The following is a 71509-nucleotide window of genomic DNA, read 5'->3' as shown; positions in this document are numbered from 1 at the left end:
CATATATGTAGTATGTTATTTATAAAACATTAATCCATTAAAACTAAACCTATTTTTCAATATTTATGATAGTCTATGTACATAAATTGTATGTGTGTATATACTGTAATTATGATGTATATAATGTAGGTTTCGAATCTGGGATTTATGTATATATTCCTCTCTCATTACTGATTGTTGCATCATTTCAAGGAGTTGTTCATGTTGTACATCTGTATAACAACAGGAAAGATTCTTTTACAACAAAATGTAATGCTTACAAAAATGGAAGAAATGTGTTATACCTAAGGTGTGTAAGAAAACACTAAGACTGTATTTATTACAAATGTATATGTTGCAATAAACACAGGAGTCACTTGGGTCCATAAAAAGCATTGTTTCAGGTTCACGCATACTTTTCCTCTAAAATTTACCATGGATGTTACGATTTCCTGAATGCAGCACTTAACAACTTTGATGATCTAATGGATTTGTTAGGCCACCAAATTCAGGCATCCTACGGTACATCCGTGTACATATGTAAATATCCACTGTATTGTTGGAGGCCAACAGTCTAGCTATAGTTGTTGGCAGAGAGTGCAACACAGTTTCAATGAAACATTGTATGTTTGTTTTAACTGAAATAAATAAACAGATAATCCTAAGCAATGTTGTGGTGCTTTTTTTTTGGGGGGGGGGGGGGGGCAGGGGGGGAGCATTTGAAGGATTTTCAGTGTAGCTTTAATTTTGTATATGTTTTACTTATGAGCGTTTCTCAGGAAGGGGCGGGGCAGGGAATAGCATACAACCAAGTCCACAATTTATGGTACTACAAGAGTAAACAGAACAAGTGGACATTAAAGGAAACAAGATACTGCATTACACAGGAAACCTGTATTATGTCATTTGTTGCAGCACAGGTGTCTGCAGACAAGACTCAATGCGTTAGGTCTTGTAGAAGTATAACAAATCAGTGAGTCTTGCCAAAATTCCATGCCATTTTCCTGCAACTGAATCTCCAGAAGAAAACTGCTTCTGCAAAAAAATTCAAAACTGGTGCATCTGTTTCACTTGTATTTTAGCAGTTCGATACAAACCAAGTGCGGCCTATCAGTTCTTTGTTCCGCAGAAACCTCTATGAATTCATACGAATCTTTGTCTTTCCCAAATATTAAGAACTGAGTGAGAGAGACATGGAAAGTGTAACTTGGTGTGTTAAGTAAGCAACAAAGCACTGTATAAAAGGAATATTAAAGAGGCATAGTTAAGTACCCTGAAATTAGGAAATGCCTCAATTAAGGTTGCTTTAATTACATGATTGCATAGTATTTTTCACTGGAACCCCTACTGAGTAGCTATTCATTATTTTTTTATCATGTTTTCTATGTGTTCACTATGTTTTTGTATTTGTTCAAAGTCCAAAGCCCATCCTGATGAGGGATGAATGTCCTCATTTCTCTAGTTCTCATTTTAATGTCATCTTTGTGAAATACAAATGATTACTCGTTTTCACAGCATTGCAGGTCTGTGAGAAGGCGTTAAGCAGTCAACACCTCTGGGGACCTGAAGTGTGGGGAGGCAGCACTGTGAAGCAGCCATGCGTTTGAATCCACAATTTAATGACCTGCACTTGCTTAGTTTGTACTTCAGCATTTGCTTACTTCCTCTGAAGCGTAACTGCAAAGAGATTTTGAGTTATCATGAACAAGAATCCTAAGCTTCAAGTTAGCCACTCGGTAATCATGTCTGGAAATGCTCAGTGTCATAACTTGCCTACCATCATACAGGAATTTCATAGCAGTAGAGAAGCCCTTTCCCCAGAATGCCACTTGACAGGTTCAACAATTAAGCCCACATCTCTGCAATCAGGCATTTCCATCAACACAATATGTGAAGTAGTCTTTTCTATGCACTTCAGATTCCCCTTAAGAGCTGGCTCACCCTGTGTGATGAATGAGACTGTACAATACTTTAAAAAAAAAAAAAAAAACCACAAAAACACAACAAACTTAAATAATTACATTGTGCAACAGTGCCTAATGATTTGAACTTCTTTACCCACCACAAAGCTTTTGCTCCAGAAGAGGGATAAGCTGTCGCTTAGGGTTTATTCACAATGCTGAGATTTGGGAATCTCTGTATGCCTCTGCAGGTGAGATATGCCTTCTTTACTTTCTTCTGGTTCCCTTAAAGTTTACCTCTTTCTTCCCCCCTTGCCTTGCCAAGTCTGTTCTGTCCCAAGGTCATGCCTAGGCAGCTCACTCCCATGCCCAAAAGGTCCCCCATAGTTTAGCTCATATACCTGTTTGTAGGGCAGCACAGCTCCCATTCAGTCTGTGTGCCCAGGTTTCCTTTCAGGAGAAACAGAGGAGAGAATGGCCAGTGTATACCCAGGTTTAAGCACCAGAAGGAGCTGAGATGCCATGAGGGAGCCCCCAACCCTGTCCTTCCAGGAATGTGGGCATGCCATCCCACCTCCAGTGCAGATGTACCCGGTGCCTGGTTCCTCAGCCTTTCTGGTTTCAGTCTCTTGAGCATGACAGTCTAAACCCTACCTGCTTTCATATGCATTTCCTTCTGTCTTCTTGCACAGCTGATTTCAGCTGTCACAAGGTAACTCCTTCTCAGCTCTGTCACTCTTGCTCTGAACCCAATCCCAGTTTGCCAGCTCCCCATTAACACCACCTCTCCCAGCTCCTCCTGTGAGCCACCTTCCCTCATCTCACTACCTTCCTGACTACATGCCTGCCCAAGTCCAGCTCCCACCCTTCCACATTCACTTTACCCAGGCACAGGTAGGAATATCTGCCTTTGATTTTCCCAGCCTTTGCCCAGCTAGTCTCCTCATGGCCCCACTCTAACTACAAACCTTATGTTCTTGCTCTCTGGCCATCCTTCCAGTCCCAGCTCTCCAGCAGTCCCCATGGACTCCTTCGGCAACCCGGAGAAGCCCACTTCCACACTCAGTTCAGGCACCTCTTGCCCCTCCAGCCTTTGGCCGAGTGCAAAGCCCAGCAGTAGAGAAAGGGAGGGGCAACTTTTCCCAGGAAAAATGATTTATTATTTCACTATGGGAAAACATCCTCTTTCCCCCAATTTTATTCTCAAATGGGTCAGATCATTTAGGCTGATTGTTTTTCCACACAGATGCACAAAAACACTACCCTGCCACAGTTACTCATAATGGAAAATGTCAGGAGAAACATCAGAAGTAGGTAATGTTTGAAAGAACAGAAACGTATTCCAGTAAGAGCAGAGTCAGGTAATCCCAGTAACAGCTGGATCATCAACCACATTTGAAGAGGTTATTTAAATTAGAAATAAGTGCTAGCTTTTATTTTCATTATTACTTTTAGATATATTAAAAAGAGGTGGGGGGGAAGTTTTTTCCAATTTTCAGAACATAAATTGATAGGTAATATATGTTGAATAGGTACTAACAGTAACATAGAAATTCAGTATGAGTCTTGGAAAGGAAGGGTAGCTTATATTACTAGCTTTTTGGTGATCTTTAAGAATCTTGTTCACATCACCTCCAAACAGCTCAGATTGCAGGAAAATTAAATGGAGCCAAGTGAGGTACTGTGGGTATTCTCACTCAGGAGTTATTGAGCCAACATGGTAAATCACATGTCTACTTTTTTTTTTAAATAAATACCAGTTCATGAATAGCCAATATTGTTCCTTCCTGCCCACTTCAGCAGTATAATTGAACATGTCGGTAGAGCATATCTCGGGGCTGGAGCCCAGGTCACTACACAGGAGGAACAGCCAAGTCTCATGACAGGCGGTGTGGGCTGGGAGCTACCCCCTGGGCACCTCACCCTGCCCGCAGCAGTGCCACCTGGAGGTCCAGCCTGAACCCCCACCGAGGATTTGGGTGATGAGTAAAACTGGCAGGTGCTTCCACTGTGGGCAGGACATGGGGAGTGTGCCCCAGTGCCATGGCTGCGGGAAACGCTAAGAAGGCCATCAAAAAGGCCACAGGAGAGCGACAGCTTTGTGGAAATGTGGAGAGCAGCCACGGAGAGCGTGAACAGTTTCCCTCTGTGTCAGACAGAAAACAGTGGCAACCAGGAGACCTTCAGAAGACTGGTTTGAAAATAGCTGCCACTGAAATATTTGCATTTGTGCTTGCTCTTTCGACCCAGCTGGGAAGGCATCAGCTGTGAAACTGTTGCTCTGCAAGGATTACTGGACTCCAAATGAAAACGGCATATGGGGGATGTGTTTTTTCTGTGGAACGAGTGGGGAAGTTCCTAAGATTACCAGCTGCAGGAAATGGAGCTGTCACAAGAAGCTGCAAAAGCATTACCAGAGGCCAGCGCTGGGTGCAGGTATTTCCTACCAAGGAGCAGCAAGCCTGCTGCATACACCAGCCTGCCTGCAAAGATGGAGCCAAAATGCCTTGACTACAGGAAATGAAATCTGCACTAACACGGATCGACCGCCCATGGGGACGATCCGTAGCTCCTGCCATCACCCAGCTCTCACTTGTGCAGGATTTTGGCACTTGCCTTCTTCCCAAAGATTACACACGTCTCCTGCCTTACTGCAAAGATGATGTTTCTGAGAACAAATAAAACTTACAGTCTTCTAATCAGATTACTAAAACCATGGGTGTCCCAGGAAACATTTTGAAGTAAATGAGTCATGCTTGATGTAATTGATCACGGTTTGGGGTGAGTCTGTGTGTGTCCATGCCTGCATCTCTGTGTGCACACTGGGAATAGAGGCCATAAGGGCTCTTCCAATCTGCTTGGATTTACTTGGAAAGACAATTAAAGGTCAAATGGGGAAGTGAAACCCACAAGTTCTCCTCCTAGTAAACCAGACAAGAACCAATTTTGATTCTCACAGCTACATTATTTTTCTGGGTCCCAGAAAGGTCCAGGATTCTCCAAATTCCTCTTGCACACTGTGCTTTGGAAGCCTGTACTCTGGTGGCCACTGCAAACTGGCCTTTAATCTCCATGTCTTCTTGAGAGCACTCATTTCAGCTATGTTGTATTTCACATACCTGGCTCCTTCAGAACTTACACAGTTAACTTAAATACCAAATTGATTATAATATAGCAGTCTTTCCTTTCCCGGGACCCAGCTCTATGCTGGGCCATGTCACCAGCTGGGTTACACTAGCATATGAGCTGTTTCAAAACCAAATCAGTAGTTTAATGTAAAACAAATGGTTTTGTTTTTTGCTGCCACAGATTTCCAGCCATCGTGGTAGGTCAAATGCAGCACTTCACTATTCCTGTGCTTAACAGAGCTAGTTTCCATTTTGTGGTTAAATTTCTCAACCCATTTTAACAATCCGTATCTTGGATCAACACACTGCTTATCTCAGAGTCCCAGTGGAGAAGTTCTATGACATTTACTATGTCTAAGCATGGCTAACTGCTAGAATATTCATCTGTCCTCCCCTGCAAGTTTTAGTTTGGCATGGAACAGCAGTCCTCTTCTGCATTTTCTAGCAGCAACTTGACCAAAACTAAACCTCTGAAGTATTTCCTTTCCTACTTGTAAATGGATAATTGTGGGAAAGAATCAGATTCTATCTCTGTCATCCAGAAACTTTGGAGAACCATTAAATCTTTCTGGAAAATGCATCAACAACTACTTGGAGTAACTACTTTGATTGCCTTATTGTTTTTATAAATATGAGAACATTTAAACACATGGAACCTAAAGTACTTTTACAGATTATTTTGTTTCTGTCAGTTCTGCTGTTATCCAAGTGAAGTTGCCTGTGTGATTCAGACTTTTCCCTTGCCTAAGTGACTAGACATGGTGCTTTCCCTGTCTGTGCACAGTGTGTTATTATACACAGTCCAATAACAGAGATATAACTACAGAGGTTCCTCTGCAAAATCTTTCCTACTTTCATTTCTTTCACTCTCTTTCAGACTGATGCATGGTAGCTTTCCCTTGTCCCCTCCACCACAAGCACCCTAAACCGTTCACTTTTCAAATTCTCACAAGGTTTTGCAAACTTCTTAGCACTTCTTTTTTCCCATAAATAAATATCTCTGCTTTTCACTTGCTGTGCAGTTTTCCATATGATCTTCTCATAGACTGCAAAGACTAACTGATTTCAGAGAGGAAGTACATAAGTCCTTTTCACCCAGTCCAGCGAACTGACTACCATATTTTATAAAAATATAAAAGAGGGGGAAATTTTTAAACACTCAGTGATAAAGAAGCAGTAAGAAATGTTGCAATATCGCAGCAGTGAGTACGACAGCCAACTGATGCATTAATGTTACTAAACCACGGTTTGCCTTTGACACTGGAAAGCGTAACTGAAAACATAACTGCACAAAGTTTTCTCTGCATCCTCCTGCTGCAGCTTGACCGTGATTACCTGCTACCCTGTGCACTGATCTGGCTTGAAAATCTTCAGGGTTTGTGCTTTTGTTCTTTAGCCTGTGTTAGGTCCATGAGCTCACTCACCCTGCAGCCTTCCAGGGAGGCGGCAGGTGCAGGGCCAAAAGGGTGGGCAAGCCGCTGAGCTGGGTGCACTACACAAAAGAGAAAAGTGTCCAAAACAAAAACTTGAGTGTGTGCTAATGAAAGGGATGCTCGACAAAAGGTCCCGGCCTCGTGGTGCCTGAAGGGTGGGAGCAAGAGCTGCCAGCAGCCAGCTCTTCTGCACAGTGAAAGCAGCCATCACTCTTGGCCAAGCACCTATCACAATGGGGGCTGCTAGCCCCTCAGGTCTCCTCACCCTTCCCAGCATGCGTGCTCACAAGCAGGTTGATGTCACCAAGGGCTCCCACAAGCATGAGTGAAGACACAGGCAGCAACTGCATTTTTGGAGTTGGCAATGGGGCTCACTGAAGCTGCAAGCCACGGGAGGAAAACAAGCCAGAAGAAACACAGGAGGAAAAAAAGGCCTGGAGAGGAACAGAAAAAGAGAATAATATCATGATTGTGAAGAAGAAAGAAAGTGGACCCGCTGACAAACAAGAAGGGAGACGAGAAGAATGTCTGTGTATAACATCAGAACTCCCAAAGTGATTTCATGGTTATTTGTTTGCCTCCTTGCTTTCCCTGAACAGGAAAAGAGGAAGGACTTTGTGGAAATAATCCTGGCTGAGGTACATTATAACAGAATGTGTGAAGAACTGAACATCAGCCAGCCCAGCCCATAAAGCAGCTCAATTAATAAATATTCATAATAATTTGAAATTACTTTGAAATTATGTGAAAAAAGGTTGGAGAAAACTGCATGTGTTGACAGTCTCCAAGGGAAACCTGAGTCATTACTTAACTCTTGTTACTTAGCGCCCACAAGGCTATCTTCTATCCCACTGGCACATTAACGTAAGTAATAAATCACTATCAGCCAGAACCCTTTCCTTCTGACTGTGAGCAATTACTAGCATTTATATGCTCAGTGAAATCAAGAAAATAGTTCATCCAAGTAGCAGGGAGGTCCAGATGACCATCTGAACATGGATTTTTACAGCTGATAACCATTAGAAATAAGCTAAAACAGGATGAGTAAGTTTTCAGGCTTCACTTGTTTCTGACTTTTACCCAAAGATATATAAACCTTTCCCTGTCCTGATTTTCAAGCTGACAATGAGCAAACTCATCCTGGAAAACAAAGGAGCACTGGGTCCCAGCACAGCAAAGCATCTCAGGGCAGCCAAGAAGCGGTGGGCAGCCACAGCTGGTACAGCAGCCACGGCCTATGCACCAGCCAGTGCAGCCACACAATAGCCCTTACGGGCAAACTGCAGGCAAATCGTTCCTCCTCCTTCTAAACAGCCACAGATCAAATATACAGACATGTGTGTGTCCCCCTCGCCAGAAAAATGTTTTCTCTTGTTATGGAAATCTTTTGCAATGATAAGTTTTTGTGCTACAAATGTAAGACATAAAACTTACTCATTCCCTAGGGAAATGGTCAGCCTGGTCCGTAGCTTTGAGGGACCCCAGGATTGTCACTCTATACCAAATTGTACCAGTGATGCTACATGCTTTTCTAATTGCACTCAATTATTATATTCTAAATCACAAGGATCATGCAAAAATTTGCAAAGTCACAAACAAGGTTCTGACCTTGAGCTAGTAACTTCACTTCCTGAAAATAAATCAACAAAAAACAGTGGGTTTGATGCAATTTTCTAGGAAGCAGATAGGAAGGAAAAGACAGTAAGTATTTCCTTCTGACCAAGGGACTGATGGTGATATTTACATTTGAAGGAAGGAATTTGCCTTGACTTATTGGAAATGTCTTTGTTCTTGGGGATTTAAAAACAGGCTCTGTGGAACAAAACAGATGGCCTGAACTATGCCTGTATTTTGAGGAAGGACAACTTTGCCTATTAAAAAGAACAACAAGGTGAAAAAGTATTTTAATGGAGTATGAGGGCATTTCCATTTTTCTTTATAGCTGGCTGCAGCAAAGGCAGATGACAGTGGTAAATTTTTTAAAGAGGATAGCAACACAGAAATTGAAAGATGTCAAGATTTTGAATAATTAATTTGGATTATGTTGCTGTTGTCAAGCACTTCACTTATCTAGAAGACACAAAAAAGGATAAATTCTTTGCTCTATAGGCATTTTAATCTAACAGTGGTGATCTCACGTAGTATCAGTACTAGCTGTCACATATTTACCCCAGCTCACATTTTTTAAACCTACCACAAAGTTAACAAGGATTACTTGAGACAACAACAGAAACAGCTGCAAATCCCCTCCAAAACCCAGTGAAAGTGCTTGCTCATCTTCTAACCAACTTTCCTATGCACAAGAGTGGCCAGGGCTTATTAAAACCATCTTAAAACCTGCCAGCATCATTATTACAGTCCCAGGGTTGCTTTGTTTGCTGGAACATAAGCATTTGTACCCCAGGTGCTGGAGGAGACCAGCAGCACTTGGTCCAGCTTTGCCTGAACTGTAAGGCAAAGTCTGCATTCATTCTGCACTGTGCTTGGGGCTCTGGGGTATATGCTTTAAGCAGATTGAATGGTCCCACTAACTTTAACACTTACTTTAAAGTAGTTTTGGACTTGAGCCTAAAATAAGTTATTTTTGTACTCAAGTCCTCCTATATGGAATTAATACAGAAACTGAAAAAGGAAATGGAACTCAAACTTGCACCGCAACAAGTAAGTAACTTGGGCACGTGCTGAGAAAGGTGATGGAGAAAAGCCCTGTGGCATAAGAAGAGTTACCCCAACTCCCCAGCCTGCTGCTGACACCTAATCCTATTATGAATTGTGCCTGGATTATAATCAAAACTGTTCTCATGATATTTTCCATTTCAAAACCAAAAGGCCTGAATGTGTTTCATAGCATCGGACATGGCACACACAAGGCCAGGCACAGCACTGGCATGGCCAGGCAGGCCAATGGTGGTAAAACAAGCTGTGCTTCTGGGACACATTTGCCAAGTATTTGGCCTTTGAACAAACCACCTTTTCAGTTTTATGGCCTCTTGCAAAAATTCTCAGACTTGCTCCAGCTGTACCAGTGAAGGAATTTCTCACAGATGCCCTTTCACGGTAAATGTTTTGAGGAAATTCTCAGATAACAGACCTGAATGTATTTCAGGGAAGACAGGGCCGCTTTTGGAAGGATACTTCTCAGCAGGGGAATTAGGAAGATGAAGAGAACTGCCTCAACGTGGCTGCCATGTGAATATCTTATTTAACTACTGGTGCGGGCCTGCAGCCACCGCCACGCATGCAGGCGCCCACCCACAAGCTGGAGGCAGGGCAGGAGGGCAGCAGCCACGCTGCCGTTGCTGGGCCTTCCCCAGCCCCTCACGCAGGCTGCCAAAGCCACTGTTATCCCGTGGGCGAGGTCATATGACAGCACAAAACAGTATTTCTGTGTTTCCTTCCCAATGACTAATTAGTGGCCAATCTGATACCTAAGAGAAATTAGGACAATTCCTGCCTGCTGCTTCTAAGTAATCAAGCTATGAAAAAGCAACCATTTCCTTTAAATTCTCTTCTCATTCTCCTCTTGTTACAAACATCTTTTCATTCTGCTGTGATATAAGACCTTGTAACATTTTCTGTCTGTTAAGTTTCCTGTGTGGGAAGCATCGTCCTGGCACACTATATTAATCCTTAAAGAGGATCAAACAAAAAAAAGATAAAAATATTCAAATTTCGGAGTTATTAGAGTCCTCTTGAGGATGATTTTCTTGTTTTCCATTTCCTGTCAGAATTTAATTTTGCAAATGAAGCTGACATATGCAATCCCTGATCACATCTTGCTTTATATTTAGACTTATGAGCATGATTTGGATTTAGTTTGGGATTATCAGAACTTCAGCTGCTCATTTCTTTAACTCTGGGCTCTGAAAAAAGCTTTGCAAAGAAAGCGTGCCTGAGGACAACATCATGATAGATCAAGAAGAGCATTACATGTCATAACTCTTTTTAATAAAGGTAAAGACACTTCCCACTTGTCTGAAAGGTGTACACCTATCTCCTGGAACAGCAAAAAGGAAAAGAGACAAAACTATATATATCCCAAACCTGGATATATATGGCGCATATATATATATATCTCATACCAAAACTGATGGGGAAAACAGAAATAAAGAGCAGAATTTTCAATTTGGACATCAAAGAACTAACATTTAAATCTCTCTGTACATCTTAAACAGAACTGCAAAAAAACTGCAGTGTAGCAGAGGAATACATATTCTCAGAAAAGTCTGTTATAAAACCTGAGGTATCCCATAAGAATCCTGATTTGATTTTGTTACTTCCCACTGTGAACTTTGTCACAAGAACATAATATCTCCTTCACATGCTGTAAAATGGAAAATGAGAATATGCTACCATATGTATCTAAGTAAGTTGTATCAAAAGACATAGTAGTGTTGTAGCCAAAAAGTCTTAAGAACATAAACAAGAAAAATTTTGTAGGTAGAGGAACTGGTCTAATTTTTTTTAAAAAGTAATAAAAAAGGAAAAGCTTGCAGAAGCACAAGCTCTTGTGCAGGTCTGAAATAGGAGCAGCAAAAGTAAGTTTGCTATGAAACTAAGTTTCATTGCACATCACAGACTGCTCCTTTCCCATCCTTACATCAGGTAGGTGATGTATTACCCCATGCCACGCTTTAGGGATAAATTTATCAAACCTCTCCACTTTGCTGCACAAGTATCAGCTATCTTTTCAGTCAGGTGGCCTAACTTAAACACACCTAATTTGGCTTAGAGCAGCTTTGCTCCACTTCTGCCAAGCTTTGAAGTTTACTTCTCCATCTTGCTTGAAGAAGGCCGTGTGTGCTCAAAAGTTTGCTTTCCTCAGTGTACAAACCTCGGCTTGCCAGCACGTGTTGGTGCATGCCATTGGCATGAACTGTGTCCCGGGTCATTGCCATCCTGCGTGGTGTGCTAGTACAGAATAATCCAAATGACTAGAAACCAGAGTGCAAGTTTTAATGCAGCAGCATGACAATGATATGAACAGTTCAAGCATTGAGCATAATGACATTAATAGCCTCGTGCCACTGGCATAGGAGAAGATAAACACTTTCGCAGTACGAAATAGTTTCTTATGGAAAATGATAGGCTTGCAAACAAAATATGAGTGAATTCTGTGTGACACAGTATTTTTAGACTGGATAAATGCTGGGGGAGGTGAAGGGCATCATTTTTTGTTAGTAGTCGAATATTAGATTGAAAAGTTATTTTTAAAAGTTTTATTTCACTCTCCAAATGTGCAGCATGGACTCCAAAACTCTAAGAGAGCGTGCATATAAATATCCATACTCAAGCAGCCCCAAACAGACCGCCTTGGTTTTGCACATCATCACCAAGATGCCGAAGGGTGCAGTGTGTGCTTGCTGTCCCTGTGCCCCATCAGGCATACCAGGGTGAAGTACAGATCATCTCTGTGGACCCAGCACACTGGGCAAGGCGGGTGAGCTGTCAGCAGGGTATTTTAATATGCAAAGTGTTATGCCCCGAAGGTAGTGGAAAGAGAAAATTTTGTCTGTCCTTAACTAATGACATTGGCACTTCACCCTTTCCATGATGTAACACGATATAATGTTATCTATGATAAAACCTAGCCTTAATAAGGGGGGAAAAAGTAAGGAAAAAGGCAAGGGAAACCCCAAGAATTTTAATGCTGGGATTTTCCAAACATGAGATTAAAATTATGAGGAAAAAATCCCTCCAGTTTTAGAAGTCTGAATACAACACGGTTGCATACAAAAGGCCTGAAGAAGGCGGCCTTTGTTTGTGTTACCATCGTCTTCACATTACACAGCTCATCAACTCTGTTGTCACAGCATTTTCAGGCAATGGATTACCTGGTTAGGAAACACAATTTAATGAGTCATGAGCAGCAGTGTTTGTTGTCAGTGGCACATGTTTGTTTAATCCATATGAGAAATTAAATTAAAAGCATCAGTAGCCATTTCAAACTAGCTGAACGTCAGAGAAAAGCAAATAGCTTTATATATGTAATACTACACGCTGGCACTGAACCCTACTCCTGCATGAAAACCAAAAGGCAAACAAGGAGCAAGTGAATGCTTGTGCCCATAGAGTCTGTGCACATCGCCGGCAACAGCTAGCCATGAAATTGAAAGCAAATATTTGCTCTGCTTAAAAGATGTTCAGACTGCAATAATTGCATACTGCTGTAAGCTTCGAGAGCTTCTTGATTGTTTATGGACGCTGCCTCTCTGCCTGCTGAATATTTACTGTGAGTGGGGTGAGGTTCCCAGCAATTTGCTATCAGTCACTCCCCTGTTTAAAGCCGGAACACTTCCAAACACAATTATGCAAGTGAAACAATACACCGTATTTTTCCTTCCCTAGTTCCCTGTAGCACAGGCTGCTGGTTTTGTTTGGGTTTTTCCCATTGCAGGCAGCGGGTATGCTCCAAAGCCTGATAATTTTTTCATTTAAGGCTCTGATTTGGGATTCTTAAAACCACAATCAAAATCTTGACATTTCCTACGTCAGGCGTGCTCCAAGCATTAGGTGGTTTGAGAAGAGTTGTGGGGCTGGATTTGCCCTGTCTTAGCCAAGAAGAGAGGAAGGGTGTCTGTGGCTGTGCTTGGCTGCCTTTTGGCTGTTGCCGCTAGCAGATCTGCCAGTTGACACCCAGGTTTTTCACACCTGTCACCTTTGCACTAAACCAAGGGCTTTAGTGCAAACCCCAAAAAGTGCAAATCACAAAGAAAATTGCAGAACTGCTCCATTTACCTGGGATGCAGGAATAAATGCAGTTTGATAACCCGGAAAGCCATGAGGCTCCTGTAGTCCTGCGCTCCCTGCTGCGACGAGCCGGAACGAGCTCCAGTGCTCCCTCCAGGCTGGCATATAGAGCATCCTCTCAGTCTTACCAGAGGTTTGCATCACCAGCCCCTTCCCCTCTATTTTCAGGCAGCCCTCACCAGGTCTGAAAAAGCTGTGACCGTTGTCTGAACCCAATCACCCCAGCCCTGCCCCTGTCACCTCATGTTGGTGTACCCCTGCTGAGGCTGCCTGGGTCCCAGAAAGGGACTTGCTCTGGTGAAGGGAAACAGCAGCGCAGTGGGGACTCCTGAGCACCCAGTCTGGGAAGGGGTGGGAGAAAAAGTCTGTCACCCAGCAGTGGAAACTTGGGTCCCAGACAAGTCCTTGCAGACAGCTCACGTGGGTTAAAAAGGCTAGGTCAAGCTTCAGAGAACCAAAGTCACCTATGCACCACCTGCCTGTTTCTGCCTCTGCGCTGGCCCTTCTGTGAACTGATCTGAGCTCAAGGCTTGGGAAAGTGCTGTTCTTAACCTGGTTGTGAGCCCCAGCCTGGCTCAAAGCAAGAGATGTCTGTGCAACCGCAGGCTACAAGGGAGGCATGCTCCTCCCCAGGTTGCTCCTTCCCCCTGGACCCTTGTCACCTCTGAGCAACTATTTACATCACTATGTCCTGGTCTCCTTGTTATGGACCAAATCTGGGGAAGTGCTTCAGCACAGGCTATGTTTTATGTACCTGTCTTCATTGACTTCAACGAGCTTCCAGGTAACCCAAGCAGTGCCTGTGATTGCCAAAGGCAGAACTTCCCACCCCCCCACCCCCCGCACACAGGGAGCAAGGCAGGGTGATGAACTCTGCAAAACTGGCACCACGACTCTTTCTGAAAACAGCATTTTTAGATTACAATCTTCTAGGAAAGCATCCACAACCTGAACCAGGTAGCATTTGCAACGAACATGAACATTTCAGAACACATTTACAAAATGCACTTACTCCTTCCTTTTACAATGGCATTAGGCCATGATGGTAATACTAAAAACCTATCAGGTCAGGCAGCTTTGGATATGCTTGTCCGTAACAACATCTCCAATGTGACTTCAGTACTTTAGTGCACAAAATTTGCATGATCAGGCTATGATTTGCTGCCAAGGCAAGGCTTTAGGAAGACAGTATTTTCTAATGGCCATTTTGGACTAAGAACACTCTTAACAATCAACAGTCAGGTTCATTCATCAAATACAGGTTCTAAACCCACTTGCAGGATTTTTTTAGATTCATTAAAAGAGATATAATAGACATTTGCTAAATTATAATATACACTATATAAATCTGTAAATTTTAGCTATAAGATAGTAATATATATACATTTATATATACTACATATTGTAATGTATCTTCTGCCTTCTGGTTACCCAGAGCCTTATACACCAGGTCTACTGGTAAAGTACGTGTTTTGTTCTGGTCTTGTAAGAATTTTTTCTACTATCCCTTACCTCAGGATAATTTCTTTTAAACAACTTTTAGACTTTCATGTGAGTCTTAGAAATTTTATTGCACAATTTCTCTGATACAGTTTTGTTAAAAAGTTCCCTGTTTTCTTCATATTCTGATTAAGTACTGTGAAACAAGGACTTGTAGACGAGATAGAGCAGTGGGAATCAAAACTGCTGAACCCCTCTGCTGATGTGAAGAACCTCTACCAATTTTGAGTTGTGTATGTTCCACTGATAATAATTATATTGTTTGCTGTAAGAATGTACATAAATAGCTGTATGAATTGCTAAGTGAGCAGCATCTTCTGCTAAGCCCCATTTATCAGAAAGGGGAGTAGGACAAGGCAGGTGGTGTTCATTCGGATGTTCCACTTCTGGTCACACTGAGTGTCCCAGATAGGACGCTATAGGGATGTAAGCCCAGACAGAAGAGGGATATAAGCCCACAACCCTGAAGCACATTTTAGGTGGGCAAATATATAGCTGCTGGAAGACAGTAAAACAGATGCTGGTAGGGAGCAGGTTCAGCTTTCCACCTTCAAAGGTGTCTGGAGCTGGCATGAAGGGAGACCTACCTCCATAAACACATATACTGATAACTAAGGCAGACACATAAAGTCTTTTAGGATGTCTTTTCTCTTGTAATACTGTGCTCCTACCATTAATAGGACCACAAAGAACTTCCTGGTTATTGTACAATGAGAGGGGAGCTGCTCTGTGAAAGAAAACTTGCAGGTGCTGTATCCAACTGGAGGCTGCGAGCAGTCTCGTTTTGCACCCAAAATCTGTAGCACCAGGACCTGCATGGAAGACTCTTCCATCCCAAAGAAATGCAACAAAAGGTCTTCTGCTTGAAGGATTCTCTCAAGGACATTAAAGGAAAGGTAAGCTAATCTTGAACTAACTAGTCTTGCTCCACCATTTGATGGGAATCCTAAATAAGTAACGTATTCTCTCATTTTTCCTCCAAGTTTTCAATCTGCAATGGGACTGATAATACTTGTCCCTTGTAGCAAACACTAGGAGATTCTGAGATGAAAATTGTTGTCTAAGTTCAAATTACTTATCATAATCAATAATACTACAATATGATCGACTCCTCACTTCGACCAAGTGCACTTTAAAAAAAAAAAAAAGATGTATTCTAATGATAATTTCCCAAAGATTATCCCTAAAATCAGAGGATTCAGATATGGAGTACTTAACTAGATTGCAGGAATGCATGCCATTTCTAGTCCTGTAATTAGGCAACAGAGCAGATCTAATCACTTCATTACTGTAATGACAGCTGCTATATGAAGCCCAAAACCAGAGAGAGAAATAGGTTACTGCGCAGGTACCTCAGAATGTTTTTAAGCATGACTGCTAGTAGAGTTGTATACTTTGACACTTTTGTCTGCTTTTTGCCTTTTTTCCTTATTTGCAGCTTGATCTCAATAGCATGTCAGGGAGATGCGACTGGTGTTGACCAGCTCCGTACTGCAAGGGAGGAGTGAGGAAAACAGCCACACCAGCAGTGCTGGAGACTTCCCTGTCTCGAGCAGATCAGGAAGTTTTGCTATATTTATAAGATGAAGTTCCATTTATCTTAATTTTATCAGTTTAATGGGGTTTGTACAGAACTTGACTCGTCCATAAGCACATTATTAAATGCATGCATATTTAATAACCACTGAACATGCACACACAGAGCATCGTTTTGGCTTACTGCACTGTCATAGTCTCTAGCAAAGAACTTTCACAGAATACATGATACCCAAAGCTCTGTAAATTATGGATTAAATTTTGCTTTCACTGATTTCATTTAGGTTTAATGAAAATGGAATTTCTTTGCATTTCAAAGAATTGCAAAAGCTAAAGTAAGTACCAGAGGAACAATGGGATGGGTACCAGGCACCACGTGATGCACCTGCCAGGTTTTACAGATGTGTTGACCTCAGCTTTTAAATAAGTTTACTATTTCTGCTGTATTTCAGCTATACTTCCTGACATGTCCTTGGGCATGTCAATAGCTTTATTTTGGTTTATTCTTTCAAAAATTATAGACCTATCAAGATGTTCTTAAAAGACTTAATTTTAACCTAGTCCTTTACTACTTGAGTATGAATTTCTTCTTTGTAAAGCTAAAGTTTATTGTGGTGGTTTAAATAGCATCATTTTACCACCATCCTGAAAACTTTTATTAGATGGGAATTGTCAAAAACAAGAATTCACTCCTTTTTTTCAAATTCACTCATTTCATGATGTTTCATGACCCCGTAACTTCTCCAGGTTACATTATTGCTAGATTACCATAAACTCAGTATGTGCAACCTGGATACTTACAGGTTAGCATCCAGTTTCATACATAGTCAGGTAAATGAGCACTCTGATTTCTAGAAATACTGAGTTCCCTCAGCCCCCATGGATTTAAGCAGCAGTGAGAGATGCTCAGCAACTTTGTATGCTTCTAATTAATGATATGAATTTAGATATATAATATTTGGTACCCAAACTCTGAATTAAGCTTACATATTCTTTTATTTTATGTATGTATCTTTTAATCTAGAGAATTCTATTACTGGGCTGTGCACTAGCAGGCCAGTCCCAGATTAAGTAAATTATCTTTAGTATAATTTAATTCACAACAGTTATAAATTATTTCATGTTTCTAGATATAGCCCCTATTCCATAGCTATGCCTTATGCTGGGACTAGGAGCTGCAAGTTGCCAGGATCATTTCTGGCAACCTACAGGTACTATCCCTCAAAACACTAAGCAAGCCTTAAAAGTTGGTCTATACAAATGGAATGGCAGAAAATATCCTTTCTCGGGAAGAGAGGATCTCCTCTTTGTGTCATAACACAACTCAGCATCATGGTTATGAAAAAGTCTGAATTTACTCATTTCAGAAAGATTAAAGGTTTATGGTCTACTCAGACCATATAAACCAGTCTATAGCACTATTAAGAAGCAACACCTTGAAAGTGATTAAACAAAAAAGCATGCTGTTACATACTTTTAAAGTGTGTTTAAATGAAGATTTTATTATCACTACAGGCATCTACCATACTTGCAAATCTCTTTGTTTTAGTCATTGCTGCTTCCTTAGCCTCATGCAAGAATTTTGAAACCTTTGTATTACAGTAAAACACTTGTTGTGACCAAAGATAAGAGTTTGAGGAGATGATCAGAAGGTAAGGAGAAAAAGCGCAACTACCTGATTCATTGCATGAATTCCTGAATCTAAAGAGGAAGAGCAGAGAACTCCTCCCAATAAACCAGCATTAGTCACCATAGTTTTATACCACATTTTGGCCAGGAAACTAGCAAATGATAACATCTCATGATCATAGAGTCACAGACATGCATGCAAGATTTCGCAGCCCTTGAAAACTGATTGTCTCAACATGCAGAGTTGGAGGCAGCTGAACACATGTTTAAACACAGGTGATGCTATCAGCGTTCATGAAACCTGTGACAAGTATGGGCAGTTCTTTTCAGAGTATCGTGCAAGACCAGTCATGTACGGATTGTCTATTACGCATCGTAGTCAATGATGTTTTTCCTTGCTCAGTTGCTAGGCAAAACACCCTTCTCAACTAATTTCACAGAATCAGTCAGGACACTGCTAGCACCAGCAGCCTTTTAACAAGGCAGTAGATTTCCAAGAAGCCTTTGTTTTTGTCTAATAGCAAATCCTGGTATTACAGACTAGAGAAACTGTAGCTATTTGTTGAAAATTTTATTTTATTTCCAAGAAGAAAGTTGCACTGGGCAGTGCAGTAGTTCACTGTATCACCCTGGAAGATTTCATCCACCTCAGTGGGTCCCGTGGTGTGTTTGGGCTCGAACCACCCTCAGCCCAAGTAGGTACCAGCACTTTGTTCCTCTTTGCAGCACATCTGCCATACATTTTGAGCCCACAGAGTCAAGCCTTGATGGGAAGAGGATCTCACTGTCTCACTACTTCCTAAAAGAGGACCAGTAGTGCCCCCCTCCTGTGAGCAGCCCCGTAGCTTAGGTGCTGCCTTATCAAACCTAAGCTCCTGGACTCGCCGCAGAAAATGGACACAAAGTCTTCCTTCCAAAAAAACAAAACCAAACAGAAACCGCCCCCAAAGTCTATGTGCATTTTGATTCAACTAGCACAAGATTGAGATTTAGTACTGAGGCGCAAAAATAGTCATTGCCTACACCCTGTGCTTCCTCATCACTCCTGGCCATTCTTGAAGGGCAGTGAGAGACTTCAAAGGTATTCAAGGTCACTTTCTGGCCTCAACAAGATTCTCTGCAAAACACAGGATTTTTCTACTTCAGCTGGCTTTCCATTTCTGGTCTGTTCTCTTTTATTCTCCTCTCTTCCACACAAGCACTAACATGTAAGTTCAAACATGCCAATGACAGATGTACTAAAATAGAGGTGAAGAGAACTCTGTAAGCATCTCCAGCTTCTCCTGTCAGGCTTGTCAGGTCAGTCATGAATCCCCCTGCCCCAGGCACAGTTACCTCCAGCTCCTTTCCCTTGGGCTGTAGCCATCTATTTGCCCAAGGGTAAAATATTTGAACAGGTAATCATCCAAATGTAATGACCCTCTGTCATCAGCTTTGTTGCTAGGTGCAAGAATTGTGCTTGGAATCTTTTGTAGGCTTTGCTGCAATTTGGAACCAAAAGACAACAAAGAAGCCAGCCAAGCCCCACTTTCAAGAAAATGTACCCCAAATCAAACAGCACTCAGAAACTGGAGAAGCTTGCCAAATGCTCATGCATGTGATAATTTAGTCAACCAAAGAAGTATTTGGTAACTTTTGATTTAAATTCACTTTTATTATATGGGCATGTTTTTTGCTGCATACCTGCAGTTCCCATTACACATTTTAAGTCAGTCAACAAGCATACATTTTTGAAGGACGGTTCAGAAGGGAATTTTCCAGACTCTGGAAGAATATTGTACTTCGGAGTGTAGTTCTGAAAATGAGCGTGGCTGTTGATGCATTTTTAGGCAGCTGAAATATATTCTAAAGAACATTTGGAAGCTGCAGGTCTGAACAAAAGAAGTTTTGGAACGATGTTATCACAGACAGAGAAAAGCTCAGGGCTGTTTCAGAGGAAGAAGAGGACCCATTTTTACTAGATAAAAGTGCACTGAAAGGCACCCAAGGAGAGAACTGCCAGTTCCAGATGGACAAGAGGGAAAAAAAAAGATGGGCCTGAAATACAAAAGCAAATTCCTGAATCTTCAGTATATCTGAAACCAGATATAGGAACAAGATTCTAAATGAAAGGATAAAGAGAAAGTCCCAGGAGGAGTGAATAAGGTCAATAAGGAGTGAGTGGCATAAAAAGGTATCAGGAAAAAGCTTACAATAAATCATAAAAGCTAGAAGATACTGGCCACAAGCATCAAGGTTTCACAGCACATCAAAGCAAACAGAACCAACAGTGTTAAAAAATCAGAAAGATACTGAGAGAGAGAGTGGAGAAACTTAAAATAATGAAAGGGCAAAGTAAATACTCATTTCTGAAAGTGCTACCATCTTTGTGGAGCCGTGTTAAGATATGCTAAAAAGATTTCTTTCCAAATTCTATGAAAAATAATTGCCCTGGTTCCAAGAATGTGCCTGACAAGGTAAGAATTAAATTATCTCTGAGGTAGAAAAGGCCTGCCTTTACAGGTATAAAATGAACAGTGGTAGCAGAACACATCAACTCAATGACCATTCCCCTGATAGCCTGATACATGTTTTGTTTTAAAGAAACAAAGCAGAGTTTCTTCTTATTCCCTACAACAGTACCACCTGACCACATCCACTATGTAATACACTATTTTATTTAGTAATTGGGGGGTGGGGAGGTGGGGGTGTTGATTGTCAGTTTAGGAGAAATAAGTAAATGAGTAAGAGTGAATTGCAAATACTTTCTTCTCTGCTTTCGGACATGGTGCCTTGCATATAGGGCTGGATGGGGAAACAAGCCCCTGACTGGGAACCCAACCACACATGTTTTGTGGATCTGAAATTTCCGTGGGGCTCTGCCTGGTGCTGGTGTGAACCCCAGAGAGGATTATTCATATGAGGAAGTGTTGAAAGAGCAGCCCTTGGCTTAAAACCCTTGGGCAGCTAGCCCTTCCTCTGGCTTCACTCTCATTACTGGGATGATATGGCTCTTGTCCTATGCAATAGGTGTTAATGAAACTACTGTTTGCACAGTGCTTCACATTCAAAGAACTACGTGGGGGGGGGGGGGGGGGGGGGGGGAAGCAACGCAAGCACCAAAACCGGAATGCAACTTACACATGCAAAGATGGTAATTTAAAAACACAGCTCTTCATGTGTGTCATCTGCCTTTTTGGCCTGACATCTAGGACACCCAGTAAGTGAACCTCCAGCACAAACACCTCAAGAAGCTTCTGGCAGAGCTAGCCTGAGAGCTTCCCAGCAGCTGTGGCCCTCTGTGAGCAGCAGGGCAAACTGCCCACAACCAGCACGCTCCAGCATCCTTCCGCGCTTTGCCTTGGATATCCCGTGCAAGTCGCTTTGCATGGAGAGAGACCAAGGACTGCGGTGTCAAACCGTCAGCTGAAATGCCGCCTTGCTTCACGTTTGTTCTTAACAAGTTTTTTTCCATGCCAAAAAGCTCATACAATGCTTTCCAGAGATTAGGATGGAAATAACAGCGAATTACTTGTGCATCAAATCCCCCTTTGCATCCCAAAGCCTGCCTTGCCCCCGTTGGAAACGCTTTGACCTCTCGCGCAAATGGCAGCACGTTCAGCGCACACATTTCGCACGGCGGAACAGGAAATGGGGTAACACGGCGATGCCACATCTGCTGTGGCCATTGCAGGGGAAACGCCACCAAAAATTCGTCCGCCGGCCTGCCTGCCAGGAGGGGCTTTCTGCGGGCAAGCCGTGGCGTAAAAAGCGAGAGAAAACCGATCTTGTTGTCGTTGTAAAAAAAGTAGAAAATCGTTTTATTAAAAGAGAAAGGTGTTGAACGTACGTGCGCCCGGGGGGGGGGGGGGGGGGGGGGGGCGGATCCTCTACCCGGGGCCACGGGCGGCCGGGTGGCCTCGGCGGGGGTGGGGGGGGTGGGGCGGGGGCCCCGCAGGGCTCCGCGTCCCGCAGCACCTGGCAGCTCGGCCCCGGCCCCGGCGGCGCGCCCGCGCGCTCCCGCTGCCCGCCCACCTCCACATGCACACACCCGCGGCGGCAGGGCGAGCGGCGTCTGCCTCGCTGTCTTCGGTTCGCCGATTTGATTTCCCCCCCGTCCTCGCCTCTTTTACTTAAATTTTTATTTCATTTTATTATTATCACTAATTGTTTGCGGGGGTGCTCCGGCCAGCTCCCGCCGGAGAGGGTGGATTATTCCTCAGGGGATACCCGGGCTCCTCGGGAAGGTAGGCAGCAGCTGATGCAATCGGGGGGGACGGGGACCCGGCTCCCCGCGCAGCCTTTGTCTCCGCGCCGCGGGGCCGGAGCCCGCCGCGGGCCGCGCTTTGTCTGAGCCGTGTGCGCGGCAAACACCCCCCACCCCAAAACGTGCCTCCTCGCCCCGGGCGCTGCCGATTTCGAACCCCAAGATCGCGCGCGGCGCGGCGGGGAGGGGATGGGGACGGGGATGGGCATGGGGATGGGGACGGGAGCGCGGCGGGGAGGGGATGGGGACGGGGAGCGCGGCGGGGAGGGGATGGGGACTGGGAGCGCGGCGGTCGCGCTGCGGCGGGGCGGGGGGCCGGGCCGGCCATGCGGCATCTCCCCTCGGCGGCGGCGCGCTGCCGGGCCGGGGCGGCTGGCGGCCAGGATGCTGCCCTAGCCAGCCGCGGCGGCGTGCCTGGAAAAAAACCAAACACACAAACAAAAAAAACCCAACAGACCCGGCAGTCGGCAGCTACGAGCTTTCACTGGCCGCGCCAAAAAAAAAAAAAAAAAAAAAAATGTTTCCCCCAAGCAAACGTGATGTCTGGAGCTGCGCGGCTGGGCCGCGTGTGCCGCAGCCCCCGCAAGATGCGCGGCCGCGGGTTTGGCCCTGCCTTGCTGGGAGACGCGCTTGCCGTTCGCTTCAGTCCAGCGCTGCCATGGGGTCGGTGGAAGTTTTGCGGTATTCAGAAAATGCAGGCTGGGCCCACGGCGCGCACGCGTGTGTGTGTCCGTGTCCGGGTGTATGTGTGCGTTTGCCCGTAAATACATAGTAACAGCTAAGCTGCTCGGTTTTAGTGAGCCAAAGGCGAGAACAAAACGGCACATTTGGATGCCTGTCTGTGCGTTTGCTCACGTGTGTACACGTCCAGCTTGCTCCAATGGCAGAGGTTAGTGCCATTGTTTTTCAGAGTTTGTAATGCAACCTGTAGCTAGGATGTATCTCCTTGTGGAAGAGGAGAGGAAGAGAGGTGTAAACTGCGTGCTTTGTTTATGTGACATTGGAAGGACTGAAAAAAAACCCGTGTTTGGCAGCTGGTTTTATCGAAGACGACGCTCAAGTCTGCCTGTGCCACCAGCCGAACTCGCCACTGTTCTTAGGCCATTCAGCGTCCCACGGACAGCCCTGGGGCATTTCTACTAACCTGTGTTCCAAGTGAGAGTAACATAGTAACCTGTGCTTTGTGGGGCTTCATTGGCCTTTAGGTTTGTTTGGCTTTTACACGTGCTTGAAAGGCAAAATAACATGTACTGGCCATTGTTACGAAAGTCAAGTATTAGAAAAAGATCCTTGTTGATTGGTAAAATAAATAGATTCTGGAAGGAAAAACAAAAAAAAAAAAAAAGAGAGAGAGAGAATCCGAGTCTAATAGTCTTAGGTTGGAAGTAAAAACAGCTAAAGGGAGAAGGAAAGAGCATCCTTCTGTCTAGCTTTTACTTCATTTGCCACCAAAGCACCAACTTTGTTTAAAAAGCCTCTAAAAGGAAATTCCATCTGTTGCTGAAGGATACAGGGTATCTATAACTGCCCTTTTCAGGCTTGGAGCCCATGCCGCAATTGCGCTGAAATCAACAGGCAAAACCTGCCTGAAATCTAGGAATTGCCATATTGCTTGTGAGCAGAGGCCTTCTGCTATGGCTTGGTGGAAATTCACTGACTAAAATGGAATCTGCTTCACTGTCATACTGAATGACTCCTATTTGACTTTGCCTTTTTGGAAGGGTTTTTTTTTTTTCTGTTTAAGAGGCACCATAGAGAGGGCACTTCACTGAAGCACACTGCAGCATCCTCTGGTTTGTCACTTGAGACTGTTTATGCTGTAGTTGGACCAACTGGGCTCTCCAGGCTGCGTGAGAATGGGAGACGTGTTGGCAGCGAGCGCCACAGCTCCACATATCCCTGTGCAGAGGATTATCCCCCGAGTTCGAGGCTTTCTGCAGAGTGCTGTAGAACATGGAAGATCAATTGTCCTTCATCTCCAAATCCTGCTTTTTACAAGGGTTTTAAAGGATGGAAGGGGAGGCACGGCTCTCTCAGCTGGTCCGTTTGCGGGCTGCTCATTGTGGGTCTCTGTCCTACATTTCATTGGAGTTTTCTGGTTTGGGGGTTTGTTCTTTACCAAGGGAAGAGTGGTGACTGAGCAGAAGCCAGGCTTCTTCCTCCTGTGCTCTCCCCTGTCTTTTTCTCAGCTTGCTCATTTCTGTAGAAACAGGCTTAGCACATAGCCTGACAGTAACCACCAATTTAAAGTTTGTATTGTGAAGGCAAATGACATCTGGTAGGAATATTTAAATACTGTAACCCTGAATTCAGTTTCCTTTCTGATAGGTACTTATTGTTATGACTGCAATTCAATCCAAGTTTGAGTGGCCACTCTTGGGGAAAATGGCAGCTTTTTCATGTTGAAAGTGTTTTACGGCCCTTTTGCAGTTAATGCTCATATTTGTGTGAGCTTATCAGGTAAATATATCATCTGCGTCTCTTACAGTCAAGAAAACTGAGGCAAAGAAATTACTTGTAAACTGGGGCAGAAGGAAAAGTGAGTTGTGTATGAACTTAAGCAAAGGGTTCTTGCTTGTATAGTACGAAATTTATTTTAAATCAGAATTTCAGAGCTGCTGTTTAGCCCTTATAAATATACCTGGGCAGTATGTTTTGTTGCTGTTACCCATCAAGCCCCACTCATACAGCGCTTCCACTTTCTGTGGAAGAGTTCATTTGTGGTGGTGCGTTCTGGGATCTCTTCAGCAAAACCGAGACTGTTGAGAGGATTTCACAGAGAAATATAATTAGGAAAAAATGTGAGTATATTCCTCTGCCAAATGCCTTCCCTAAATTGACTGGGAAGGGCTCAAAACAAAAATGTACTTAAAACCATTTTCCTTTATGGCTCATCTTTAAGTGTTTTGCCTAAAGTAATGAATCACTGGGTGAATCAGACTGGGATTTTATGATTTCTTATTTGCCTGCCTTTGATCAGCTGGGTAGCCTGTCGAGACTGAATTTGGGACTGTCTTCCCTTTCTTCATGGCAGCACGGAAGGGCAGTGTGGAGAGTGATGGGGCAGAGCAGGAATGTTTTCCTGTCCTGTTGCAGCGCAAGGTCACACAGTATCAAGAGAAAGGCTGAGAATCCATGTTTGTGCTCATCACGTTCTTTTCTGAGTTTCCTTCTCAAGACTTTTGTCATTTGTTGGTTTCCCCCCCACCTCGCTTTTTAACTGTTCCCATCCCTCACGCCACTAGGGCCGTGTGAGAGGGAGCCTGGAAAGGAAAGGTAGTGGCTTGCAGCTACCAAGCAAACAGCTGCAGCGCTGGAAGGCCTTCGGCTGCTGCACTGCCCTTGGCCTGGCAGCATTGCCGATGGGCAGGACGGGTTCGTGCTGGCACCACAGTGGTTCTCTGGAGTGCCCTCAAGCCCATGGGGGTTGGTCACTGGCAAACTCACTTCCTTGCACTGCTCCTGCGGCTGCAGCCTGCTGCAGAGGGGCAGAACAGAGGAGCTGGAGGTGATGACATCTCAAGCACTGCAGATGTTTGCTCAGTGGATGTGAGTCAGTCTTTAATTTCCAAGCTCTTTGTTATCTCGGTGGCTCTTCTCTAATATTTCCGTTTTGTCCTTCCTGTAGACGAGGGGTAAATCAGGAGCTTTGTGTTCTACATGTCAGGTGTCACTAATGCTGAACAAAGAGGAGATAGTTGCTTCCCCTCCCAATGTGATACTGTTATATATAAAGCCTATTATTGCTTTTTGTCATTTACGTGAATAGTCCATACACAAGAGTTTCACGCTCAGTGTTTCATTATTTATGTCCATGGTGTCTTACTGGTCATATTGCTCTTTGAAACAACTTTCAAAAGTATAAGCAAAGAAAAATGTATCACATCTCAGACTATGAAGGAGTAAAAACAGCTTGTGTGAAACTCAAGCACTGGATTCTGATGATTCGTAACCGACCAAGAGCAGTTTTGGCAAAACTCCTTTTAAGAAGAAAGTTGAGTCATATTTCAGCTTTTAAGCAAATTATTTTGAATTCCATAATTAAAATTGCTTAGCATGTCTTGGATATTTGCCATTCCCAAGACCATTTGACTGTGGGAAGTGTGCAGTGAATGGAGTGCCCGGTGAGGGTGAGTGTGTGTGCAAGGGCATGTGACAAAAAAACATACCCAGAGGTGAGCAAGATGATGTCCCAAACACCTCTCACATACTCAGCTTTTGGGCAGCCATGTGTCTTAAGATGGCACTTTTTCAAATATGTCATTTACAGGATATGAAAAAAACCAGCCTGTGAATTAAGCCATCACCATTACCACCAGGAGGGATGATGTTACTGTTAAAAACACAACTTCTAGCAAAGTGTTTTCTGAGATTACACCTCTTCCAGGTACTGCCCAGAAAAGATTCATACTTGAGCCAGCAGAAGTAATAAAGTTTGGTTGTCTGTATTACCATGTTTTTTCCAATACAAACATTTTAAGCCCATTACTGCTGTTGTGAAATTTCACAGTCCAGAAAACTGGAGTGGCAGGGATATTTTTATTTATTTTTTATGTTTCTGAAGGCAACAGAGAAAATGACCTCACTTCTTGGAATGTGCTTTAATGGCTTGTGAAGGTCTCAGTGTCCTTGAGAAAAATAAACTCATTTTATCTTCTTGTGTCATCTCACAGTCCTCCTTCTGAAGTCCATGACCAGTTGTAATCTTTCCCATATTCTGCAAGGAGCACACAGTGAATAAATTATCCATAATGGGTTTTACAAGACATGTCATGGGATGTTTAAAGAGAAAGACAGGCTCCTAGGCCAGAGCAGTGTTTTTTCTACTAAATGGAGAGGCTGGATCAGCCACCAAACACAGACCTTTGAGGTTCCTTTGGAAGGGTCATTAGCTCTTTCCTGTTTTTTTCTCGGGGTGATTCCTGCTTCAAGGAGTGTTTGTCCATCTGAGTAGAAAAGTTTGAAGCAAGAGCAAAATTCTTACTTCTTCATCTTGATTTACTCTGCATGTGTCTGGAGAGAGAGGTTTGATGGCAGGTCTCTGGAAATTCTCTTTTTGGGAGGTTTAAGGTTGGGCAGAGTAGCATAGTGACTGGAAGCTATTGGGATCGCTGCAGTCGCTCTTCAGATGATTATTTGCTGCCTTTCAACGTGAAAGTTGAAAGTCTAGGAACTTTTGCCAGCATAGCATTTCTATTTGCATTTACATCATGACATTTCTTGAATGAAAAGGCCTTAAAAATACAAATATTACCATGCTGGCTTCCGTTATAGCTCAGCATCAACATATGCTGAATTTTTATTAGTTGAAGCAATTTATTGATTTTCTTCACACAGCATTAGTGGCACCTACACCTGAGGTGGCAACCTGCTTAGCTCAGCTGTCCCAACGTTGGAGCTCTCTTTAGGAGCAAAGCTATTACATTTGCAAGGGGCAGCTCAGCGTGGCTGCAGACCCCTCCTGTGGGGCAAGATGGATTGCCCTCCGGCAGCACCTGTCTCTGCTGTAGACGAGGCCAAGTGATGAGCCTGGAATGAGCACTTGACTTGTAGGGAATAAAGCTGGTCGACATGAACCCTGTCCTTTGGGATTGTGATTTTATTTAGACTATGATTTTCGCATCCGTGAACTTGAAATTTAAAGTAGGTGATTTGGGGGTGAAATTCATGTGACAACCTGTACTCCACTGACTGTGGAGGGTGCTTAGAGTGTTTAACAATAGCAGAGGGTTTGCTCTGAATATATCTAAGGTAAAGTGATCTTTGCAAAAAAATTTCCATTTACATAGTGTTTTTTTCCAGGTATCACATTTCTATCACCCTTTCTCTCTGAATCTGCAAGTATGTCACAAACTGAGTGTTATTGTCGCTATTAACATCTTCATTTTACAGCTGGAGGTGCTAAGGACAAGTTGGTTATCCTTTGCCAAAGACCTGCAGTGAGTTCATGCCATGACAGTGAAAGTTTTGATCCCCAGGCCCACCGCTCTCCCTTCACCCTCCTCGTGTTTTGGCACTGAGATCAGTTTTTTTCATACTTGGAAGTGCAACGCATTATTTCACTCAACACTTTTTTGGTTTCAGAGTTTTGTTTTAGTGGGGTTCTTTTAGTAAATCGCTTAATCTATCAAGAACCTGAGGCAGATTCAAAGATTTGCCTGCTGTCAGGAGCCTGCCTGAAACCTGGAACCCACTGAAGTGATTGCTGGTGCTTTAGCTGGCACTGCTTGCACCAAGATTTTGCTCCACCATCACTCAATCAAGTCTCCATAGAATCAGAGTTTTGTTTAGGACCGAAAAAGCTTGTCACTTTTGCACTGCAAAGATTCCTTGTAAATAAACCAACGAGCCACGTTCCTGCCAGTCCGGCCCTGCAGCATTTCAGCTACTGAGGGGCAGAAGAGCGAAGCAGGAGCTGCACATCAGTGAGCTGTGAAGTCTGCTCTCCAGCACACAGTTTACCTCACAGGAGTGCTAATTTCAGCCTCTGCTTTTGGAACACTTAATGGGGAATTTATTAAGCGCAGGCAATGTCAAGGCAGTTCTGAAAATCCTCCTGGGAGACAATGATGCAAAACGGCACCCAAAGGGAAGCTTCTGTGCTTGAATTTCAGACGAACCTTTCCACAGGTTTTCTAAATGTCAGGGGATACAGATCTCAGTATAGAGGTTGTCAGGTCTGTTAAGGAATTGTTTATTTTAGGAACTCATGGTCACAAGAAGCTCCAGGATTCAGCGGGCTTGGTCCTTGCCACCTCAGCAGTCACCATCTCCTGTGGCTTTATCCTTTTATAAAAAGATCATGCTTCTTTTCCAAAATAGGTAGACTATTTTATCCCCGCAGCCACTGGGAAGACTGTTCCAGAACGTCACTGCTAAAACCACCCTCTGCTTGCCAGTCTGCATTCATGTATCAGCAGCCTCAATCCATTTATTCTTTTTATCATGCCAACGTTTTAATACCCGGTCGCTCCCCTGGTATCTGTAGTGGAAATCTCTTCTGTAGAGGAGTTGAAAAGGACCCAGCTCACATCCCCCCAACACCGCCCTCGCACCAGACTGTACCAGGCCCTCTCTGCCACCATAACCACGTGCTTAGTTGCTCCTTCAGTAGGAAAAAGCAGACCCTGCCCCACTGCAAGCCTCGAGGCTAGCCTTTAGACTTTGCACCTGAAATTTGGACAGTTTGAGCTCTTGAGGAAATGTTAAGAGCACATGTAAACTTTAAAACTACGTTTCTGAGAAGGTATTTATAGGGAGAAAACTGGTCATTTGCAAAACCCTTTTCGGCGTGGTGGGGATATGGTATAAATCAGAAATATTTGGTCCTGTAAACTTGATTTGAAACAGGCAGATGTCGTAACTGAACAAGTGAGCTATGTCCTTCTACCTCAACATAGTGCCCTGCAAGATCTGGGGATGTTCCTGCTTCTTTGGTTGCATGTGAGCAGTTTGATGTGTTTGAGGTAGCCCTGGGAATTTAAAAAATATCCCCAAATTAATCTGGCATCTATGTGTTCATCACATACCCCATGGTGAATAGTTGTTTGGCAATACTGCAGGAAATTCATTCACAAAATGGGAATTCAGAGAGCTGTGGTGCAGGGACTTGTTTGTGAATAACATCCTGTTGCCTCAGCGCCACGCTGGAGTTGTGGCTTAGCTGAGAGTGGTCAGACTCTGGAAAATGTTGGTCTTTCAGCTGATTTGCATTGCTGATGAGGAAATATGTCACTGTAGCAGACTTGTCTGATCTGCCTTTGGTGTTATTCTTGGTGCTTTTATGCAACACATCTATCAGAGGAGAGATCACCTGATCTCTAGATAATAACTGCTTGACACAAGATATACATTACTCTTTCTTCCCGTGATACATGAGCGTAGGGATTTGTTTTTGTCTGTTTCTGTCCTTGCTCAGAGTAAGTTTAACGATACACAAAGCATCCTCTGCACATCCTCTTTACCAAAAAACCTTAACATATTCAAATACCTGGAATACAGATAGTAGTAGAACAGAGTACTGGGATAAATATCCCTCTGTTCTATCCACTTAGCAACAGCATGGACACAATGTATTTTTTAGTTTTAAGACGGAAAGGAGAACATACAGAAGATGAATGCTGAATATCGAAATGGGACTTGGACAAGCAAATAATTTTTATTCCTTAATTTGCAGGTGGTTAATCTTTTTTTCCTGAAACAAGTAGGATTGGTTTGCTTGCTAGTTTATAAATACAGATGCTGTCTTCAGCATTTGGTTGCCGCACCGGGTAAATTTGTAAGGTTAGTGAAGCTGATCGCATTAAGGCATATAAGGTTACTACTGTTCTGCAGTGTGTTTAGGTTTATAACCTGAGGTCCTTCTAACGCTACAAAATTGGTTGGTTAAGGACAGTCTCTCTTGCCCAAGTTTCACTGTTTTTTTCTGATGATATCGACTGCTGTTGGTGGTATACATCTTGGGTTTTTTTCTTTTCTTTTATTTAGGTTGCTGGCAGCGTGGCTGCAGTTTACTCACAGATACCAACCAAACGTTAGTGTCTGGAGAAACACTTGGATAGGTACAGTTCCTCACCCAAGATGCCTTTCAAAGCTGGATTAGAACTGACTGAATTGCAGAATATGACTGTCCCTGAAGATGATAACATCAGCAATGATTCAAATGATTTCACAGAGGTGGAAAATGGCCAGATAAATAGGTAAGTATTTTTCCACTGATGCTGCCTGTGCTAAGAAACACACTGTTTAAAAACAGCATTCTAATTTTCAGTATATGTCTTGAATTATTCATTATCAAGTCATGCTCCATTTGAAGATGTAATTTGAATTTCATATGTGACATCTGTCGGGCATAGGCTGCAACAGCGGATAAAGCAAACAGCGGCAATTTATTCATCGTTTTGAATCTTTCAAATCAGTCTAATAAAATGCACAAACATATAATGTAGCAAAAAGCCAACATTTTGAAATGTCTGCTTGCACACAGCAAAGAAGTAATAATAATTAATACAATTAGACCAATGGCATCACTTGGGGCAAATGTCTTTGTTGACCTTTGATCTCTGATATGACAGTTTTAACTTCCCTGGCCACCTCCATGCATCCAAGCCTGTGGGGGTTTACAGCTGGCATGGTTGACAGCAAAGGTAGTGTCAGTCTACGTTCGCAATTCGGCAAGATAAACTGGGCAGTGGCTCGTGCTCCCTGAGACAGGGATGGCAGGAAGATGGTAAAAGAGACACTTAAGCCTATCTCATGTGAAGTTAAAAAAATGCATCTATTTATCAATATTGGTGAAAGTTACTGGGTTTGTTTATTATTAGGCTGTAGGCTTTTGCTATAAGCTGTGCAGTCATTTCCAAAGAGCAGTCTGTTCCACCTGAGAGTGGTTCTTCAGGCCTTCCTACCAGCCTCCAACAGGTGCTGAGCTGTCCTATTTACAGAAAAGACCTACTGACAGGCCCTGTTTGGGTTTTGTGAGCTGTAAAACAAGAAGCTGCTTTTTGATCAAACTTCCTGTTCAAATATTGCAAACCAAGGTGGAGCACACCAGCCATCCAGTGCCTGTGCAGGGATCCAGCCCTGCCCGGCACTGGTGCTGCTGGGAAGCTTCTGCCGGCACATCATCCTGCTCCTTTACTGCTGGGCTGCTGCCACCTGTGTTTATGGTCCTTAAAAACCTCTTCTCTTGCCCTTTCTTCCTTTTAGCAGCAGCTTCTTTGCCTACCCAGAGAAACTCACTTTCTAGTGTAAAAACAACATTAAGAGCTGTTTTTCCCCAAGTGAGGTAGAGTTGTGTGGCTCTCACAGCTGTGTGAGCAGCCAGGGAGCTTGGCAGCGGGTGCGGGAATAAGGACCTGGCATTGGCCATACAATGCATGTAGCAAAACCAGCCAGCCATACCCTGGGACTGAGTGGGGGGCCGTGGCTGGTGGCATGGACAAGCCCCCTGGCAAGAGGGTGCCAGCCTGACACACACCGCCCCCCCCCCCCCCCCGGGAAGTCCCGGGGCGGTCGCCAGCTGCACCGTGTAGTGGTGCGACTGCAGCACAGCTGCACTGAGGAAGATTAGAGCTGGTCAGGAATTTTCTGATGCAACTGCTTTGATGGAAAGTGCCAAAATGAAACACAAACCACTTCTGTTAAAAAAAAAAAAAAAAAAAAGGAAGAAAAGGCAAGAGCAAGGAAAAAAACCTTCCAACTTGCCAAACCGAAACAGTTCTAGTATGAACCTGCTTGCTTTCCTGCTGGCTTACTTCATAAGGCAAGGAGCTCAGGGGCTGACAGTGGTAAATTTGCTCCCTGGAGCCTGCTGAGGATTTATATCCTCGAGAGAAGGAGTGGCTGTACGAGGCTGGCTGTGCCTCCCCAGCACTTTGGCTGGTGCCACCAGTAACTGTTACAGGGGGAAAACCCTGTTAGCACTTCATCTTTTAGTGAAAGTTTATGGAGAGTGCCTATGTGCCTGATCCCCTGTGGTCACAGTGTGCTTGTGGAGTCAGGGCATAGTAAGCGTGGCAAGGTCTGGGTCGGATCCAGATTGCCTGCAAAGGGAAGAAGGAAAGTGGGGCAAGGTAAGAGTGTCACAAACTCAGAGGCAGAATTTCTGATTACTGTTCTGGCTTTTAGGTCTGATCTACATATTCCACAGTTTTCCATTCCTTTCTGGTTAACTTTTTTCCTCTGCAGAGTATCATTTGGTTGTAGGATGTAGCCCATTACAGTTGTCAAGTATCCCTCTTGCTGGGGCACTCACAGCACAGCTACTTACATGAGTATTTTGCCCTACATATCCCAGTGTGTTCGTGTTCCCCTCCATGTGTAAAATGAGTTTCAAGGCAGCTCATGCTGACCACAGCTTCCAGCGGCCGCAGCAACTGCGGCACTGGTGCAGCCCCATCAGCAACCCCTGGGGCTGAGGCTGTGGCTGAGTCACCCATGGCTACTGCCCTGAGCCAGCACCTCCATGCCGATGCAGGTGATGAGCAGGTGGGCAGCCCCTGCTCTGTACCCCATGCCAAATACAGCCTGAAAGGATGTGGTAATTCCCTTTCTAGAACTATTTTGGCAAACGCCCTGTCTCCATGGAATAGAGGGGAACAGGCGTACGGAATAACATATTTTGTGCTGCCTGGCACATGGCGCAAGGCCTTGTGAAACTCCAAAGTCTGTCAAAATCAGTGGAATTTTTTATGTTGATTTCACTTGAGCTTTAGATTAGATCTGTAATTTTCAACTAACTTTTTTTCATTGTTTCAACCTGTTTGATTTTGCACTCTGTATTTAATTTAAACACTTTTTTCTTCCAGTGCATAATTTTTCAAGCTTAATCTAGAGCAGAGTTTTTAAGGGTCTTTTGGAGAAAGTTTCTCCACACAACTGTTTCCAGATCTGGTTGTAAACTCCAAATATTTCTTGATCTGGTAAAAAAATTCTCTAGTTTCCTTTGGAATTCCAGCCTTTTCTGAACCTAAATATGCAATCATGTATGTAGTTGTATGTAGGGAGGGGATGTTGTTTGGAAGGGGCTGTATTGGGAGGTTTTTGTATTGTATTGATTTTCTTTGTATGCAGATGTTGAATTTCTTTTTGGAATGTCAGTAAAGAGACTTGCATCAAATCTGGATGTGGATTTGGTGACTTTTAACGATGTGTCCTGGCTATAAAATTTTGCCATCTCTGCACATAACTGTAAACCAGTATTTAGATGACCTACTCCTTATCTGTAACTATGACAATGCTCTCAGGAAGCAGACGGCTGAATGGCTGCCTTGGTTTACAGCTACTAATTAGTTATCAGCACCCCTTGCTCAGTCAACAAAGTTGTTGGTAGATATACCCAGACCTGGTCCCAGTTTCATAGTGTAAGTCAGACCAAGGTTTCTTCTGCATTTCTTGTTCCTGCCTGCCCTGGAAATCTTTGCTGTTGCTGAAGTTAGTGCTCTGTTTAAGAAGCTGCCTAAGGATAAAGTTCTGTCATCTTGGCAAAACTAGCTTTCCCTAACAAATGTTAAAGGCATTGTCAAATACCACTTTAATTTAATTATGCTTAAACAGATCTCAGACGGCTAAATGTTTTTTGGCTAACTGCTTAGCCAAAATGGTTAGCTCAGGGATATCATCTTAATCAAACGTTTCTCATTTAAGTCCTTTAAGAAATTGTATTTGGAAACCATGGTTAAACATGGTCCTTTTAAAAACACTTTATCAATAAGACTAAGTTTCTACTTAGCACTGAATCAGACCATGAAAAGAATTAGACGAAGAAATTCTTTCCAAGCCAACCGTGAGTCTTCAGGCATCACAAGGATGAGCTGATTATTTTTTGGCCAGGGTATTTTATTAATGTGTCTGAAAAGGTTTGTATAAGCTGTTCATACTCAGCTGTGATGTAGGAAACTCAACAGGAAAGCAGAAACATATAAGAACAGGTTATGACTTTTAATGATGAGTAAAGCATTTGAAATGGAGACAACAAACAGCATAAACGGATTTCATGCTTGTCAGGGAGTCAGAAGGCTTTGATGGCACAGACAGTCCTACTGCGCATTTCCACAGCACCTGTCACAGTGGCCTCCTAGTCCTTGGGAGGGATGGGAGAGGCTGGAGTAAACAGTCATTTCACTTCATTCATATCATATTTGTAAAGGTCAAATATACAACATTCTATGACAATGAATAGCTTGCTTTCTAAGCACATCTATTAAGCAGAGCAGATGCATGTCACGGTTTAACTAGAAGTTCCAGTATTCCAACATATGTTCCCTTTCATATGCTATAGAGGAAAATTTAAAAAATGTTTATACAAAGCAAAATCTTGGGGAAATTTGTTTCTGTTGAATCCATTGGATTACCTTTTCCCTAGTTTTTCGGTTTGGTTTTAGTTTTGTTGTTTTTTTTTTTTTAATATAAGTTCAGTAATGCATTCCATTATGGAAAACGTAGACTGTCATAAGTTACGTCTGTACCACCTGCTGAGTGTGGTCCCAAGGCAACCTTCCTGTCTGGACTTGCAGGTTAAGTTGCCAGCAATAGCAGATGCAGCACAGCCTCTGGATCAGGCAGACCCACATCCCCCACCACTGCATTGCTGCTGAGCTTTCTGGACGAGCCATCCTGGGGCTGCGAAGCAGGTGCTGGGAAACACCCCATAAAATCTGGGTGCAATGCTACGTACCTTGTGATTTGGGAGCCCAATGGCCACATTTCCATGTCTGACTGAGCCCTCCCATACACATCATACAGCATAAATGGAGAAAAATGTGCAGCGTGATGTAAACACAGGGTGGATGAGGAGCCCAGCTTGTAATGAGAGATGAGATAGTGGACAACAAGCCCAGTCCATTTTAATCTAGGACTAACGCAAAAGAAAGTACTTCGGGTCAATGTATCAAATCAGACTAGTTTCCTTACAGGTCCCACCTAGAAGAAAATAGTGTGTTTGTTGGCCACAGAAGATACTAGTTCTGCAGAAGCTGTTTACTCTGTCAAAAGTATTCTAATGGAAAGTCCCATGGTCGCTTTATATTCAAGCAGGATTCCTCAAGTGTTGTCTTTATTCTGTGTTAGTTCTTTAACAATAATTTTCATTGAACTTTAACACCAGGTGGCAATAATAATCATTTTGGGGGGTTTGTAATTATTAAGGGAGGACTGGCTGCAGAGGGATGAGGAGAAGTGGGGGGAACAGACCAGTTACTTCTATCATAACTCTTGACAAAATCTAAAATGACACATGATCTTCATAAATGACAGAAGAAGGCAAAGTCCACAGACGTTCCCAGCAGCACTTAGAAATCCAAAAGAGACAAAACTCTTCTCTGTGCTCCTGCCTGTACAAATTGCCTGCGGGGTGTTTCAAGAGAGAGCTGGAATGTCTTTTTCAAACTGTTCACACTCTGCTGCTTGCATTCAAGAGATGGGCTTTAAACAGACATGAAAAAGAAAAAAGCACACGCTCTGAATCAGGTTGAGATTTTATTCCACGAGGATGAAATACCTACACGGTGAGCTTTGGAAAGTTAATTTTGGATCAGTCTATCTTAGAAGTGATAGCTTTTTGCTTCTTAAAACAGTGGGGGAGGTTCAGCCATCTATTCCAACTGCATTAGGACTGGTAAACCTGGCACAGTGTCTATATTATGCAGCAAATTAGTTGCTGAAGTTAGTAGTTTAAAAAATACAGGATAAACATATAGTTGTTTTTTATTGATATAAAGAAAGTCAAAGCAGACCAATGGGTAGGAGCCAAAGCTGCAACAAAACCAGCAAAAATACTGCATACATTTTTCCAGCTATGACCAGTTTTAAGGGATAAACTCAAAATGTGTGTGTATGTAGTATACAAAGTTTTAAAGACACAGAGCTCAGTGTGTCAGTTGTGGAAGCCAAGTCATCATTAGAACTGCACAGTTTTGGCAGGCGCTTAGAAGCTGTGCTAGCATATATCACTAGTAATGGGGCCACAGTTGGGGTAGTGGGGAAGTTTGATAAGAGTTCTGTCTTTATGAGTTCGCAGTTATATTGCCAGACTGAATACCACTGGATGTACTCAAATGATGCACAATCTTGAGTCACACTTTGAACTATACATCCCCGACCAGTAGACATTCCCAGCTGTGGGAAGGGACCAGCGGTACTGCTCTGTGTTCACCATATTGTTTGTCTGTTTTAATCTAAGAAGAGCACCTTAATTTACCTACAGCAAAAAGGATCTCTGACACTTGGTGACAGCCCCTGGTTGGGTACGTAACACGTACGATGGCTGACGCATTAGCCAGTACAGCCTAAGAACCATCTGTGGATTTGCAAAGATGCCAGGGACTTAATTGTGCATAAACCTTCAAAAGATGAAAAGCTGAAAGAATGCTTTATACAAACTAAAATGTTTGCTGAAGAGAGAATCAGGGAAAAAATTACAGCTCATCTAAATCAGAAGTGTCGTAAATCCCAAGGATACCGACACAGCCACAGGAGGCAAATCTTGTTCTGGCAAGTCCCTAAATGTGGATATATCAGGGACACAGAACAAGTAAGGGGCGCAGAGAAAGAAAAGCTGGTTATTCTGTGTTTCCCTGCACAGAAGCATTTAATTTTGCAGTGTGGTGAATTCAGTACTGAGTTTTGAAAGACACTTACATGAAAATCCAGTAGCCCAGAACAGTGCACCAACAGAGCATGTCGCCCGATTCAGGATGGTCTGGGTAGTTCTGGCAGCATGCAGCACCCCATCCTCCTCCTCATCATCATCATCCTCTTAGCTCCAGCCATACGGGCCCTACAGGGGCCATTTAGGGCTTCGTGGGTGCCGCAGAGTTGCCTGACACAGGGGACAGACAGGGTCTTGTAGGGATCCATGGCAGAATGATGGCAGCACTAAATCATAAGTACAATTAAAGCCTTATTTTCTTAACAGGGTGTTACGATGAGTGTAGAACAGAATTTATGATTAGAATGGCACAGGATTTCTACAAGCAGAATCAATGTAGTACAATCTATAAGTAGCATAATACAGAATTTATAATACAACTTAACTTATGACTTCTAATCACCTGGACCCTGTGCAGATTGTGTCAGATCTTAATACATGGTTTGCTGTATCAATATATCAATCATAATCTAGACTCAAATCATATGAAAGAATGCAAGTGGCTCCGTCCATCCTCAGAGGGAGCAGAAGACAGTGGGGGTGTCCCTGGCCGCCGGGGCTCCCAGCTCTCACTGTCCAGCAGCAGCTCCAGTCCAAGTCCCCCTCTTAGGACTTGTAACTGGTTTGATTTTACAGACAGTGCTCTGGGTGCTGTCACACTTCCCTCTTCTGTCAGGTGGTCATCACCACCACCTTGGTGGGCCCAGTGCCTGGGACCAAGGCTGGCAAGGAAGGGAGTAACTGGGCTGGCACCCAGGAGCCTTGAGGTCGATAGGGAGGGGAAGAAGAAATCTTGTTTGTCTATTTGGTTCACAGGATCTTCAGGGCCTGATGATGAAGGAAAGAGAATGAATACACGACCTGCTCGGTCACAAAGAACAGCTGCTTGCCTTACAGAATGGCGTTAGTTATGCCAGCCATGTGAGCAGAGGTTGGGAGCAGGGGGTACCAGTCACACGCACCTTTGCAGGACACCAGAAGTATCTCCTCTTAGTGTCTGTGCAGACAAGTTACTTTCCTGTCCACAAAATTGGTGCTGCTGCTTTACCACACCTCCTAAAAGACCGTTCTGTAGATGGACATTTATTCTGATCTTGTGCTAGTGTTACCTTTATTGATGCCCAATGTACGCTGGTATTAGTGAAGCATGATCCAGCTCATGAAGTAGTTAGGAGTTCGACCTCTTTTCACATACAGTTTTTATATGTTGCATATTTTGTAATTGTATGTGCTCATGGAATTAATGTGTTCATATTTTCTAAACACTTGCTGGAAATAAATACTCTGACATCTTTCAGCAAGTTTATTTCGGATCGAGAAAGCAGAAGAAGTCTCACAAACAGCCACCTGGAGAAGAAGAAATGTGATGAATATGTAAGTCTCTCTTGCTCTTCTTTTCCCTGTCAAAACAAACCGTATGTTGTGTATATGACGGGCCTTTAGACACGGTTTTCAAAAGTGCTGGACACACACAATTATAACTGAAATTCAGGTTCCAGTAGGAACTGCCTGTGCTCAGCACTTTAAAAAAAAACAACCAAAAAAAGAAGCATTTTGGTCGAGTTGACGCAAGGGAATCCCTCTGGCCTGTGTTAAGCAGGAAGACCTTACAATGTATGAATCATGTGCCTAAGGTGTTTCACAGGTGTAGTGAAAGATGGGGTTTAAAACTGGAAGTGTAGTATGAGTTATGTATTGCTGATACTGTTCTGTCAGCTTACAGAATCTACAGGACTGCGATCAGAGTGTAGCTGTGACAGGGTTCAGTGACATTTTTTCCTCTTTCAAACCAATTTTTATTAAGCCATTTCCATAGCAGTAGTTACTCATATCCGATATATCACCAAACGTGGAGTTTGAAGCATAGATGCATTTCCCTGCTCCATTCCAAGCTGTCACTGACATGTCTGTCTTTACTTCTCCAGATCCCAGGAACTACTTCGCTGGGGATGTCCGTCTTCAACCTCAGCAATGCAATTATGGGCAGTGGGATTTTGGGCCTCGCTTTTGCCTTAGCCAACACAGGAATTCTCCTTTTCTTGTGAGTATTCATGTGGTGAATAGCTGATCTCTGTGCAGTTTCACTGCATTTAAAGAACGCGTGCACTGCCAGCAAACAGAGGGATTTATAGTCCATCTGTAATCAAGTACAGCATTCAAGCCTGAAAATGTTAGCTACAAGTTTCAGACATTTTTTTTCCATCAAATTTTTGGGGGAGAAAAGCCATGACTTCTAATGCTAGCAAATTAAGTCCATGTTATTTACTACAGACCTGAGCCTAGCCAGGGATTTTTCCTGTAGTCCACAAGCTACACATATATCGGAAATACTCAGTAGTAATAGCTGCAGTGGGATAGTACCTAGTGCTTCCTTGTGTCACAGGATCTCCAGAGCTTTCATCAAAGCATGGTGCAATAACTACTTTTTTCTTTTTTTTTTAAGCAAGAAAGGATATTTATATTCCTTTATGTTACATATAATATTTTCATCTCACTCCCACAGTTTCATCAGTTTCTTATGTGAGAGTCCTTGAGAGCCAACATAAATACAGCCAAGATTTTAGTATAAAAAAAGAGTTGAGGTAGAATACGTAACTCCAGCAAAAAAAGCACTTTGTAAAGGAGAATTTTATAGTTTAAAAATGAAATGGTGCCAGTGAATGAGTAAGGCACAGTGTTATTCTGTGTTATTCTGGATTGCAGTATGAGACATTTCATTGTGAAAAGTGATTGTTAAGAAATCAATTGGGAATTGTGTGCAGATTTCAATGATAAATGTTCATTCAGGAAGAAATATAATGATTTACAATCTTTGAGAACTGTTCAACATGGTTATTGAGTTTACAGATTACTCTAGAGAGGTGTCGTTTCTTGAATGTCAAACCTAAAAATCTAGAACTTCTGTTATTTCTTAGTTTTGGGGGAAATACAGAATATGAGCCTTGTATATAGCAGAGTGGATGGCCAGAGTGGTACATATAGCCATCTGCTCTGGGGTTTTGTGCCAGAATAGCTACATCCATGCTGCTAGCTTACAATTTGCTGTGCTTGGGTAAAATCTAGGAATAATCCGAGGAGTTAATCCATTTATATTAAGAATGTACAAAGTCCCCGAATTGTGTTGTCACGAAGCTAAGCTATAAAGTAGCTGGGCTCTAATTTAGGTCTCTCTTATGCAGAGTGACTGAGGTTTTTTTGCTGCTTTTTTTACACAGCAGTCTAACCTATATGTGATATCCACCCATGCTCTGACAAGCACACCTCCAAGGGCACAGACTTGTGATTGCAAAAACTGCTGTAACGAGAAAAAAAAAAGGTTACCTCTCTCCAGCCTTGTTACTTCTTCTGTGATGATAGATGATCAGCCAAGGGGCACCCTCAGTTTCTCCTGACCACTTTAGTTTTCTGTAATCTCGTCCTCTTCTTTCAGCAGTTTTTCATGAGAGTTAAGTGAAATTTGAAATGTGTTTGCTCTAAAGGATGTAAAAAGCCAATTTCTTTGAAGTGAAGTGAACACCAGAGAAACTTCTAAGAACTTGTGATGGCCTGAGTAGCGAGCATGTAGATCTGTACCACCACATTGTACAAAAAAATGCCAAACCTGAATGTAGAGATTCTATACAGTCAATAACATCACTACTCTCTACAGAATTAAGTGTGTGTATTTAAAAGTAGATAATTGTTTTTGTTAGCTTTATAGATCGGTTGGCCTGGAGATAGCCCAGCCTGCGGAGATCAAAGATAAGGAAGCTAGCAGGACCTAACTAGCCAGGCTAGCAGAACTTTCCCCTTTGAAGCCTGGAGATAAGGGATCCTAACGTGGTGTGTGCAGTTATCCTGAAAGTTGAAGAGCTTTAAGCATTCTTTTATCATGGAATAACCTCAGAGTTAAACCTAGTCCATTAGTGTTAGATTTTTTCTCACATTCTCATTCACTGCATTTTTCCCATAAATGTAAAGTTCTGCTGTTGCTATCGCAGGTAGATCTTGGAACCATTTCTGCTTTTCAAGTGATTAAAGATAAGAGGCTGAGCAATACTTTCATTGCTTTTTGCACATAAGAAAGCACTTAAATTCATTGCTCTTGAGTAGCACATTTCTGGAAAGTTTCTAGGTTGCTTTATCCAGTTTTGGCATGCATCAACCCTGAAAAGTAAAAGGCAGAGGCAGAAAAATTAAAGGAGCATTTCCAGTGCTAACGAAGCAGATCCAGCCCAATTTCCACTCACAGCTCCTCTCACAACTTTTAGACTCCTGAAGTGTGGACTGCCATGCACAACTGGATCAGTTCAGAACCTATATTTGTGGCATAAGACATTGAAAATAAACATGTCAATGAGTATATACTCTCACATCCTATTTGCATAATTTAGTGCCGTAGCAAAATATCATGCTTTCTAGGCAAATAGCTGAGGTGGGAAGTCAGAAGAATTTAATCCCAGTATTGTTGATAACTACAACCTAGACCAAAGAAGAGCATCCTTTACTGTATGGAAAAGCTGAGAAAACCTTGCTGCAGAAAGATGCCACAAAAAGCTTGGAAAGTTCAGAGGTAGGCCAGGCCACCTAGGGATGGCAGGAGCACTTGTTGCTGCCTGTGGTTTCATGCTGGAGAGCGAGGACCAGAGTGATGGATTGCGTTGCAGAGATACGGGCCGGCAAGGTGCCTCAGCCTGCTTTTAGCCTGGCACTGCACTGATCTGAAAAACCCTGCTGAGCCACGGGGGCTTCTGGGAGGCCATATGGTGGCAAACCCCATGCTCTGCCATACTCTTCTGCACCCCATACCTTATGAGGGTTCAGAGCTATTCTGTGCAATAAGGCAGGTTCTTCTGCCTCACAGGTCTTCTGGCCCCAAAGCCTGGGAATCCACAGAGGGCTGGGGACAGCCCATGTTTCAGATGAACTGGTAATATGGCAGCTGGGAGCAAACAGCAGTGGCACTGCAGGAACAGGTTGTTCTTCCCAGCACTGTATCAGTCCCCTGCCCTAAACTGTTGGAGGGAGGTGACTTTTGCACGTGCTGGTTGCTTGCATAGCTGCCAGGACTTCTTTAAAAGCAGACAAAGTTAAAAGTAGGGGAGTGCTTATGGGACAGCAGCACAAGCTCCCTGCTTCTGTTTTGAATTTGTGCAGAGCAAGTGACATGGGCATTTTCATTCCTTTCCAAGGGGTGGTTCTGGCGTGAATATCCCTGTCCATACCACAGTCCTAACACAAACAAGTTTTTCATACAGCACTAATGAAAATGCCAAGTGTCTCTGCAAGAACCCTATGGGGAACTAAGGACAACAGATCAGTGAAATACCTGGCTGCTTGGGAGTGTTATTTTTACTGCAATGGCTCTGTGAGCTCAGTGCCTAAAAAAGGGGAGCTTTTAGTATTGAAATAGACTTGATGCTGGCCTGCAGAGCCGGAGCCATTTGGGGCTGGGAGTGAGTCAGCCCAGCAGCTGAGAACCAGGGGCTGTGAGCACCGAGCCTGCAGGCAGACAGGGGCAGAACAGCTCTGCAGGGAACATGGACAGGAGTAGGGCTTAGCAAATCTGTACAAAATGGAGCAGAGTGACCTCGGCTAGTACAATCTCCCTTCCCTTCTCATGGAGAAACACCCTTTGGGCTGTACAAACAATGTGTTGTTATTGTCAACCATCATTGTTTGTTGGCAAAAGAACAGTTCCTCCTATCACCTCTTTATGTTTCTCCCTGTTCCTCTGGCCCCAGGAAACTTGTGGGTCATTATTTGGTGCTAAAGTATTTCCAGTCTAAAATAATTTAAAAAAAGAGGGGGAGGGGGGGGGAAGCTTCTCATGCTGTCCTATGTATTCCTATGGCAAAGATGTGTTGCTGCCTATCTATGGCAGCAGCTTGCTTTCTGTTAAATTTTAGGCTTGTTTTTCTCGGTGTCCTGAGGGTTGTTGTCATAATAAAGAGAGGAATTGCCAACAGATTGCCTGAATGCTCTTCACACACATTATGAAAACATCATCAGGTCTTTGTGTGTCAGAGTGTTGGAGGGGAAGGCACACATGGTGCTTGGCTTAAAGACAGAGAGTAATGAGCAAATGTGGTTTTATGCACTTAGCCCCCAGCACTGACTAATTATCATTTGTGCCAGCAAGTTCCCTGCGCAAACAGTTTGGTCATTACTTCCTGCAATTCTTCTATGTGAAGTCAAATTATGGATCACAGCAGACCAGAAGTGGCATCGGTGAGGGAACACCAGTCTCCACCGGGACAAAGCATAAGCCTTCGGTCTCTGCCTTTATTCCCAAGGGAAGCCAGTCGAGCCTTGACTTCCCTCCTCTTCCCCCTCCCCGGGCACTGGGAGGAACATAAAAAGCCATTTGGGCACCCCTTCGGTAGCATATGAAACATGTCCTGGGAAAAGATGCTTCCATTTGATAGGAAAGTCCTTAAATAGAGGACTTTGAGATTTTTACTCTGCTTCCAGAACAAAAGCTTTAGAGTGGGTAGTGAGGGACATACCTCGGTTATCTCTGTTCTGATTAAACCTTAATTCCTATCTGATAAGACATCTTTATTCTTGCTTCTTTCAGTGTGGGGAGGTGTAACTCACAGGCTGTGCTCTGCAGCGCTGCCAAGTTTTACTTGGTTGAATCCCTCTGCATGCAGGGGTTACTACCTCCATGGCGGTGTGGTGGAACTGCAAACAGCACATGACTCAAGCATTTCTAGGGCTTTTTGTGTTGTCAGAAGAGTAAAAAAATTATCTCAGAGTCAACATGAATGTAACCTGACATGAAATATTGAAATGTTAGAGCTCAGCTTTTACAGTAAGCTTCATTTTCCATTCTTTTGTAGGCTGCTTTTGGTTTCAGTGACACTGCTGTCTATTTATTCAATATATCTCCTGTTGGTGTGTTCAAAGGAAACAGGTAATTTAAGATGTTATTATACCATTTCAGTAGACTTGTAAAGAACAAGAGGTGAAAAGTGCTCAGATAAGGCCAGGTGCTCTGTGTAAGGCGGAGTTTCTATCACATTTCTGGCACAATACAAAGACCTAACACATTTTGGGTCAGAAGTCCAGAATAACAAGAATTTATGATGTGGCAATGGAGAACAGCATCTGACCATCACTATAAAGAGAAAAACTTAGAACAAAAAGTAACTTCTACTACCATGAAATGTTGTTTTCATGAGCTAGAGGGAACAGCTCATATAGTTTCTTTGCATTACAAAACCAATTGCAAAAAAAATATAATGAATCTTTTTCTGTGGTGAAGCTTACCTGGAAATAGTTTGACCTTAATGGTTAGTGTGAAATTCCTGATAGCCTTTGTGGTATAGTAGTACATTGCCTAGAAGAAAATAAAAGGCAACAGTTTCTCCACAGAGGGAAGTGTATTTGTAAGCAAAATATATTCTAAACACAGAAATGAGAAGTTACCTACAGTGTTAAATGTCACTGTGCTCTGAAGTCCAAGAGTCTTTTTCCTTGGGTAACAATCTCTGAAGCCAGAGTCTGGAAATCATCTGTGCACAAGAACACTAATATTTTAATATGTAATTGGACACACAAGAATTACAGTTACAGCATGTATAATGGCAGCAACTGCCTATTTAAATTAGGTACGTATGCCTAATTGTGGACACATTTGTGCTTTGTTAGTTCCCAAAAATCTACACCTTGGTTTCTATGCTGCTGGTACATTTAAGCACAAACTTACTGTTTATACAAGCTTCAAAGCAGAAATGTCAGCTATAAGGAAATACAGAGAAAACCAAACAATGGGATGCATTTAAAAAAATCATCTGTACAGTGTTACATCTGCAGTATTTCTCTTTCTGTTCTCATGCATCTCACCATCTTCACAATGCCCAGTCTTTTTCTCAGCCCAAATCACAGCCAAGGAAAAAAGATTACCAGAGACAAACCAATTAATAGAGGAGTTTCTCAAGCTTGACAGATGTTTAAAAAGAAGGTTTTGTTATCATTTATACCTTTCCCTTCTTTTACCAAAAACATTCCAGACTGAGAATTCACAAGTTAAGGCTTCGTGATTAGAAATTGTAAATCATCTTGTGAACTATTGGCTGCCCTCATTTGGATCATTTAGTCAATCAAAATAAGTGAAATTGCAGAATCATGGTACTGTGTCTGCTGTCGCTAGGCTGCCAGTGCTGACTTGTGGATCCTGCTGTACCGAGTTTTGTCTGAAGAGGAGGCTTTCTACATCATTCTCACTGCAGGCTCAAACCTAATATACCAGGATAGGGATGCCACAACTTAACATGTCACTAGGGGTATAGACAGACTCATTAAAGGGGTGTAACAGCCTCATTAAGAGCTCCAATTTCAAAACTGACAGCCAGTGATAACATTTATAGACGTCAAGAAGACATTCCTACATGTTTCAGCCCTAGTAATTACAAGAGAGCTCTCTATTTACTTGCAAAGGGCAGATATGGCTGCGCAAATGGGTGGTTAGCTGAAGAGGAATCGCAAGTGTTTTAAGTCAACGGCTTTCGCTGGCGTATTTGTTACCTTTTCCTTTGTTTCTTTTCACGCAGGCTGTATGGTGTATGAAAAGCTGGGTGAGCAGGTCTTCGGTACCCCAGGGAAAATGATTGTCTTTGGATCCACATCTCTCCAGAACGTTGGAGGTAAAGGAGATGAGGGGTATAGAAAAACAAAACCCAGGAACTTCTTAATAATGTTATGGCTACCAACCAGTTAGGTTCCTCCTTCTCTCAGTGACATCTTCATGTTCTTTAATACAGCTGTGGCTAACACATTGCACACAGCCCTTTAAGGATGCTGTATTACTGAATGATCAGTAGTGTATAGTCGGTTACAGTTCGGGGTCTTTTATCATCTGATGCTAATGCGGGAAAAGATTCAGGATGCTTCTCTGTACTTGTTCCATAAAATATCTTACCCATTTTCTGAACTTTCTTCTTCTTTCAGCAATGTTGAGCTATCTCTTCATAGTCAAAAATGAGCTGCCTTCTGCCATAAAGTTTCTAATGGGAAAAGAAGAATCTTTTTCGTAAGTTAATGTTGGTGATTAGATTACAGAATTTAACATTGTGTAGATAAGTTTAAACATATGTTTACAAAAGCTCTTAAGTATTGGATACTTTTTAGGTTTGTCAAAGTAGTTTTTCACAGGAATATTTCAGGAGGTTAATAAAAACCAAGACAACTTTGGGAAGAAAAAGAGGATGGATAGGAAACAAAAGGTTAAGTCATCAGTAGTCTCTCTCTGCACACCAGATTTTCATGAAGGACTGTGATTTCTACAAACCTCTTACAGCATCCAATCTTTTACAGTGTTAGGCAACATTTGAAGATACTGGGAACAATGCAAGTTTAAGATACTATGTATTTCCCTGTGTTCTTAGCATCTTACAGGATTTTGCCCCTGAAGCACTGTCTGTATGTCTGTATGAAATTCTTCGATACTAGCATATGACGATGGCAGACTATTATACCTGGATTTCTGCCACTTACCACTCCTTGACAATTACCAGGTTTTAAATCAAGAGGTATTTCTTTATAGTGGTAAAAATCCTTTGCACTGGGTTATGTGGTGTGCTGTAGTGCACAAGAAGAAGGTAGAGAACCCGTTCCTCAGGCTTTCATACTAAATTGGACTGAGCAGTGGAAATGCGTCATGTGGAACACCACTAAACTAATGCTGTGCCTTCTCCCCTGTCTTTGCTTTCCAGCAGGTTTCAAAGCACTTTGCTATAAGAAGAGAGACAGCCTTGGGCTGGCTAGTGTGTGCCATCCCGCAGGAGCCTGGTTTGCTGCTTCAGGCACGTGCCTGGGTGGTTTAGCAAACAAATTGTGGTGCCCCCCTCCTGCCCCACTGTGCCCTTTGCCTGATCTTTCCTTGTCCTGGCAGGGTGGCTTATATCACGTTACGGTGGGTGTTCTGCCTCTCAGTCCCACTCACTGATCTCCACAGTAGCACGATATTTTGTCTAGTGACTACGAAAACCTGCCATACCTGAGTCAGAGCAATGCCGTGTTGTAAGGGCTGGATACTTAATGAGTCTACAAAGTTTAGATGTAGCCCCCATCTCTACTTTTGTAGGAGCTTGTAGGGTAAGAAGACCAAAGATAGTTCTGTAACTGCAGGAGTCAAAGAGGGTGACTGAGTGTGAGGAAAACCAGAGAGGGTTTAAGGTGTGCTCATGGTGGGTTTTTTTTGATGTTTTATACAGGGCGTGGTACGTGGATGGGCGTATCCTTGTTGTCACAGTGACGTTTGGTATAATCCTCCCTTTATGTCTCCTTAAGAACTTAGGTAAGATACATATGCCATTGTGGGAACAAACTAACAGAGCCCAGACATCATGTCATTGACAGCCACACTGGCAGCTCAACTATAATTTAAAAAATGGGATCTCACTGTAATCTGAGCAGCCTCCCTGGTCCAGGAATAAGCTGTGTTTTGAGCATCTTGGAACAAATAAACCTAAATTGTCACAGAGGTTGAACTCGGTATAAACCAGCTTCATCCATACAATTGTGGATATTGATTTTAAAAACTATAGTTAAGAGTGTCCATTTCATAAGGTAATTCTATCTTATATGTAGCCTGTAAAAATAATTTCACAAATTGTGACATTACCTTTTCTATTGGCATTGAAAGTTTTAGTGATGAGATTAATTGGAGGTATTGAAGTAAGATTGTATTTTCAAATGTGTCTGAGTCCACAGAGACACCAGTAAGTAGGTGCACGATGTATTTTTTAAAACTGCGTAAGAAGTTTTGACACCAAAGTCCTATTCAGATCTTCCTTTTGAGAAGATAACCCATACTCATCTGACGTGGCTCATATTGGGCAATCTGGGTCACATTCTGATTGCAATTGCACATTTTCAGGTTTGTTTTAATTATCACAGCCCCTTTCAAAGGAAAATTAGTTAAACTGCCATAACAGTGACCCTTGGGAAGTCAAACCAGTCAGAGCAAAGCTCAAGTCTGTCTGAAAGCTGGGAGGCTTGTGATGTGAGAGACTCCTGCACCAACAGAACATGCTTTTGTCCTGCCCAGAAGCTCACAATACATATTACATGCATTAAACTTTTCATGAAGCAGCAAAAAGTAAAATTCAAGATATGGCTAATAAAATAATTTTGTATGAGATTTCCTTTTAATTTCTTTCAGGGTATCTTGGCTATACCAGTGGATTTTCATTAAGCTGCATGGTATTTTTCCTGGTAGTGGTAAGTTCAGCTTGCTTTCTTTGTTGGATGAGAGTCCCTTGATAGGATATTCACTAATTCTCTGATGTTTGAATTTTCGTTTGATTTTATTATTATTATTATTATTGTTATTATTAGCAACTAGCTGTCTTCCACTCTTATTCTAGGTTATTTACAAGAAGTTTCAAATTCCCTGTGGCGGATCGGAGCTAAATGCAACATCATCTATCCTATCAAATAGCTCAGCACATGAACATATGTGTAAGCCAAAGTATGTTATCTTTAATTCCAAGGTATGTTTCTTTTTATAATACTTATTTTTAATTCACATAATATATGCACCTACACCCCGTGTTCTTAATCCAGTCAGCACCATGTAGGGCCTGATTCTCCATGCTTCCACTCATGCTCCAATGGTGAATGCACAGTGGGTCTCCTTGCCCAGTCTTATGGAGATGCCACGTTTAATTGTAGCTTTTCACGGTCTTGCTCTGCCCCATTTGTAGATGTACTAAGGCTGTGAGCCCAGGCTACCACCAGACAACTAATGCTTTCTTTGGGAGTGTTTTTCTTTCCATTGCTTCTTAATATCTGTGCTGCAACTGCACCTTTAGGCTGTAGTTCAGCAGAGGCTGAGTAAGCCATTCCTGCATTCAAAGCCCAGAAGTAATCCCTCTGTCCTTCTGCACACAAACCACTTCTTTGTGACAGGGTATGTGTTTTATGTAGCCATACAGTGACCTGGATTGCAAAAAGGATACAGTTGAAAGCTAATCCAGCAAAAATTTGATTGCCTTTCAGCTGGATGCTTTCCTCCATCGCCACACAGCTGCAGGAAAAGTTGTGCCAAGCGAATGAGAAAGAGCAACTGGGCTATAGCTGTGGGAGCAGGAGAGTCGCTCCTGTCATCTGTGCTGGGGTGCAGGGCTTGTTCAACAGCACCTTGTGCGGCAGGGCAGGGTCCTCAGGGTGTTGCAGTCGCATTCATAGGGAATGCACATGGATATATAGCATATGCATGCAAAAATTATATCTTTTTAAATTCATCCTACCAGCTTCAGTGAAGAAGTCAATCTGAGCACTTTTCTTTAGTTTGGGGTAGCCATCAGCCCAGATCCAGTGTGACGGACCAAGAACTAGTTAACTTGGTGTGCAATAGCAGCTTAGGTGTATGTATATATTAGATAATGTTGAAGGGCAGTCTTCTCCTACAGTGTCAGCATTTGTCTGAGAGTCAGTGGAGGCACATTGGAAGGGTCGGTCCATCTGAATTAGGTACGCTGGAGCTGAACTCTGTAGATTTGCCCTTGGGGCCAACGGTTGGCCGGTCATTTTAGCAACTTCAGTGTGTAAGAAGGGAGACAGTTTCACAGAATCAGGGGATGGCTGAGGTTGGCAAGGACCTCTGGAGGTCATCTGATCCAACCTCCCTGCTCAAGCAGGGCCACCTAAAGCTGGCTGCCCAGCAGCACGTCCAGCCAACTTCTGAATATCTCCGTGGATGGAGAACACAACAGCAGTAGCATGCTGTGAGCGAGGGAGAGAAGGTGGTACAGGCCTGGGTGAGGAAGGACCGCTGGAGAGAACGTAGTGTATTTACTGAATCTGTCGGGCCTGGGGTGTACCCCAGGACGGCTTCTGTGGGAAGGGGATGCCTGTGCCCAGCACGAGCAGATCTTGGAGGGTTGGGGAGAGCTGTGTGTAGGTCTGGACTCATTTTGTCCTCACAGGAGGGCAGATAACAGAGTGATCTCTGCTTGTACCCATACCCTGGGGAGAATGGAAGCGCTGGGGTGCTGAGATCATTTGTGAAGTTTGGCTGTACACTGAGGATTGAAACCCACTCAGGTTTTTGGTGGAGAAGGGGGTGAAGTCCCCCCTGGAGGCCTCCGGCGCTTCCTGGTGACGTAACAGTCTCTCTCTTTCCCTAAGGAAAAGCATGCTCCCCCCACAGCCCTCCTAGCCCTTTTGTTGGCCTGGGAAATGAAGGGACTCAGTCTGGTACCTTGAGATATCCATTTATTTGTAAGTTCTGCATTCCTCTTCTCTTTTCTTACAGTCTGGATATGGGCTTCCTCTTCAGGACTTCAGCCTTAGTACCACGGGTGTGCACCCCTCTCCATGCCAAGGCAGGGTAGCGTAGCGGTGACCCACCGTACATCCCTTTTACGCGTGATGGTGTGCTAGTAACGGTGGCAGGAGCTGGGCAGGGAAACCCATCCCAGGGAGCGAAACCAGCAGCCATGTGGCCTCCAGCGCTGCGCTCTGCGAGCAGTCAGGGCTGTGCTGACACTACCAATGCAAAGACTTTGTCCTCCCACTGACAGAGCACTGCTTTCCATGTCATTAAATATGTGCTAATTGACAGGTCTCCTGCACTCTCTGAAGGCTCTCAACATTCAGTTGAAGAGTCCAGAGAGTTGGGAGCTGAGGTAGTTGAACACAGATCATTTCTTCACGCCGCTGGGGGAAATACTTCTTAACTTCTTTTCTGAAATTCTCTCTGAACAGACCGTGTACGCTTTGCCCACCATTGCTTTTGCATTTGTGTGCCACCCATCAGTCCTCCCGATTTACAGCGAACTTAAAGAGTAAGCCTTTCTCTTTTTTTTTCTTTTTTTTTTCCCCCAGTTAATTGTTTTGAACTGCTTTACATGGAAAATGTTAGCGCAGAGGTGCTCTGAGTCATTCATGCCATTTGGAGGAGATGTGATTTAATAACACCCAAGAAGCCAACGAGTGTGGCTGTTGGCTAGGAAATCTGGCCTCCCAGGCACACCACTGGGGTGGGGGTGAGGGAGGCTGAGGATAATGCAATACTTTGGGAGTTTTCTCTGGAGGTACACGGCAGCCTGTGGAGAGCCAAGTTGTGGCGGTCGTTATTTGGCATAGGAGAGAGGCGTGTGTTCTGCTGACGGCATTTGTTCCAGTGCAACTAAAAATCTGTTGCGGTACCAGGAAAAAAAGTACTTTCAGCCTTACCCGTACTAAAAGACCTTTGCCAGTATGGCTGTCTTGCTGACACCTCTGGCTGGGCAGGCCTGTGGGGAGCTGGGGACTGGCCCTGCTGCGACATTGCTGGCAGCCCTGGAGGGGCTGCAGTGGGGTCCTGGGCCATGGGGGGAGACCCAGGGGAGAGGTCGGCGTCAGTCAGACCCATGGGTGCCCTCAGGTCCTGGTCCCTTGCTGGGCACTTTAAGTTTCAAGTGACTTCAGCGGGTTCCCAGGTGCCTATTTAGGGCATCCCTGTGTGAATTTAAAAGCCTAAGTTTAGGTACTGGAGTGTGAATATTTCAGAACAATTATCTGAAAATGAAATGTTTACACTTCACCTATTTTACAGGTCTACAGTGATCTGCATACTTTCATTATTTTCTACCCTTGTGGACACAAATGTTTCTCTGCAAACATTCAGAATGTTGGGGGGAGTTCCCCTCTGTATGATTTTATTCTTCCTTTATTTTGACCTTTTTATTTAATTACTGAAGTGTTTAAGGGCCATCCCTGTCCACTCAGTTCCACTCTTTACTCTTTAAGCGGGTATGGCTGGGGAGCAGAGCCACGGGGCAGACCCACCAGTTCTTGACTTAAGCCTCAGCTAGGGTCCATTTCCCCAGTCCTTCTTTTCCTTGTGTAGCTGTCAATGAATTCCTGTTTTAAATGAAAATGCATTCACCAGTCTCCCCAGAATTACTATGTTTATGCAAAGACTTAATACATTTTTAAACAGCTATTGAAAAATCCAGCCCAACCATTTTTATGTGCTCTTTTTTTCTTCTTTCTCCAGCCGTTCACAGAAAAAAATGCAGTTGGTTTCAAATATCTCATTTTTTGCCATGTTTGTGATGTACTTTATGACTGCCATATTTGGCTATTTGACTTTCTATGGTAAGTATGCAGTTCTTTACTGATCGAAGTAGAAAGGGAATACATGTGAAATCAATAGTGTATCCCAGCTGGAAAGGAAAGTCCCATCCACTTATATTAAAATACTTTTTCAAATAATTTTCCTTGGAAGTTTTTATATTGGAGGTACAAATCCTTTCCTCCCTTTCCCCTATGGATGAAAAGCACAAGTGAAAGTATTATTTGCAAAAGGCATATTGAAAATATGAGGGAGAGATTTGTTTAACACAACTGGGGATTAGCTGAACCCCACTAAGATTTTCATTCCCAGGTCCTCACCTGAATTTTGTGCACATTGGTAAAGACTGAAGCACGTATATCTGCACAAAAGGCGAGAGATTTGAGAGCAGGTCCTAGGAAATGAGTATCAAATCAGCCATCACAGCTTTTTAATTTTCTTATTGACGCTTTTGTCATAGAGGCAATGGACCAAATGCTTTCCTTGTGTCCCCAGAGCTGACCCCTTCAGGTCTTGGTTAAATAAACTGGCAGTGAAGGTGGGGAAGCTTTTGAGTGCCGTCCCAGCTCAGCCACCGAAGGATGGTTATTTCAGTGTTTGAGACTTGCACCCTATCTCTTTTCATGCCTATCTGTTCACTTAAAGAAACAAACAAATTACGTTGTATCGCTAAAGGATGCAATGCCTACGCCCTAGAGGCACAATTATTAAGTTATGGTAGGATAAAATACCAATGTTGCCCAGGAAGATACTCCCATGTTCCAGTGTAATGGGAGTGTTGAAAAGTAGTGTCTTTTTCCATAGACCGTTAAGGGGTTACAAGACAGATGACAAACCTGATGTTTGCCTTTTACCTCAGAGCCACCAACAGGTCGTCAGTCTTCTCCACCCTATTCCAAGTGACCTTTCTGTTACAATCTCCTCATTCATGATACCGTTCCCTGTGAGCCACCTATTGCAAGAGAAAATAAGTAAATATGAAATGTGGCTTTTTTTCTTCTAAAGGTGTACTTATCTCATATTTATTTTCTCAGTCTCTCATGCTGTTTATGAGGCCTTGAGTCTGCATGCATTGAAGTAACTTGAGGTCATCTGTTCTAATTTTCCCAATAAAACCACAAATACGCTGCAAGTGACAACAGCAACAGCCGCTCTCATCCAACTGCTCCCATCTAACACGTTTTTGTAGAAATGCATCAAATTAGCAGCCCCAGGGAGCAAGTGGGTGTAAATCAGCACGGACCCCTTCGCTTTGGCAGGGAGGAGATTCTGATGTGATTGCCCCAGGGATCTGAGGAGGCAGATCCGTGGTGCTCCTCTCTGGGAATCTCCCACACCCCTCAAGGACGAGGGTCTGGAGTCCATGGAGGAGGTAGGGGCTGCGTCCTTCTGGCCCTCCCAAGGGGGAATGGCGGAGGAATCCCTGGGGTGTCTCGTGTGCCTCTCCCCACGTCAGGCGTCCCTGCTGCCCAGTGCCAAGAGCCCGCGGGTGGAAGCTGCGTGGCTCTGCGGGGGCCTCCGCAAGGGCCAGTGCCATGGCAGGCAGCAAAAGCGACACTGAGGGAATATAAAATTTCTCCACCTTGATCCTTCTTCTCCATTGAGACTGACAAGACCTTACCTTTCGTATGTTCACTTACAGTTTTCTAACCCTCTCCTCTACCCTTACCTGGGTAAGAACAGCATTTTTATTGTGGCCATTTCTTATTTACACCAATAGTACTTACTTGTCTGTTTGCTGTGTTCTCGAAAGTGTTGCAGTGATGACTATATTTACATTACAGAATTACAGAAAAGAGGTGTTTTTCTTCCCCTAAAAGGTCACAGTGTGGTTGGGCTCTGTGGTGTATCTAGCTGAAAGGAAAACAGACCTTCAACTGTAAGCCTTGCCCTTCACTTCCTACCTGGCTGCAGTCCGTGAGCGGTACAGAAGTTGCAGTCTGTGCTTGCAGGAGCAGAGTAAGCTCTGTGTTGCAGAAGCTGTGCATGTGCCCGGCTTGAAAACCCCACTCCTAACCTGCAGGGAGGTGGGAGAGCATTTTCTTTCTCCTGGTGGGGATTCAAGCACTGCGTAGGTGGTGTTGACACATAGTCTCTCCCCAGAAGGGTGTCTTGGGGGAAGCGCAGGCATTGCACCACGGGACAGATCCCTCTGCCTCCAGGAGTACATGAGGTTTTACCAAGCGCCAAGGATTCTTAATGAGACGGGGCTGCCGAGTTCCCTTTGAGAAGTTTAATTTAAAAGCTGTTATGTTTTACCACCAGCATTTTTTCAGATTAGCAGGCAGAAACAAAACTTGAGCCTAAAAAGGGGCAGCAAGTATCTTCTCTGGCGCGCTTAAGAGCTGCCTCCTTAGGTTATTGCTCCTAGGTATTTTAAAGTTACAAAGCAAACACATAGGTCAGTCAGCAACTCGGTTTTGCTGTCAGCACACACAGACCTGCTCTGCACTATTTATCACAGCTTCAAGGAAACATTTTTTGCAGGAGGTCATATTAAACTACCACCAGCGCCTCCCCATTAGGCACTCCCCTGTGATTTGTCTTGGCTGCTGGGGCCACCAGCCAGCATGGGGCCAAGCTGCAGGTGCTGCTGGAGGGGTGGCAGGTTCAAGAGAAAAAAACACCAGGGCAGCCCTCGGTGGAGCTCTCAAGGGATTTGAGTGCAAATGTCAGAGTGTCCCACTGAGAGTTGACCTGAGATAGGTTTTGTTCTTGGTTGAGAACAGGGGCACTGCTTTTTGCTGGAAGTTTATTTGCTGTTTAGACTATTTTAGCTCAAAACTTTGTTTTAAGTTGGGCCATTGCAGTGCATGTGGATATTTTTGTATCATTTGAAACTAAAAAAAAAAAAATGCCCACGGAACCAATTAGAAATAGCTTATTTCACTTTTTATATATATATATATATATATATATATATATATATATATGTAAGCAAGTTTTCATGTATGTCTCACTGTTGTCTTTCCTACAGTGAAAATTACCTTAGACTTAGGCATGTGCTGTCTTGAATTGGGATGCATTCCTAAATCAGGCCTCCAAAGGATTAATCTGGAATAATGGGATCATTAGGATTTGGTTCAAAGCACTGTTTTAACTCAAGAATGTTTCATTCCATACTCTTTTGTTTGCAGATAAATCACTTGTTGTTCAAGAAGGCTGTTGTTAAGCAATGATTTTTGTGAATGAATTGCCTGTTCCCCAGAACACTTACCTTACTGTCTTTTCCATAGACAATGTGCAGTCAGATCTGCTTCACAAGTACCAGAGCAAAGATGACATCCTCATCCTGACCGTGCGCTTGGCTGTGATCGTTGCGGTGATACTCACGGTGCCAGTGCTGTTTTTCACTGTGAGTAAAATGTTCCACACAGTCTGGGAGTTGGTAATGGCTGTACACAGCACACTTCTTCAAAACACAGTCCAGCAGTTACTGAGACAGTGAAGTTGCAGATACAAAAAGAGCTTCAGCTTGGATCAGTCTTTTCCCACACCAGACTTCCCCTAACTTCTGGAGAAGTTCTCCCTGAAGAAAATAAATGAATCACTTTTGGTCTTAAATCTGTTTTCAATTGAATCCACAAGGGCCCTTTCTTACTTCACATTACTTCACTGGAGCAGGCTCAAAGGTGAAGTTCATTTTTAAGTGCAGAAGGATCCCAAAAGGCATATTAGAAAGAGAGGAATATCCTGCTGCAGAGGCATGTGTACCTACAGTTTGAAATACCAAATTAATTTTAAGGATTATTTCAAAGGACATTACATGAGAGACCCCAAAAATTCTGACGGATCTATGCAGCACTTGTCACATGAAGGACCAGTTAAAATAATCATGGGAACCTTTGAATTGGCTTATAGACTATTTCTGACAGAGATCTCTCTCTCTTCCTACAGGTGCGTTCATCATTATTTGAGCTGGCTAGAAAAACAAAATTTGACTTATGCCGTCATGTTTTGGTTACTTTTGTTCTTTTGGTTATCATCAACCTGTTAGTCATTTTTATCCCAACCATGAAGGACATTTTCGGTGTTGTAGGTACAGTATCCTGGTTTTGTACTGCTAATAAAAGGCTGTTGCTAATCAGCAACATTATAATTAGCTGTTGCTGACAGCTAACAAAAATCTTTTATTTGAATTTTGCAGGGGTCACTTCTGCCAATATGCTGATTTTCATTCTTCCATCATCTTTGTACTTAAAAATTACACAGCAGGATGGATCGAAGTTGACTCAGAGGATTTGGGTATGCATTCTTTTACATCAATGCAACGCTTTCATCTTGTCATTCCTTATAATCTGCTAGAGGCAAAGCGTACCTAATCTGAACGTATGTGTGAGCTTCTTTACGTTACTTTCCCTCCCTGCCTCAGTCAGTTGGCAGCCGTGCTTGCCCTTCTCCTTCGCAAACCCCAGGGGTCTCCCAGCAGAGGGGCCATACCACACAGGGCACCCCATGTTCTGGTGGGCCGTTCTTTGCGGGGTGAGGGGCTCTCCCACCAGCTGGCAGGCGGCAGCTCTGGAAGCAGCTGCAGCTGTCAGCAGGGCCTCCAGCCCACTTCAGTCAACCTTCCAGCCCAGCAAGCTTTCTCCATTTCAGTGTGTCGATCCAGAAAGTGTGCAAACCGCTCCATTTGCGGTATTCCTTGTGGTTTTAATGGATCTGAACCAGACTTAGGGTGCTGCCACCAGAAGAAGCCAGCTGAAATGTTAGCCCTTTGGCATGCATGAGTAGATGGGAATGGGCCTTGGAAAGGTTTCCTATGAGCCCCAGAAAGAGCTGCAGCTGAAAAGACACAGCATTCCTGTGTATTCCCAGTCTAACAGAGCGTGCACTGGAAGCATCGTAAGGTCAGACCTTCCTGCACTCAGCAGACCAGCAGGAAACCCGTGTTTCACTTCTGGTTTCATCTGCAGACCCCAAATCGAAAGGGCTAAAATTCAGTGACACATATCCGATGGGAAGAGTATACTTATTTCCATGAGGCTTTGTAAAGGGCAGAGCTGATTGGGTCCTAAAAACAGACTCACTTAATCCTCTTTAGAGATGATCGGTGTTTAAGAAGTGAATTGAAAGGAGAAAAAAAATGGTTTTGGTGTTCAACTAATTATTAATGACACTAATCTGTTTAATTATCTGTGGGTCTTGTCTTTACCAGAAGTGCTATCCCATTTTAGCTGATAACTTTGATACATCACCTTGTAAATCTCCTTAAGAGGAGAAGTTAACATACTTGAATTAATTGTCTTTTCTTTTTATTCATTAATTTTCTCTCTACTTTTTGTTCCAGGCTTCTCTTTTCTTGGCACTGGGGATAATGTTTTCCCTAGTGAGCATTCCTTTGGTCATCTATGACTGGGTACAATCAGGAGGCAGTGCCGAAGGCCACTGAAGTTCACCTCCTTCTGAAAAGACACCCCCGTTTGCTACACACCAAAATCGCAACCATCGGTTCTGTTATCTATTCCGCCTTTTGTGAGTTTACTCAAATCAAATCCAAATAATGATTATCCAGTACTAAAAATACTGTTATGGGTGTATTTTCTTGCAGAAACAGACCCATTTTGCCAACAGGCATATCACTCTGTCCCCCAACACCAAGTTATCAGATCAGCTCTGTGTTGTCCGTGAGACTATATAGAGCATTGCTCATAGGAATTCATCACAATTGATTTGTTTCCCCTCTTCCACCCATGAATTGTATTGTTCCATTATTATCCTTAGCCCTTCAACTATAAGCTCTGCTCCTTTAGGGCAGCAGCTCCTGTTGTTATCAATCCCAACTGGAGTGATGTCAGTTCACACCCTTCCCCCCCATCTTTTAGCCAGAACTCTGCTCTCCAATTGTACGTATCTGGTTTGTTGGTTTGTTTGTTTGTTCTGTTGCTGTTTTGTGCACCATTTGCTTCACTGGGTTAAGTGCAGCATTCTGGATATGGACACGAAAAGCACCATAAGAACGCAAATGAGCATTATATAAGTGTAGGTCCTAAATCTGGTGCTTCTTTCTGATGTTTTGGTGAGGGAGCCAGCCCCAGGGCTTGGCCCTTTTGTAGCTTTGGGGAACAGACCTCTGCGTGTGTGTGTCTTTGTGACGGGGTGCAGGGAGGGCAAGGATGGCCACCACCAGCAGCCACCGTTCCCCAGGCACACTTCAGTTGGAGCCTGACCAGAGCTAGACTTGATCCCAACCCATAAGTACCTGAGCCTGAAGAGAAGCAGATGCTCCAAGATTTCCACAGGAAGTCTGCATTTTATTCAGCATTAAACTGTTTACTAATGCCCCACCTGCCTCAGACAAAAAAACAAGCCCCAGTTTTATCAAAACCTACGCATTTAGTCATACCTCATGCCTTTTCCATTCTGGGATTCATTTGTACATACCTTGCAGAGACTGGCTTCTCTCTCGTGTCTTATCCTTCTCCCACTGAAGTCAGCGGGAGCAGGATTTGACTCGCCCTGCCAAACTACTGGATTTCTAATGGAATGTCAATCTATAACATTTCTTTAAGCAAACAAAAACACTTTTTTATATTTAATACGTTTCGTTACATTTCTCATCGATCCTCCATAACAAAGGCATTCAGTTACTATTAGCAGAAACACTGTAACTTGCATCTGTTGTCCTCAAAATAAGCATTTGCCTAATGCCTTATAGCTGGTGTAGAGAACTACTTGTAGAGACTCAAATGCTAAGCAGGTGATCGTTAACCATCCTGGGCAGACATCTTCTATTAGTGCACTGCCAGCAGCATAAACATGTTCACTTTGTGTCATTCACCACGTGAGCTAAAAAGTGTCTCAAAATATGAACCCAGCTCCCAGTGAAAGAACTGGTGTCTAAAGGGAGCCCCGCTTCACGCCCAAGGGCTGAGCGGTGCCCTCAGTATGCTCGAGCCATACTTGTCAGTATGCAGTGACCCTCTTGTTCCCAGTAGCTGGTTCATTGCCGACTCCCATTGTAACTGTGGAAGGAGACTGTCATCAGCTGTGGGGAACCTGCCATTGCAGCTTCCTCTTTTTAAGGTTAGGAATGGAGGATTTGGGATCTTGGGATTTCTGTGAGCTATTGAATTGCCTCAGTTGCCTTTGCCTTGTCCTACACGGCTTGAAGTCACTGAGAGTTGAGATCACAGAGCACTTCTCTGGCCCTTGAAAGTTGGTTTCTAAGGGTAACGTCCAGAGAGGTTAGGTTGGGGCCTTTCTTGGAATTTGGGCATCGAGATGCAGACCATTCATGCTGCAGAAACTAAGCCTACTAAACCCAGACTTCTAGATCTGTACCTCAGCCTCGGCAGTGAGCTACCCGGCTCTGCCAGTACTCCACTGTGATCCACAAAAGGCAGAGCTGACTACCGCAGGCTGCCCAAGTCCTCAGAGTAGCCCAGCAGCAAGAACAAAACTGGAAGCCTCCTTCCTCTGGGCAAAGTGACCTGCTAGACTGCAGAGCAGGTTCCCTTATTCTGATTTCCTCCTGGCCCCTCAGACCTTTCCTCACAGGCTCCCAGCAAGGTCTCCGGTGCAATGTCCTTCCTCCCAAGCACCGCGCAGCCAAGCACTTAACACACAAACCACTGAGCTACCCAAGGCTAAGGTCACTGTGGTTTCCTGCAGCTGGTCTCAAACTCTTGCCTGTGATGGTGCAGGTCACCAGTTCTCTCTGCACTGTCTCTTTATGAGACTGATCCCTGCCCTTATTCACAGATATACCATAGCCCAGATGTTTGTCAGGCTCTGGAGAGAAGAACCTATGCTTGGTTCCTATCTCCTCACTCCCTGGTCAGCAGGAGCCCAGCATCTCACTCCGTTTTCTGACTCAGCTTGCTAGGGTCACATTTCAGGTTTTGAGGTGCCTTATAATCTCTCTGGATCTTATCCTAAAACACTTAACTCAGACCTGAGAATGCTGTACAGTGTTATCCTCAAGATGTTCCAGGACCCTCCTGCTTTCCTGCCCCCTTTATCCTTCTACTACTGATTTATGAGCAGTGCAGCTCTGTGCATTGGGGGGTTGTGAGAGAGGAGATCCTGGGAGCGACTTTCAGGTACCCGGGTGTGCGATAGAGGTCTGATCTGCTGCACAAGGTCCCAGCAAGGTCACAACTGTGACATCTCCCTCCCACCCACCACCATCCCCAAATAGCGTGTAGTCTCCTGTTTAAAATACCAACCATTGAGTTTTGGTACCCAGCTTCCTTCAGCTTGAAGGGCTGTTGGGTGACTGATTGCTCCTTGCATCTTCCCAAATCTCCTCCATCACTACTCCTCTCCTTCCTCTTTGCTATTCTGCCACCTTCTTTTTCCCAGTTTATTTGTATACTGGAGTTTTACTGGATAAATAGGGAGAAGAATGAGCTGGGTGTGTGCATAGAGTGAAATTAACCTGAGGTACTGGACCATCAAAGCGTATCTTAGATACTGAAAAATAGATACCCAAAATATTGAGTCTTTAAACAGACTTTGTTTCTGGGTCTCTGGAAAAAAAAGAGAAAAAAAAAAAGAAAGGAAAAAAAAGAGGGAATTTTGCTTAGACTGATTTATTGGCATCATATTTATAGATATTTATGGAAAGGAATCATGTGTTTATTGATGTCTGTGGTAATGAACGTGAAATAACGTGCTTTTTGTTTTCTCATCAGGTTTATACATTCTTAACAGAATGCAATAGACCCTGCTGTAACTGTCAACATCAGTGATGGATGACAATATTTGTATGAGGTTATCTGTAAAATGTACTGCTGTTATTCAGTTCATTTGGAATAGTGAACTTGTAGCCAACAATGTACGAGTCCCACATTTTAGCTAGGATTTTAAGAGCACAGTGAAATGCTGTAGGAGTTTCTCTGTTGTTAAATTAATAGGATCCAGAGTACCGTATCTACTTAGTAGGTGGTAGCATGCTTTCTTTTCATAGAGAGTTTATCACTATTGTGAGCACTGCAAATGTCATAGACTGGATGCAAAATCGCTCTGAATAACTACAACAAATTACTTTAAAATTCTCATTTGCATTATAGCAACAGTTGTGTGGTGAGGGACAAGGAAGGACTAATTAGAAGCAGGGGTTCCTAATAAGATTGTAGGAGTTAATCCTACACTTAAAAGATGGCCTTACTGCTTCTCCTAGTCCACAGCACATTGCAAAGAAAATAGTCATGAGCTTAAAGCGCCCTTACAGTTGCAGAATACAGATGCCCTTCTCTGTCCAATGGCAAATATGCCTAGTAAGTAAAACACAGTCAATTGTTATTTGGGAACAGTATCTCCGGAGCAATGACCTCTCTGGGTGATACTTACTTCTGGTCAGAGGGCCAATGTCAAATCCATGCACTGGCACAGACCTTTTGCAGGGCTGACACGGACTGAGTGGTGGTGCCTGGCCCGTGTGCAGGCCCAGGGCAGAACAGCCAGTCTCATCCTGTGAGGTCAGGGATAGGGGTGCCCGTCTGCTCGCGAGGGCTGCCTTCCTGAGCCACATACCCACCCACAGCTTGTGCTCCACTTGCAATAGGTCACACGTGCAAATGCAGGTCGGGTGATACATGGGTTGTGTCTGTACATCTGCCTTACAGTGCATAAGCACCACAGCTCGCTTTGATATTATTAACAGTAACGATTAATGGTATCTCTAGCTTATCTTTAAATGAATAAGTTTCTTTGCTTGAACCTTACATTAAGGCTAAAAAGCATCTTGGTCAAAACAAAACTCTTTCCATGTGGTGGTATCCCACCTCCAGTCCTACTGTCCCACCCCAGTGCCTATAGGAGAAAGGCACAGCAGAATGTACTCAGCTCCATCAGCAGCTCCACAAGATGGCTTTATCGCCTGGCACCAGGGTGCTTTCTTAAACAATTCCCCAGAGCCCTTGCTGTCAGGAAAATCCTTATTTCCTGTAACTTACACAAAGAATGTTTTATTTGTATCTAATGTAAGGATTTCTGTAACAAACTGTGAAAAAAAAAAAAAAAAGATAATGAATTAATAAAAAGTACAGGGCTGGAAAGGTCTAGAATTCACAAATTGTACACATACCTATGTTTCTGAAGACAAATCTATGCAGTTGTGTTGTATTGTAGGAAATTTCATTTTTATGTACATATATATATTGTAAATAAATAGGATGCTGTATATTTTTGCAGTTGTTTATCCCCTATGATATAGAAGTGTTGAGATAGGCTCTGCATATTAAGAATAATTTTAATAGAAATATAAATACTTTCGCTTCTGACTTAGCAAAATGTTATCCTTTCCTTTCTCCCAAGAGTCCACAAGTTAAAGCCTAAACTTGAAAATATTATTGCATCACTAATGTAACAAGAAAAAGAGAAAGAAAAGGCTCAGTGAAATTGCTAGGATTAATTCCAGTGCATGACTCCCTGTTTTCTCAACCGCAGGTTAGCCAGTCTTCCTGCTGGGTAAAATACCTTCCCTATAAAGGGCCCCTTTGGTACCCAGGAACCTCCTGCCTCAGCTGAGGCCAGGTGGTAGTAAAGTGCTGAGAAGGCTTTATGGAGAAACCAGACCAAACTGCAGCCAGCAATTTGACCCAGCATTATACCATGTTGTGTCCAGGCATGTATTTACCCAACTAGTCCAAACGGCAGTCAGGGCAGGACTTCTGCATTTCCATTTTCAGCAACCAGAAACACCTGTAGTTCAGGAAAAAAGTACTAAAAGCCAGGGGCGGGCAGCAACCAGAGCAATTTCTACCACTTCGAGCCTGCTCCCTTCCTGCAGAGTCCTGTGTCTACTCCTCCACTGCAGACCCAGGTACGCTGCTATCATACAACCAAAACACTAGCACCTGAGGCTGACAAGAGCACCCCCAGCCCGGGACTGCTTACACATCCCACCCTAGAATGGGCAGAGGCCAGTATTTTGGTTGCGGGATAGCTGCGTGTCTAGGGGTGAGGATGATGGGAGGGGAGGGTTGTGTATGTCCTGCGAGTGCCTCCATCAAGAGCCTTGCATAGACTTTCTCGCTGGTAAAGCACGGAAACATGTTTTTTTCAGGATTGCTGAAAAACGGAGGTTGAGAAATGCATCTAAAAATAATTGTATTTTTTTCCATGTTTACTTTATGGTCTTGGATGAAAATGAAACTTGAAATAATGTTTGCTTTCACCGTGAGTATAAATTTGAGGAAAAAACCTATATGCAGTCATATTCTACAGAGCTTTTCAAATTAATACAAGTGTACATTTTGTTTTCACTGTTAAAGCCAACAAAATATAAACTGTAAAAGGTATTTTTCCACAAGACTTGAACTTTAACTTGTTTCTAGAAACCTGTTTTTAGTGTCCCAAGGTATGTTAAGGGTCATCCAGGTCCAGTATAAACAATACTGTTTGAATGATGTACGCTTGATATGAGCTCGTCTTTAATATATTGTTGAAGTGAGTCATTTTGCTCCTGCTAACATCACCATACTTTGTGCTGCTCATATCCAAGTAAAAGAAGCAGTTTTTCAGTTTCTGTGTGTAAATAAAAAAAAAAATGTATTAAGTTCTATAATCTCTCTGTTACCTCTATAGTTTTTAAACATTAAAATTGTGATCTAAACATGTTGGTGCTATACTCATTCTTTGAAAGGGATGACTATATATTATTATAATGCCTTAAACAGCACGTGCTCCCCACTCTCAGGCAAGTATTTTCACTGAACTCATGGCACGCAGCTCTTGCAAAGCCAAACACATTAGATTCAGTGCAGTATATAGAGCAGAACATCAGTAGATGGCTATGGAGCATTAATGTAGTTCCCAATACAGTTTTAGAGGGATCTGAAGCCAGAGTGTATGGTCACCACAGATGGGTTGCTGAAGATGACAGCCCTTCCCAAGCCCAGTGCTTGTTTCTACCTGCTCCTTGAAGACTGTCCCGAGGGCTTGCCAGTGTCTGTTTCTGGGTCAAGTCAGGCAGTTTAGATTTGAGGGCTGCTGTTACAGTTAGGTTTGAGTTCAGCTGACAGACTGGTGTCTGGAGTGACTAAACTGCTGCCAGACTGTCTCTGCTATGGAAGCAGAAGCTGTTAGCAGGTGGATGAGGATACCCCAGCCAGTAATGTCTTAAGCATTCCCAGCTAGACCTACCAAACTGCCTCTGTCAAAGCCTTAGAGGGTATAGAAAGTGCCTTTGACCACTAATTTTGCTAGCGCTTAGACTGTAGTGACCACTTACAAAAAGACCTCTTGGCTAGAGTCCTAGCCACACAATTGAAGAGCTTACTTGACTGAACAGGATGAGTACAGCCACAACCTCTGTGGCATAGCTCCCTGGGCCCCTCTGCAGAAGTTACGGGAGGATTTACATATCAGAGGATCCTTGGCAGCCTTTGCCTGGTCCCCAAGCCCAGGGAAATGCCTCAAAGCCATAATTCTGCGAGCACAGAGGCACAAGCTTCTGCGCTGACCGGTCTAATAGCCTCTGCTGTTCGGCATACAAGTTGCACCCACTTCTTTACCCAGCCAAGCTTAACCATCTCATAGCCATACCTTAAGACATAGGAACATGGGTTGTGAAGCAGAGGAAGAAAGAGGAGAAGATATAGTTCTTTTTTTCCTTGCTTGTAGAGACAATAATAAACATCTGTCACGTTCTGCAGTGCAGTCTGACAGCTTCACCTGAAGCTCACCTAAAACCACAGAGACAGGAAAAAATACCAACCTCCTTTCCAGCCACACTTCTGCCCTTGGCTTGGCATGGTCTTGTATCCCCAAAGTCAGACAGATCTCTTGTTCATCCGACCAGTACCTACTTGGAGGTGGAAAAAAATAATAATTACTATTTCCTAAGGCAAGAGATGCAGCTGTCTGAAGGAAGAGATTGCCCCATATGGTTCAGATGCAGCCTTAGTTTGACCCGAATTCATGCAAAACTGCAGTTAAGTCTTCAAGGTGAAGCTCAAATTCAGGCCACTGTTAAGATGTTTCGTTCCCCACTACACCAAGAGCTGGAAGTAAGCACTCACACCAGCTTTACGAAGTGTGGAGATGGTAGGAGCAGGGACAAGTGATAAGTCCATTTCCAAGCCTTTCTAACCATAAGCCACAAACTGAACATAGGCTTTGCTTCTTACACCCTGTTCTCAGACCCACGCAGGACAGAAGCACCGTTTGCTTTGCAGGCGGTTGTGTTAGCAATCTCTGGCTGAAATACTGACTTCTTAAGGTCCCAGTGTGGTTAGAAGTTTTCAGGCAGCCTGGCATCTGTGTTTTGCAAGTATTAAGTGCCATGCATTTCTCTTTCACCTTACAGTTATGGAAAATTGAGACTCTTAAAGCTGTTGGTGTTACACTGCTAAATGCCGTGGTGCTGGCAAGGGACGATGCTGCTGGCTTAGTGTGCCTCAGCCACCCCATGATGGCTCTCAACTTGAAAAACATCAGGTTATTAGGATTCTTGGAAAAAGGTGTAGTTTGGCTGAGGCTTAGGCAATAGGGCTAGGAAAGTAAATTGTGACAGGCCAGAGTGGCATAGGCCAGCCCTGTCCAAGAGCCGATCTGCACAGCAAAGCCACCTTGTGAGGCTGATGGTGGTGCCTGGCCCACGGCCACCCTCTTTGAGATCCCTGTGCTATGGGCCCCCGGAGGCGGCTGCCCTGGGAAAATGGAGGGAAACGTCATTAACAGGAGTGAGAAGACAAGAAGACATCCCCTCCTTGGAAATGCCTGTCATGGCTTAACCCTAGCTGGCAACAAAGTACCGCTTAGCTGCTCGCTTGCCCCTCCCCACCCTCAGGCGGTGGGATAGGGAGGAGAATAGGATAAAGGTAAAACCTGGGGTTTGACATAAGAGCAGTTTAATAATTGAAATAAAGTCAAATATAATAACAACAACATCGGTAATGGTATCATTGTTGTTGTTCTTGCAATAGTAAAAAAGAGAAAGAGGAATAAAAACAAGTGATGCATAGTGCAGTTGCTCACCACCCGCTGACTGATGCCCAGCCAGTCCCCAGGCAGCCACTGGTGGCTCCTGGCCAACTCCTCCCAGTTTATATACTGAGCACGACGTTCCGTGGTATGGAATACCCCTTTGGCTAGTTCAGGTCAGCTGTCCTGACTTTGCTCCCTCCCCAGCTTCTTGGGCACCTCCTCACTGGCAGAGCATGGGAAACTTGAAAAACCCTTGACTTAGGGTAAGCACTGCTTAGCAACAACTAAAACATCAGTGTGTTACCAGCATTGTCCTCATACTAAATCCAAAACACAGCACTGTACCAGCTGCTAGGAAGAAAATTAACTCTATCCCAGCTGAAACTGGGACAATGCCACCTGGCTTAAATCTCAGGTCCTTTTCCCAGAGGTAGCCAGATCCCCCTCCTCTTGCCTGCTACATGCCCTTGAGAGAGTGTTTGCCCAGAGGTCAGCAAACCTTAAGCATTGTCCTCTTGCCAGTTATGAGAAGCTGGTGAAATTCACCTAGTTTTTGGTAGCAATCATTACTTCAGACTACACCCTTCGAATGTACCAGGCACTGATTGTGTCCACGACATGCTCCCATGAGCTCTTCCTTCCTGGTCACCTTTTGGGACTCATGCTCGGGTAAGTTCCCAAAAGTGAGTCTTTCCAAACCCCATTGTTTTCCCAGCAGTGCTCACTACACATAAGCCTTGCAACAGCTGGACCATCCCCATTGCTGCCTGTTGCAGACCTACCCCATAGCCCAGGCAAAGCTGCCAGCTCCCCTCACCTCACTTAGGAGGGGTTTGCCCAACCATTCTCCTTGCACAGCACTGGATGGCAACAACCCTTGCACAGAGGTGTTCGACACTTATTAAAGAGGTGAAGACCAAGTATCAAATCCAAAAGCATCCATGGCTGCCATTGCTCCTCTCCAGGCTCGTGCCATGAGCTCACGTTGGTGAGCAGCCGATGAGGATGAGAGGAGAGGGTCTGTTTGCCATATGTTTCCCCAGCCACCAGGACCAGCGCTCCAGAGCTCCTAGATGTGCAGTCTGCTGCAGAGATACGGTGAGCACAGGGCTTGGCAGCACCACCGCAGGAGCCAAGCATGTCGAGGATAAAAAAAGCAGTTGTTCTACCTCAGGTAATTATAAGGAAGCATAGCGGAGTTAGGTGCCAAGGTACTGGAAAGTGTTATGATAACAAAGAAACTCATGAAGAGGGTGGAGAAATTTTTACGACGTGAGATCTGATTAATGACCTGTACAACGGCTGCAGTAAAAACAGCAGCATACAGATGTTACAACATTTGCAGAACACATTTCTTCAAACCATAACCAAAGCCTGTAATTTACAAGGATGTTAAAAAACAAAAAACAAAAAAAAGAAAATTATACATTCACTGACAAAGCCAATTCTTTCAGACTCTGAAGTCTCCTCAGGCCTGGTGCAGGCAACAGTTCCCACTAGTATTTCTTACATGAAAGCTGGATCTCCTATTAATATTCAGATACCATTTGTAGATAATCAGAGAAGTACCAGATGCTGGAGAAACAACTTCCCTGACATAACGAGGAATTATATATCTCTTGCAATTAGATCATCATAAAATGAAAGGAAAACAGGCATCAGTCTGCTATTCTCGCATCCAGTGGCATTTAGACAATGAGCGCAGTCTCTGTTACTGCTGCTGGCAGGCCTCCAGCAGCACTTTGAAAAGGCAGCGTGGCCTCCCTGTAAATTGATAAACAATCTTGTTGAGCAACAGGCACAGGAACATTCAAGCCTTTGTTAGTTTTTGACTTGAGTAGAGCACTAATTGGCATCTTTCTGGGCAGAACAAACATGGTCACTTCTCCACTTTCCAGAGGCAGATTATTTTAACCAGAATCCACAGTCCCTGCAGTTAATGGAATAAAACCCAGGAATGTGGGTACTAGGAGATACAGATTTTCTTTTTGTTTTCTTAAAGAGTTCTGGTAGTGGAACAAGCAAACTCAGTCAGTGAAAAAGCCTGAGTAACTGAGTCCCAGCTGTGCTGATGGCTTCAACACACATTCAGTATCACTACAAAAGCAGATGTGTCATCTTCACACCAGATGCTGATTTCCTAGTGTAAAATGTGATCACTGGTTATAGCATTCAAGCCCAATCTAATCCAGAGAAGGAATGATATTTGCATCTCTGCTCTGGGCCAAGGAATAAAGAATGGTCTGAAATATTTCATATGGGGCTGCCAGTGCCCACCAAGATGCAGAGTACTCTCTAGGGAGCAGGGAGTGTACTCAGACACACATGTACCATCTAATTATCTTCCTTCGTCCAGTGCTCTGTCATGTCCTGCCTGCTCCAGATTACACAGGGGCAAGCTCAGCTGTTGGTGCAACTCACACTCTGGTCAGCCGTGAGGAGGAATTTCCTCCTTACAGCTTACTAGAGCATGAGCCCACCAAGCAGAAGATGCACCCAATGCAATCTGCAAACCCCATGCAGGCAGCTAAAGCACTGGGAAAGTGGGGTGGCACTACAACATACCAGGCAAACATGTCACCAGCACTTTGACTTCTCTGTGGACTATCTCACTATCCTAAAAAAGAGGACAATTATATATCAGTTCATTCAAGTAAGAACATGTCTATATTTACATTGCAGCCCTCTATCAAGCACAAGAGACCACTAGACCTGTTTACTGCAGAAATAACCCATACTTCCTCTGAGGGCATCTGAACACCACTCTGAGGGCTCAGGGCAGCTGTCTAAAATTGGACAGCTCTTTCCTTATTTTGGTATTTACAAACAATCCAGGTGCCAGTAAACAAAATAGGTCAAAACTAATAGGTAGAAAACAGAACTTGCAACATGCTCTTTACCTACCTGCATGCTTCTGAGGAAACATCGTGGTTAGCACAGCTGAGCAATGAAGACAACACCCATAAAAAGTGGGTGTTGAAGCTGGCTCTGAGAGGTGTACTTTTTAGAAGGCAACAAACTGGACGAGGGCGTTTACAAGAAGATGCAGTGTTTCCAACCCCACTACTTCTGCAGCCCCAGTGGACCTCCACAAGTGCACCGGTGAAGGCAGTATTGTCCCAGCACACAGCTGGTAACACCTCTGCTACCTTGCTGGGGAAGTACGAACTTTGGGATGTTCTATGGCTCAAAGCTGCAAAAGAGATTTCATGTGTCTTTGCCATGGATGTCCCCAGCAAATTTGCAATACCAGGAACATTCCAGGAAGATCTGGATGAGCCAAAGGCAGAAAACCCAGTCTAGTTACAATAGACTGGATTAGCTATGTAGCACACATATACAAATGCTGTACATTTTCAAAGAATTAAGAGTTAATTAATAGCTCGCAAGGATGCCATTTACAGTGCCAAGTTTTATGAGCAAAGAAATTTAGCCACAAAGATGTTGGGTTGGTACAGAGCATAATTCACAAAGGTCACTAGCAGCTACCACTAACTGGTAGAAACACTACTGAAAAGGACCAGACTAACTTACTAATCAGATACACAGAGCTACTCCCAATCATTACTTCCACAGACTTTCCAAGGTTCACAGCCTGCTATGAAATGGTTGAGGTCCACTGTGGTCAGTGGAATTAGCCTTAGATGTATTTAGTCTGATAAAATGCCTTAGACTTTCACAATCTGAAGAACTGCCATAATGGATCTCTACTAAGATGCTAAGTTATACATTAATTGCTGTGGGGCATTGGAGGGGAAAGAGAAATGCTAGGTAGGGTTCAAGCTTTTTTATCTTTTATTGCTGATACAGGACTAATATTTCATTAGTTCTGGCCTTGGTAAGGAATGAAAAATTATCTAAACCAGCTCTGTGAAAGATGTGAAGAATCAACAAAACCCCAGGAAAATAAACAGCAAAGGATGCCAGTGTTCCACTGCCAAGGAAAGTGGTTTAAGGAATGAAAACTACCACAATGGAGTTGTAGGAGCTCCCAGTCTTTTAGGGCAACATTATTGCAAATCTCAACTGAGAACAGAAAAAATTAAAGGCAAGTGCAATTGCAGGTGTAAAGCTCAGTGAAATCCCGTTTAATGTGTGGGGCTTGAGCTGTGAGGAGATAGCCCACACACACAGCTAGTGATGCCTATTGAGAATTGCACAACTGGCACCAGAGCCTTCTTTGTTCTTGTAACATTACTTTGCATATGCGCTCATATTTCTAATTTAGCTATTGCTGCTCTTTTTCCTCATCTCCACAGTCAGTTGAGCAAAAACAACATTAACTATATGTTTTCTCCTTGTGGGCTACACAGGCAGATTAATCTTTGACACAAATGTATCATTCTTATCCAAGTCAAGAGGTAAATCAGCACAGACACCAGCGGTTTACCACTAAACCAATAGGCTTTGCAGCAGTACTGTATGCTATAGAAAATACATCTGCTCTCAACTCCAGTGAAACTGGGTCACCAACAGGATTTCTTCCTGCGTTGTTTTATATCTGAACAGAACACATAGAAACTGAACTGTTACTCCAGTGTACAAGCTCCTGATGACCCATGGGACAAACACACCTCACCCTGCAACCACAAGCCTCACTGGGACCCAGCATTTTTCACAGGGTTAAGAGATATACCTTATGTTTTGCTTCAATGTCCGGAAAAAAAGCACTCCCTACCACAATGCCAATGTGTGCATGTCATTTAGCAGCGTAGCTCACGTTGCTTGTGATGGCCTTAATCTATCTGAAAGACACTGAGTGCCTCCTGCTTTTTCTGTTTCAAGTCAGCAGATGGTGCTTTTAGAAGGACTGTCTTCTATCTCAGCTTCTTTACAGCCAGAAGAGTTTGGTAGACCTGGTAAAGAGATGCTCTGGCAAACTGCATGTCACCTGGGAAGCCTAGAAGGGGAGTAAGAGGAAAAAGGCTGCACACAGAACTTTAATACTGGTTGAAGTAAGGAAAGACTGACAGAGCGTCAGAAAGCTTTGTGTGAAAATATAGGTCCCTTGATGAGCCATGCTTTTATTTTTAGTAATGTGCTACACTCTCACCTCAGCATTTTACACTGCTGTTTCTCAGGAAAGTCTCAAACTGCCCCCAATGCACAGCCAGTCAAGATGGTGAAGTCTTTGTTCATGCCTCTATTCTTCACAGAGGCACAAAACAGGCTGCAAAGGAAGAAAGCACCCACAGGAGACTCAACACCTCCTCAGAGCTGGCCAGGCGAGATGTTGGCAAGAAGGCCTGTTCGCCTGCCGTCCTGCATTTGAGGGCCTCAGGGAAGATGGGGAGGAGAATAAGGCAGCTCAGTTTATTTATAACTAACT

General features: G+C 43.6%; 2 protein-coding genes across 6 annotated transcripts in view; both read left to right on the top strand.

Moving 5' to 3' along the window:
- Positions 1-644, top strand: part of SLC38A2 (solute carrier family 38 member 2) — a 16552-nt gene extending 15908 nt beyond the window's left edge. For all 3 annotated transcript variants that reach the window (XM_055712939.1, XM_027812380.2, XM_027812379.2), the window contains one exon: positions 1-644. This exon is cut by the window's left edge and continues 2692 nt beyond it. The gene's annotated coding sequence lies outside the window, so the exon portion shown is untranslated.
- Positions 645-21790: 21146 nt separating this feature from the next.
- On the top strand, positions 21791-63867 carry SLC38A1 (solute carrier family 38 member 1). 3 transcript variants are annotated; one of them, XR_003562112.2, is made up of 17 exons: positions 21791-22082; positions 30590-30801; positions 38549-38624; positions 39176-39291; positions 44075-44148; positions 45788-45880; positions 46185-46266; positions 47450-47532; positions 48400-48458; positions 48605-48730; positions 50949-51028; positions 52225-52325; positions 55539-55657; positions 56200-56341; positions 56450-56547; positions 57593-57777; positions 60942-63867. XR_003562112.2 is itself a non-coding variant. In XM_027812306.2 (17 exons), the coding sequence occupies exons 3-17, from the start codon at positions 30683-30685 to the stop codon at positions 57692-57694; spliced, it is 1470 nt and encodes a 489-aa protein (XP_027668107.1). In that variant the 5' UTR covers positions 21791-22082; positions 24431-24562; positions 30590-30682; the 3' UTR covers positions 57695-63867. The 3 variants fall into 3 exon arrangements, 2 of the variants coding, with proteins under 2 accessions (XP_027668107.1, XP_005444074.1); XM_027812306.2 differs by adding an exon at positions 24431-24562 and having other exon boundaries at positions 57593-63867; XM_005444017.4 differs by having other exon boundaries at positions 57593-63867.
- Positions 63868-71509: the final 7642 nt, after the last annotated feature.

Source organism: Falco cherrug, chromosome 5 (genome assembly GCF_023634085.1).
Source record: "Falco cherrug isolate bFalChe1 chromosome 5, bFalChe1.pri, whole genome shotgun sequence".
NCBI classification, from domain to species: domain Eukaryota; kingdom Metazoa; phylum Chordata; class Aves; order Falconiformes; family Falconidae; genus Falco; species Falco cherrug.
Note: the sequence above shows the minus strand (reverse complement) of the source record. Positions and strands in the feature narration are given on the sequence as shown.

What these genes read in the sequence shown, in the direction of transcription:
- SLC38A1 (XM_005444017.4), top strand. Translation starts at nt 30,683, where the DNA reads ATGCCTTTCAAAGCTGGATTAGAACTGACTGAATTGCAGAATATGACT. An exon ending in GGAAAAGAAGAATCTTTTTC is followed by an intron (nt 46,267 to 47,449) that starts GTAAGTTAATGT and finishes TGTTTTATACAG; the next exon opens with GGCGTGGTACGTGGATGGGC. An exon ending in ATTTACAGCGAACTTAAAGA is followed by an intron (nt 51,029 to 52,224) that starts GTAAGCCTTTCT and finishes TTCTTTCTCCAG; the next exon opens with CCGTTCACAGAAAAAAATGC.